Genomic DNA, 72,089 nt, shown 5'->3' with positions numbered 1-72,089 from the left:
AAAAACGTCATAGTATACTAAGGCATAAAAATGCCATATTATAGTAAGGCGTAAAAACGTCATAGTATACTAAGGCATAAAAATTTCATAGTATAGTAGGCATAAAAACGTCACAGTATAGTAAGGCATAAAAACGTCATAGTATACTAAGGCATAAAAATGTCATATTATAGTGAGGCGTAAAAACGTCATAGTATACTAATGCATAAAAACGTCATAGTATAGTAAGGCATAAAAACGTCATAGTATACTAAGGCATAAAAATGTCATATTATAGTGTGGCGTAAAAACGTCATAGTATACTCAGGCATAAAAACGTCATAGTATAGTAAGGCGTAAAAACGTCATAGTATACTAAGGCATAAAAATTTCATAGTATAGTAGGCATAAAAACGTCACAGTATAGTAAGGCATAAAAACGTCATAGTATACTAAGGCATAAAAATGTCATATTATAGTGAGGCGTAAAAACGTCATAGTATACTAATGCATAAAAACGTCATAGTATAGTAAGGCATAAAAACGTCATAGTATACTAAGGCATAAAAATGTCATATTATAGTGTGGCGTAAAAACGTCATAGTATACTCAGGCATAAAAACGTCATAGTATAGTAAGCATAAAAACGTCATAGTATAGTAAGGCATAAAAATGTCATAGTATAGTAGGCATAAAAACGTCATAGTATAGTAAGGCATTAAAACGTCATAGTATAGTAAGGCATAAAAACGTCATAGTATACTAAGGCATAAAAATGTCATAATATATGAAAGTATAAAAACGTCATAGTATAATAAGGCATAAAAATGTCATAGTATAGTAAGGCGTAAAAACGTCATAGTATAGTAAGGCATAAAAACGTCATAGTATACTAAGGCATAAAAATGTCATAGTATAGTAGGCATAAAAACGTCATAATATAGTAAGGCATAAAAACGTCATAGTATACTAAGGCATAAAAATGCCATATTATAGTAAGGCGTAAAAACGTCATAGTATACTAAGGCATAAAAATTTCATAGTATAGTAGGCATAAAAACGTCACAGTATAGTAAGGCATAAAAACGTCATAGTATACTAAGGCATAAAAATGTCATATTATAGTGAGGCGTAAAAACGTCATAGTATACTAATGCATAAAAACGTCATAGTATAGTAAGGCATAAAAACGTCATAGTATACTAAGGCATAAAAATGTCATATTATAGTGTGGCGTAAAAACGTCATAGTATACTCAGGCATAAAAACGTCATAGTATAGTAAGCATAAAAACGTCATAGTATAGTAAGGCATAAAAACGTCATAGTATACTAAGGCATAATAATGTCATTGAAGCATAAATGCGTCATAGTATAGTAGGCATAAAAACGTCATAGTATACTAAGGCATAAAAATGTCATAGCATAGTAGGCATGAAAACGTCATAGTATACTAAGGCATAAAAACGTCATAGTATACTAAGGCATAAAAATTTCATAGTATAGTAAGGCGTAAAAACGTCATAGTATACTAAGGCATAAAAATGTCATAGTATAGTAGGCATAAAAACGTCATAGTATAGTAAGGCATTAAAACGTCATAGTATAGTAAGGCATAAAAACGTCATAGTATACTAAGGCATAAAAATGTCATAATATATGAAAGTATAAAAACGTCATAGTATAATAAGGCATAAAAATGTCATAGTATAGTAAGGCGTAAAAACGTCATAGTATAGTAAGGCATAAAAACGTCATAGTATACTAAGGCATAAAAATGTCATAGTATAGTAGGCATAAAAACGTCATAATATAGTAAGGCAAAAAACGTCATAGTATACTAAGGCATAAAAATGCCATATTATAGTAAGGCGTAAAAACGTCATAGTATACTAAGGCTTAAAAATTTCATAGTATAGTAGGCATAAAAACGTCACAGTATAGTAAGGCATAAAAACGTCATAGTATACTAAGGCATAAAAATGTCATATTATAGTGAGGCGTAAAAACGTCATAGTATACTAATGCATAAAAACGTCATAGTATAGTAAGGCATAAAAACGTCATAGTATACTAAGGCATAAAAATGTCATATTATAGTAAGGCATAAAAAAGTCAAAAAAAAGTCATAGTATACTCAGGCATAAAAACGTCATAGTATAGTAAGCATAAAAACGTCATAGTATAGTAAGGCATAAAAACGTCATAGTATACTAAGGCATAATAATGTCATTGAAGCATAAATGCGTCATAGTATAGTAGGCATAAAAACGTCATAGTATACTAAGGCATAAAAATGTCATAGCATAGTAGGCATAAAAACGTCATAGTATACTAAGGCATAAAAACGTCATAGTATACTAAGGCATAAAAATTTCATAGTATAGTAAGGCGTAAAAACGTCATAGTATACTAAGGCATAAAAACGTCATAGTATACTAAGGCATAAAAATGTCATAATATATGAAAGTATAAAAACGTCATAGTATAATAAGGCATAAAAATGTCATAGTATAGTAAGGCGTAAAAACGTCATAGTATAGTAAGGCATAAAAACGTCATAGTATACTAAGGCATAAAAATGTCATAGTATAGTAGGCATAAAAACGTCATAATATAGTAAGGCATAAAAACGTCATAGTATACTAAGGCATAAAAATGCCATATTATAGTAAGGCGTAAAAACGTCATAGTATACTAAGGCATAAAAATTTCATAGTATAGTAGGCATAAAAACGTCACAGTATAGTAAGGCATAAAAACGTCATAGTATACTAAGGCATAAAAATGTCATATTATAGTGAGGCGTAAAAACGTCATAGTATACTAAGGCATAAAAATGTCATATTATAGTGAGGCGTAAAAACGTCATAGTATACTAAGGCATAAAAACGTCATAGTATAGTAAGGCATAAAAACGTCATAGTATACTAAGGCATAAAAATGTCATATTATAGTGAGGCGTAAAAACGTCATAGTATACTAATGCATAAAAACGTCATAGTATAGTAAGGCATAAAAACATCATAGTATACTAAGGCATAAAAATGTCATATTATAGTGTGGCGTAAAAACGTCATAGTATACTCAGGCATAAAAACGTCATAGTATAGTAAGCATAAAAACGTCATAGTATAGTAAGGCATAAAAACGTCATAGTATACTAAGGCATAATAATGTCATTGAAGCATAAATGCGTCATAGTATATAAGGCATAAAAACGTCATAGTATACTAAGGCATAAAAATGTCATAGCATAGTAGGCATGAAAACGTCATAGTATACTAAGGCATAAAAACGTCATAGTATACTAAGGCATAAAAATTCCATAGTATAGTAAGGCGTAAAAACGTCATAGTATACTAAGGCATAAAAATGTCATAGTATAGTAGGCATAAAAACGTCATAGTATAGTAAGGCATTAAAACGTCATAGTATAGTAAGGCATAAAAACGTCATAGTATACTAAGGCATAAAAATGTCATAATATATGAAAGTATAAAAACGTCATAGTATAATAAGGCATAAAAATGTCATAGTATAGTAAGGCGTAAAAACGTCATAGTATAGTAAGGCATAAAAACGTCATAGTATACTAAGGCATAAAAATGTCATCGTATAGTAGGCATAAAAACGTCATAATATAGTAAGGCATAAAAACGTCATAGTATACTAAGGCATAAAAATGCCATATTATAGTAAGGCGTAAAAACGTCATAGTATACTAAGGCATAAAAATTTCATAGTATAGTAGGCATAAAAACGTCACAGTATAGTAAGGCATAAAAACGTCATAGTATACTAAGGCATAAAAATGTCATATTATAGTGAGGCGTAAAAACGTCATAGTATACTAATGCATAAAAACGTCATAGTATAGTAAGGCATAAAAACGTCATAGTATACTAAGGCATAAAAATGTCATATTATAGTGTGGCGTAAAAACGTCATAGTATACTCAGGCATAAAAACGTCATAGTATAGTAAGCATAAAAACGTCATAGTATAGTAAGGCATAAAAATGTCATAGTATAGTAGGCATAAAAACGTCATAGTATAGTAAGGCATTAAAACGTCATAGTATAGTAAGGCATAAAAACGTCATAGTATACTAAGGCATAAAAATGTCATAGTATAGTAAGGCGTAAAAACGTCATAGTATAGTAAGGCATAAAAACGTCATAGTATACTAAGGCATAAAAATGTCATAGTATAGTAGGCATAAAAACGTCATAATATAGTAAGGCATAAAAACGTCATAGTATAGTAAGGCATAAAAACGTCATAGTATACTAAGGCATAAAAATGTCATATTATAGTGAGGCGTAAAAACGTCATAGTATACTAATGCATAAAAACGTCATAGTATAGTAAGGCATAAAAACGTCATAGTATACTAAGGCATAAAAATGTCATATTATAGTGTGGCGTAAAAACGTCATAGTATACTCAGGCGTAAAAACGTCATAGTATACTCAGGCATAAAAACGTCATAGTATAGTAAGCATAAAAACGTCATAGTATAGTAAGGCATAAAAACGTCATAGTATACTAAGGCATAATAATGTCATTGAAGCATAAATGCGTCATAGTATAGTAGGCATAAAAACGTCATAGTATACTAAGGCATAAAAATGTCATAGCATAGTAGGCATGAAAACGTCATAGTATACTAAGGCATAAAAACGTCATAGTATACTAAGGCATAAAAATTTCATAGTATAGTAAGGCGTAAAAACGTCATAGTATACTAAGGCATAAAAATGTCATAGTATAGTAGGCATAAAAACGTCATAGTATAGTAAGGCATTAAAACGTCATAGTATAGTAAGGCATAAAAACGTCATAGTATACTAAGGCATAAAAATGTCATAATATATGAAAGTATAAAAACGTCATAGTATAATAAGGCATAAAAACGTCATAGTATACTAAGGCATAAAAATGTCATAGTATAGTAGGCATAAAAACATCATAGTATACTAAGGCATAAAAATGTCATAGTATAGTAGGCATAAAAATGTCATAGTATAGTAAGGCATAAAAACGTCATAGTATACTAAGGCATAAAAATCTCATAGTATAGTAAGGCGTAAAAACGTCATAGTATACTAAGGCATAAAAACGTCATAGTATACTAAGGCATAATAATGTCATTGAAGCATAAATGCGTCATAGTATAGTAGGCATAAAAACGTCATAGTATACTAAGGCATAAAAATGTCATAGCATAGTAGGCATAAAAACGTCATAGTATACTAAGGCATAAAAACGTCATAGTATACTAAGGCATAAAAATGTCATAGTATAGTAAGGCGTAAAAACGTCATAGTATAATAAGGCATAAAAATGTCATAGTATAGTAGGCATAAAAACGTCATAGTATAGTAAGGCATAAAAACGTCATAGTATAGTAAGGCATAAAAACGTCATAGTATACTAAGGCATAAAAATGTCATAATATATGAAAGTATAAAAACGTCATAGTGTAATAAGGCATAAAAATGTCATAGTATAGTAAGGCGTAAAAACGTCATAGTATAGTAAGGCATAAAAACGTCATAGTATACTAAGGCATAAAAATGTCATAGTATAGTAGGCATAAAAACGTCATAATATAGTAAGGCATAAAAACGTCATAGTATACTAAGGCATAAAAATGCCATATTATAGTAAGGCGTAAAAACGTCATAGTATAGTAGGCCTAAAAACGTCAGAGTATATTAAGGCATAAAAATGTCATAGTATAGTAAGGCATAAAGAACGTCATAGTATACAAAGGCATAAAAATGTCATAGTATAGTAGGTATAAAAACGTCATAGTATAGTAAGGCATAAAAAACGTCATAGTATAGTAAGGCATAAAAATGTCATTGTATAGTAGGCGTAAAAACATCATAGTATACTTAGGCCTAAAAACATCATAGTATAATAAGGCATAAAAATGCCATATTATAGTAAGGCGTAAAAACGTCATAGTATACTAAGGCATAAAAATGTCATAGTATAGTAGGCATAAAAACGTCACAGTATAGTAAGGCATAAAAACGTCATAGTATACTAAGGCATAAAAATGTCATATTATAGTGTGGCGTAAAAACGTCATAGAATACTCAGGCATAAAAACGTCATAGTATAGTAAGCATAAAAACGTCATAGTATAGTAAGGCATAAAAACGTCATAGTATACTAAGGCATAATAATGTCATTGAAGCATAAATGCGTCATAGTATAGTAGGCATAAAAACGTCATAGTATAGTAAGGCATAAAAACGTCATAGCATAGTAGGCATAAAAACGTCGTAGTATACTAAGGCATAAAAACGTCGTAGTATACTAAGGCATAAAAACGTCATAGTATACTAAGGCATAAAAATGTCATAGTATAGTAGGCCTAAAAACGTCAGAGTATATTAAGGCATAAAAATGTCATAGTATAGTAAGGCATAAAGAACGTCATAGTATACAAAGGCATAAAAATGTCATAGTATAGTAGGTATAAAAACGTCATAGTATAGTAAGGCATAAAAACGTCATAGTATACTAAGGCATAAAAATGTCATAATATACTAAGGCATAAAAACGTCATAGCATAGTAGGCTTAAAAACGTCATAGTATACTAAGGCATAAAAACGTCATAGTATACTAAGGCATAAAAACGTCATAGTATACTAAGGCATAAAAATGTCATAATATACTAAGGCATAAAAACGTCAAAGCATAGTAGGCTTAAAAACGTCATAGTATACTAAGGCATAAAAACGTCATAGTATACTAAGGCATAAAAATTTCATAGTATAGTAAGGCGTAAAAACGTCATAGTATACTAAGGCATAAAAATGTCATAGTATAGTAGGCATAAAAACGTCATAGTATAGTAAGGCATAAAAACGTCATAGTATACTAAGGCATAAAAATGTCATAGTATAGTAGGCATAAAAACGTCATAGTATAGTAAGGCATAAAAACGTCATAGTATACTAAGGCATAAAAATGTCATTGAAGCATAAATGCGTCATAGTATAGTAGGAATAAAAATGGCATAGTATAGTAAGGCGTAAAAACGTCATAGTATACTAAGGCATAAAAATGTTATAGTATATTAGGCATTAAAAACGTCATAGTATAGTAAGGCATAAAAACGTCATAGTATACTAAGGCATAAAAATGTCATTGAAGCATAAATGCCTTATAGTATAGTAGGCATAGAAACGTCATAGTATACTAAGGCATAAAAATGTCATATTATAGTAGGCATAAAAACGTCATAGTATAATAAGGCGTAAAAACGTCATAGTATACTAAGGCATAAAAATGTCATATTATAGTGAGGCGTAAAAACGTCATAGTATAATAAGGCATAAAAACGTCATAGTATAGTAAGGCCTCAAACGTCATAGTATAGTAAGGCATAAAAACGTCATAGTATACTAAGGCATAAAAATGTCATAGCATAGTAGGCATAAAAACGTCATAGTATACTAAGGCATAAAAACGTCATAGTATACTAAGGCGTAAAAATTTCATAGTATAGTAAGGCGTAAAAACGTCATAGTATACTAAGGCATAAAAATGTCATAGTATAGTAGGCATAAAAACGTCATAGTATAGTAAGGCATAAAAACGTCATAGTATACTAAGGCATAAAAATGTCATAGTATAGTAGGCATAAAAACGTCATAGTATACTAAGGTATAAAAATGTCATTTAGGCATAAATGCGTCATAGTATAGTAGGAATAAAAATGGCATAGTATAGTAGGCATAAAAACGTCACAGTATAGTAAGGCATAAAAACGTCATAGTATACTAAGGCATAAAAATGTCATAATATATGAAAGTATAAAAACGTCATAGTATAATAAGGCATAAAAACGTCATAGTATAGTAAGGCCTGAAACGTCATAGTATACTAAGGCATAAAAATATCATAGCATAGTAGGCATAAAAACGTCACAGTATAGTAAGGCATAAAAACGTCATAGTATACTAAGGCATAAAAATTTCATAGTATAGTAAGGCGTAAAAACGTCATAGTATACTAAGGCATAAAAATGTCATAGTATAGTAGGCATAAAAACGTCATAGTATAGTAAGGCATAAAAACGTCATAGTATACTGAGGCATAAAAATGTCATAGTATAGTAGGCATAAAAACGTCATAGTATAGTAAGGCATAAAAACGTCATAGTATACTAAGGCATAAAAATGTCATTGAAGCATAAATGCGTCATCGTATAGTAGGCATAAAAACGTCATAGTATACTAAGGCATAAAAATGTCATAGTATAGTAGGCATAAAAACGTCATAGTATAGTAAGGCATAAAAATGTCATAGTATAGTAAGGCATAAAAACGTCATAGTATACTAAGGCATAAAAATTTCATAGTATAGTAAGGCGTAAAAACGTCATAGTATACTAAGGCATAAAAACGTCATAGTATAGTAAGGCATAAAAACGTCATAGTATACTAAGGCATAAAAACGTCATAGTATACTAAGGCATAAAAAAGTCATAGTATAGTAGGCATAAAAACGTCATAGTATAGTAAGGCTTAAAAATGTCATAGTGTACTAAGACATAAAAATGTCATAGTATAGTAGGCATAAAAACGGCATAGTACAGTAAGGCGTAAAAACGTCATAGTATACTAAGGCATAAAAATGTCATAGTATATTAGGCATCAAAACGTCATAGTATAGTAAGGCATAAAAACGTCAGAGTATACTAAGGCATAAAAATGTCATAATATATGAAAGTATAAAAACATCATAGTATAATAAGGCATAAAAACGTCATAGTATACTAAGGCATAAAAATGTCATATTATAGTAAGGCGTTAAAACATCATAGTATACTAAGGCATAAAAATGTCATAGTATAGTAGGCATAAAAACGTCATAGTATAGTAAGGCATAAAAACGTCATGTATACTAAGGCATAAAAATGTCATTGAAGCATAAATGCGTCATAGTATAGTAGGCATAAAAACGTCATAGTATACTAAAGCATAAAAATGTCATAGTATAGTAGGCATAAAAACGTCATAGTATAGTAAGGCATAAAAACGTCATAGTATACTAAGGCATAAAAATGTCATAATATATGAAAGTATAAAAACGTCATAGTATGATAAGGCATAAAAACGTCATAGTATAGTAAGGCCTGAAACGTCATAGTATAGTAAGGCATAAAAACGTCATGTATACTAAGGCATAAAAATGTCATTGAAGCATAAATGCGTCATAGTATAGTAGGCATAAAAACGTCATAGTATACTAAGGCATAAAAATGTCATAGTATAGTAAGGTGTAAAAACGTCATAGTATACTAAGGCATAAAAATGTCATAGTATAGTAGGCATAAAAACGTCATAGTATAGTAAGGCATAAAAACGTCATAGTATACTAAGGCATAAAAATGTCATATTATAGTGAGGCGTAAAAACGTCATAGTATACTAAGGCATAAAAACATCATAATATAGTAAGGCATAAAAACGTAATATTATACTAAGGCATAAAAATGTCATATTATAGTGAGGCGTAAAAACGTCATAGTATACTAAGGCATAAAAACCTCATAGTATAGTAAGGCATAAAAACCTCATAGTATAGTAAGGCATAAAAACCTCATAGTATAGTAAGGCATAAAAACCTCATAGTATAGTAAGGCATAAAAACCTCATAGTATAGTAAGGCATAAAAACGTCATAGTATACTAAGGCATAAAAATGTCATTGAAGCATAAATGCGTCATAGTATAGTAGGAATAAAAACGGCATAGTATAGTAAGGCGTAAAAACGTCATAGTATACTAAGGTATAAAAATGTCATTGAAGCATAAATGCGTCATAGTATAGTAGGCATAAAAACGTCATAGTATAGTAAGGCATAAAAACGTCATAGTATACTAAGGCATAAAAATGTCATTGAAGCATAAATGCGTCATAGTATAGTAGGAATAAAAACGGCATAGTATAGTAAGGCGTAAAAACGTCATAGTATACTAAGGTATAAAAATGTCATTGAAGCATAAATGCGTCATAGTATAGTAGGCATAAAAACGTCATAGTATACTAAGGCATAAAAATGTCATAGTATAGTAAGGCATAAAAACGTCATAGTATACTAAGGCATAAAAATTTCATAGTATAGTAAGGCATAAAAATTTCATAGTATAGTAAGGCGTAAAAACGTCATAGTATAGTAAGGCGTAAAAACGTCATAGTATAGTAGGCATAAAAACGTCATAGTATAGTAAGGCATAAAAACATCATAGTATACTAAGGCATAAAAATGTCATTGAAGCATAAAAACGTCATAGTATAGTAAGGCCTGACACGTCATAGTATACTAAGGCATAAAAATGTCATATTATAGTAAGGCGTTAAAACATCATAGTATACTAAGGCATAAAAATGTCATAGTATAGTAGGCATAAAAACGTCATAGTATAGTAAGGCATAAAAACGTCATAGTATACTAAGGCATAAAAATGTCATATTATAGTGAGGCGTAAAAACGTCATAGTATACTAAGGCATAAAAACTTCATAGTATAGTAAGGCATAAAAATGTCATATTATAGTAAGGCGTAAAAACGTCATAGTATAGTAAGCATAAAAACGTCATAGTATAGTAAGGCCTGACACGTCATGGTATAGTAAGGCATTAAATCGACATAGTATAGTTAGGCATAAATTACGTCATAGTATAGTGAGACGTAAAAATGTCTTGTACACGAAAGCCTAAAAACATCACAGTATAGTGATGCATAAAAACGTCATAGTATAGTAAGGCGTAAATGCATCATAGTATAGTGAGGCCTAAAAACATCATAATATAGTAAGGCATAAAAACGTCATATTATAGTGAGGCGTAAAAACGTCATAGTATAGTAAGGCATAAAAACGTCATAGTATACTAAGGCATAAAAATGTCATATTATAGTAAGGCGTTAAAACATCATAGTATACTAAGGCATAAAAATATAATATTATTGTAAGGCATAAAAAAATGTCATGGTGCTGTTGGCGGTCAACCAGTGGCCCCAAGCAGATACTTAGTTAGCTTATGTCTTGGGCAGGACTTGTATTTCATTGACATGATGTCAAGACTTGTTTCTTCATTCCATTGATAATTACCAGCCGCAAAAACATGGCTTCTTTCACCCTGTCAGTGTGTGTGTGCTGATCATGGCAAAATGTCCTGGAGACATCTACTGTAGCAGGAACCAGAGGCTATCTTGAATTCTTTGGCAGGCGTTCATGTCTGTGGACAAATTGTCACTGTGATGGTTTCACATCCATGCAAAATACAGTCACAAACCTTTACGGGTGTATAGTTGACATCAAATGAAGGCCGAGTTGGAAGACGGGTGTAGTCTGACCCATAAGTAAAGTACTCTGTAATAATGTAGTAATGACTGAGTATTAATGTTTACAGACATCATGGCTGATGTGATCCCGTCGAAAGATGTTAATTTTTGAATGTTTTGAACTAAAATACTTAGCACCTTTAAGATTGAATATACTGATGCTAAAAATACTGTAATGGCCAATTGAAACAATTTAAGAATGAAAATGACTCTGCTTGAACTGTTAACACATGCCCACACTAAGAGAACAGCCTGTGATTAGGATATAAGTATTGACATGTAGACTGTAACATAAAATCAGACTCATGCAGATCTTGTGTAGATGTTTCCGTAACAGTCTGATGTACAAAGCAAAGATAAACATGGAACATTTCAAAGAAAATCTTTCAATCAACAAACATCTGGTACTTGTAAAGCAACTTTATTTGTCCTTTATCATCATACTATTTTGGTACAAGCACCATTTTTATTTTAATAGTGATCATCTCAAATGATAATGTGTCGCCTTTGTAAAATCCAAACCAGATGTAATGTGATCGTCCAGCCACCCTGTGTCCACAGGACAACACAGTGAGATGACTGAAGTTCATGTGGTCAAATATGAAGCCCAATTATCCGAACATTGTGAAATCCATCTGCACAAAGAAAAATCACTGGGGGAGCCCTAATGTCAGAAGTACACAGCGGCAGCATTTGGAGAGAAGGCAGGGGCACAGTTACAAACCAACAGGTGCTCTCAAATAACAACCTCACTTTTCAGTTATAGTTAAGACTTCATCAAAAAGGGAAAAAATACCCAAGTGGAGCTTATGAAGAGGACCAGCACGTTCAAACTGAACACATGCAAGACAGTAAAACAAAAATAGACATTAAAAAAGTAGTCCATGTACAATTATACACACAAAATAAACAAATGGGAATTTATTGACAGACTATAAAGATGCAAGTGCAACAGAGCAACAATATATTATGTTTGCTCCAAGTGCCTCCTCCCCCGCGTAGTACTACACCATCTTTCCCATTTGTGAAATAATAATTTATAAAGAAAAATAATTTCTAATCCCAGGTTATTGGAGTCAAGTTTCTAAGATGAAAGGTCTTGGCCAGTAGTCCTATGATGGTGTTTAATTCTCAGATGCCTAATCACTATGGAGCAGGAGGCTATGCACTGCACAGGGATCATTATCCAAAGGCCTCTCTGACCTTGACTTTATAACCTCAACCAAGCTGTGAATCTTGATGTTAACATTTAAAAAGCTACAGCTGCCCACATTCTGTGATGACCAGCTTCTTCGTAGGCGTGCCTCCCTTGGTGCCCAGCTCTCCCATCTGTTGCACCACATCCATGCCACCCCGAACCCAACCGAAAGCCACGTGTTTGAAGTCCAGGTGTTCGGCTTTCTTCAGGGTGATGAAGAACTGTGAGTTGTTGGTGTCGCGCCCACGATTGGCCATTGACAGAATACCTGGACCTGTGTGCCGAACATCAAAGTTCTCGTCCTCAAACTTGCTGCCATAGATGGACTTTCCTCCTGTGCCGTCACTGTTTGTGATGTCACCGCCCTACAAGACCATTGGAGAACTTGTTAGTAGTGTTACATAGAGATCTATTACTGAAAAATACATTATTTCCTCTGTGATATACAGTAATGATTTGATAGAATTATAAAAACAATATTCTGTATTAGTAAAATAATTATTTTAACAACTTGGATCACGAAGTATTACAGATGCGTGTGCTTCAATTATATATCTGTTATGCTGTTCTTCCTCGCTGCATAATTGTACACTGAGGTTAGTAGTGACACCACACGTGAATATCATTTTAAGATGCCAGTCCATGATGTGCAATATTTGAGGCATTGACCCAAGCAGATTAATCGCATCCATTCAAATACAGCTCTAAGGTAACAATAATATCTGCTGGAATTTGTTTTGCCAGGTGAAGATTAAACACTGTAGTCAAATATACGAGTGCCATTATTACAAGCATGTACAGTAAACACCAGTGAGCAAGTTTCACATTGTAATTATTAGTGAAACTGAAGTCATCTCCTCACCTGACACATGAAGGCTGGTATGACTCTGTGGAAGACGGACTCCCGCAGTCCAAAGCCTTTCTCTCCGGTGCAGAGAGCCCTGAAGTTCTCTGCCGTCTTGGGGACAATATGGGAGAAAAGCTCTATGGTGATAGTTCCTAGTGTCTGGCCATCAGCTGACACTTTAAGGAACACCTGTGGATTACTGTCTCTGGAGTGCTCTTGAACTCTAGACATCTGTGGTGAGAAGATACATGAGTCGTCGCTGCCGGCTGGGCCCATTCGGCTCTGACACTCACAGAAGGTCTTCTTGAAGGTTTCGGCGATCTCAGGGGTTTTGAACTTTGCTGCCAGCTGCTCCACTACGCCGTCGCCGTCTGGAAAAACAGAGGAGGAGTCTGAAACCAAGAACAGACTAATGTGGTGCAGAAACTCACTTCATATCAACACTGTGTGTGTACCTGAGTAGTCGGTGGCGGTCCACAGCAGTGCATTAGCTGAGGCATTCATGGGTTTGAGCTCCATCGCCTGTGAGATGGTGTGGTTGGCACAAACCCTCAGCACCTGCTCTCTTCTCATCAGGATTCGGTAGAAATGTTTGGTTGGGTGGAAGAGGATCTTGAGGTCACCGATGCCACGCTCCTTCCACTGGCCGAGGTCCCGGTCCCATCGGTACAGCTTGGCACGCTCCTTAAACAGGATTTCCTCATCCTCCTCCCCAGACTTTGTCTCCACCTGAGAGAGAGACAACACGATGAGCTGTGGTCAGCATTCACTAAACTTTTAATTTAATGTATTATAAAAAAAAAATTGGAGCTCAGCAGAGTAAGCTACCTCTGGTAGTGACACTATTGGCTCAAAGTGAATATCCACATTATTAGGGGCATCCTCTTCATCACTGCCCTCTTCATCACCGTTGTTTTTTGGTGCTGAGGACACTGCGGGCCCAAACACTGTTGCTCCAGCGTTTGCCCACGAGAAGTTGGAGTCTACATGAAAGAGAAAACAATAAATATGTAGTGAAATATAATCTTGCTGTGATCATACCTTAGTAGAGACCAATAGGGACATGGCAAGACAGTTGTTGAAAAGAAAAGCCAACCTTGGTTTCCAAATGCAAATCCCTCTGTGTTTTTGGCCAAGTCAGCAAAGGAGAAGCCACCAAATGAGTTGAAGCCAAAGGAGGAGTCTGTGGTGGGAGGAACAAAGTTATAATTAAGTACTTAACTTAATGCAGTTTATTTCACATCTTCTCTTTGTTTGCACAACTGCCGCAGACACTGGGTTGGACACAGCATCATGAACAGTGTAAAGTTATGTGAAGCAATAACCCTGCCATAAACATAACTTGAAGTCAAAGATGATACTCAGTGGTAGAGGAAGTTTTGATTTTTTTTTTGCTTAAAACGTACCAATGACACAATGTAATGCAATGAACACCATATCAAAAGCAAGTACTCATCATAAAAATGGCTCCAGTAGGTGTGATGTTATTACATTAACAATATTGATACATCCATGATTAATGGGTTTGAAGGAAAAGAAAAAAGTTCTGAGAGACAAATTAGTTTCGATTTGATTTTTGGACTTTTCACTTTACACTACCTTTGAACAGTATAGAAAACTTAAATGGGGTAACAACATTTGAGCTGAACAGAACTGAATTTCATAATATACAAACAGGGATGCTGTTAAATTGATAACGTGAATGTCAGAGCTTCTTAACTTCAGACAGGTTTGGGCTGTTAGGCCTGTAGTGATGCTAATAATTCATCCTTTCCCACTGTTAAGTTTGGGGAAGGGAGTCAACTGGACTAAGTGCTTCCACAGATACATATACTCATGAGCCGGTGAACAGATCAACACACCAGTTAATCAATGATTACATGTAATACATCATTGATAAATCTTGTGAAGATGGTTGTTTGTTTCTAAAGCTGGCAGGAATATTTTGACTTAGAAGATTGTATCTCAAATTGAACAAACCAGTACAGTTCCACACTCAACGGGTAGACCGTCAGTGGTCTTACATCTACAGTGAGGAACAGGAAATGGTCTATACCTTGACTGGTTGTAGTAGAAGAAACAGTAGAAGCTGCAGTCCCACCGTTGGAATCTGGCTCTGAGCTCTTCTTCGTTGACAGGTCAATGGGAGAGCTGCTGCTAGGAGCTTCACTCTGAGTCTCTGTTGGCTGGTCTGAGGTCTGCTCCTCAGGTGCAGATATGCTGCCTGCGGTGTCTGTGCTGCTGGATGATGGGACTGGCAGCAGCTCCTCTGAGGGTTCAGCAGTGGAGGCCGTTCCAGCTTCGTTTAACTGGGCATCCTAATACAAATTTAGGAATGAAACTCGGATTACCTTCACCGCAACAAATACATTTTTGACAATAACAAATATTGATACCATAATTGTGCTATAAATGCTACATTAACAAAATATAAATATAACCTGGCCATCACATTGATGGAGGAGAAACAGTTGTGTTTTTGAATCTACCACATGCATGAATACTGTGTCATCTATTGTGTTTAGTAGAAATGTCCCAAGCATATCCTAAGGATCGGTATCAGGGCTGATCTGGGCAGCCTGCTAGTGTTGTAGCTCCTCTTCTTTAGGACAGCCAGCATCCTGCTTCATAAGCCAGAGAAAATTAGCCAGTGTGAATGTAATTATTTGGGTGCAGCGGTCAATGATTCTCAGTTCAGACACTGAGGTTGGAGAAATACACAAACATAAATACAAATGTCGCCAGCAGTACGCCGGATCAGCTGTTACTAATTAATGTTGATTCTGTTAGCAAGTTGATGACAGTCCTAAATTAAACTTGGCTGTTGTCGGTTTGTGAGCTCTCTGCACAACACTGTCAGTTCTCATCAAAAATAGCTTTTGAGGAAAGAACCTCCACTCTGCAACACCACTGAAAAAAAACTGGGTTCACTTGTGATTTTTTTTTTTTTAAAGTGAGACATCACGGTCAGAGTAGTATTCTTCCAAATCAACTTTCATTCATATCATATCAATAATTTAAGCTTATGAACTTTATATTTTTTAACCATGATCTTCAGTGTTCAATAAGCGCAGAGCATAAGTCTCAGATCAAACTTGGTTTTGGCAGATACCCAGTATTAAAGGACTTGGATCAGGGCCAAAAAACTATTGGGACATCCCTAGTATTTAGATTCAGTCTGCTTGTATGTCTATTTGCCTTCAATAATTATTCAGTGCTTTTCTAAATGCTGTATCTGTTACCAGGTCTTGCTGTGCCTTGCGGACTTCTGTCTCAAAGTCTTCAGGCTTGTCGTGGTCTGTGTCGCTGTCTGTGGTGCTCAGGCCGCAGAAGAAGGTGGGTGGAAGCTGGAGGCTTTTGGCCTTCTCCTCCTCCTCCGGCGTTGGCTTCTTCTCCCACACCACCTGGCAGTCTGGCTCTGAATGCAGTATACACAAGTTTAGGGCTAGAGAATGGCACACTGAATCAAAGCAATGGTACTTGATGAATAAGTGAGGTTGAGCTATTGGACATAATAGAGTATCACTGTGTGACATGATGTAACATACATACCATCACCACATGCTGCATCCTTTTTCTCAAGAGGATCAGGGTAGAGCTTTCCATTCAAGGCTTTTACTGCTGACTCGTAGTCCTCATCTGGAAATCAAAACAAATTCAAGTATTTAGCGTAAATTACATCTGTAATCATGTTTGCCAAGAGAGAAGATATGTCGATTCCATTGTTCCCACTTCACTCCTACAGACTTGGACATTGGAACAAGAGTGATTTACATTTATTTTTCCTATATTCAAATTTCGTGATGGTTATATGGAATGTATTTACCGTAGTCACGTAGGCATAAAGCAAGGTGAGCTTGCTTCAATAAAACAGCACATTGCAAAAGCACTAAAGAGCTTTTCTACCACTCTAAGGGGATTAAGACTATATTTCTGTTCATGAATGAGCTGACAGTAAATTAATGAAAGGTGACTATACTATCTATGCAAAATATTAAAAGAAATTTTGCAAAAATTCAAATTAAAAAAGTTATGAGTCACTCTTTTATACTCTTGTTGTATTTTCTTATTCTTGTTTTGTATGTTAGTTACCATCAGTTTGATCATCACTGGAGTAGCCTGGTTCATTCTGGTAGCAGAAGAAAGTGAATGGCAGCAGAAGTTTCCTGGCTAAAGCTGCCTGTTCAGCAGTGGGTTCCCTGACATACACAATCTCCACTTCGGAGTCCTCCTCCAACCCTGCACCACCTCCTTCTGCCTGAGGGGGCCCTATGACACACAAGTAGAACAGTACATAGACAGGCAGGTAAGGAACTGCTTAGAACAGATGAATCTGCTTCATTCCCTATATAACCGCAGGTGTTAGTTCCACACACACAAAAAAGTCATGCACAGCAAAAAGGAACGGCATGCATTTGATTTACAAATGTGTGAGACAACTTGTATTAAGAGAACATTTCTGTATGCATGTCTCTGTGTTTTTCATTCTATTTGATGGACTACACCACTTGTTGGACACATGATATTGTAAAATTAAACCGCATAAATACCACAGCTTTAACTCTAATTGGCCTTTGCACATAACTGGCAGAAGCCAGACTGGACAGGGAATTGCATTTCACACTGTTGCTACACATCCTGCACTAAAAATGGAGTGTGTGACGTTTGCACAGTGCATTCCTCTCTGAGGGAACGCTCTGTGTGGAATCTTCTCAGCTCACTTTTCAATAGACATTAACTTTAACTGACGTGCCTGCTGTTGGGAGTCAAAACTCAAGTTTGATTCTGTCTATTGTTTAATCAACTGGTCATTAGTAATTACCAAATTTAACTATGTTCATCATTACATTATCACATTTCCATACCCAACCCAATTTTAGCATCACAGAAAAACCTTTACACCCCTATGAACTCAAGCATAGTATGAGATCTTATGACTGCCCTTCAGATCGAGATTCAAGACTCAGATAAGAGAAAGTCTAACCAAACATAATTTGATATTTGCTCTTTGGTTAGCAGGAGAAACACTGTGAAGATAAATTGAAAGTTTACTAGAGGAAAACTCTAACGACAATATAAGATCTCGAACTAACAGTTTTTGGTCAAATTTCACTTAATTTCATTTAGACATGGGAGCTGTGAACCACAATGACAAACTGCTAAGTTTATAATGAGTCATATGAAAGAATCATTTATGATAATACTGAATTACAACTCACCTAAGATAAAATGGATCTTCTTTTATTGAACTAAATCTAAAGGAGGAACACTATGATAATATAGCTTTAAATTTAGTCACAGTTTTAAACTCATTTTAATTAACTGCCTTTTATGACATTATGCATCACTCACTACTTCGACAATGAAGAAAAATCAGAAAATCAAAACACCACATTTTGTCATTTTGTATAACTTCCTCCTGTGTGAGACTCTTATTATAATATATATATATATATATATATATATATATATATATATATATATATATATATATAATATCTTAGATTATATGATATGATGTATTATTATAAATTACTAAAATTCTTTGTATATTAAAAACTGCACCTCGCCACACTGGACATGCAAAACATTAGCTCCACTGGTTTTTCCACTCCGTGCATCCAGGTTATTTCTCTCTAGTAGTAAGGGCCAGCCAGGTGACAGCTGAGAAGTGTTAACACACACTGCAGTGATTAGAGTACCTGGGGGTTCAAATTGGGTGGTTGATGTGCTGGTCCAAAAAGCCATTGGGTTATCTTTGAAAAGCCTAAAATCCAGCCCTAAGGGATGATGGGTTGTTGGGCGAAGAGAAACTAATTGTGAGGTTGGTATCATAATCAGAAAACAAGGCCAAAAGTGTTCAAATAAAAATGTTAAATACTATGACCGTGTGCTGACTGAAATATATAAAAAATGTGTTCTAAGTATTGGTACTAGACAATCTATGGGTATGCAACATACAGTATGTGCAGAACCAAAAACCTGCTGTAGATCATTTACTGTATTCATGTTTACTAAAGATACAGGGATATCTTGAGTAAATTAAACAATATACAGCATAGAAAGTGGCTACATGTGGATGAAATGAGAAATCAGATTTTAATCCAATTTTCCAATTTCTGTCCTAGTAAAAACTGAGGAGGGTCTTGGCTGGGTCAACTAAGATGATGGAGCAATGAGATGCAGATGGAACAAGACAATGAAGTAAAAATAAAATGAACAAAACAGTCATGATACTCATTCAAAAACAGAAAATCAGACAAATATTTCACATATACTGTATTAAGATGTGTTTCTTTTTTACCTTTCTCTGGGATTTTGAACGCAGGTGCTGCAAGTGAAGCCTTGGCAGGTCGTCCAGAATCTTTGGCTTTCGAACCAGATGCAGATTCCTCTGTCTCAGAGTGAGATTTAGGAGTGCCAAAAATCTTCTGAAGGCTATCAGTGCCAAAGACAAACTTAGGGGGAGACACCACTGTCTTTGAGGTGTTGGCTGGACCAGGAGACCCAGGTGCACATGGCTGACTGTCAGGGGAAAGCTCTGTACGTTCCTTTGTGGTCTCTTCCAGAACAGCAATGGCTGCCTTCCCACATACAGCTGTAGCAGTCTTTGCAGATCCTGCAGCTCCACTGTCTTGAGATGTGACAACTCCAGATGTCACTGGGTTCATAAGTTCATCTTTCCCTTGTGCAACCTTAGCCTCCTCAAAGACCTGTTTGAATGTATTTGCAGTATCCTGCAGTTTGAATCTCACAGCTAACTGCTCAATATTAGCCTCTCCTACTTCAGCAAAGTCCATGGCACTCCAGACCCAGGCCTTCTCAGCACCTTTCATAGGTTCAAGCTTCATGGTTGCTGTGATCCAATGGTTGGCACAGATCTTAAGTACCTGGTCTCTTCTCATTATCAACCTCACTCGTTTGGTGTCATAATTCTGCAAGATCTTGAGGTCTCCGATACCCCTCTCCTTCCACTGACCCAGTTCTTTGTCGTAGCGATACAGTTTGGCCCTATGACTGAAGACTACCTGTTCATTTTCCTCTCCTGTAGAAATCTCCACCAGATCAGGCAAGGGGACCACAGGTTCAAAGTACTGGCCATCCCTCTCCTCATCCTGGGTTACATCTTGCTCGTCATCAGTACCCACTGAGGCTCTGCTCTGGTTAAGCTTAGCAGGAGACTTAGATGGGCTAATGCCAGGTTGAAAACTGAAGCTGAACCCACCTGTAGATTCTCCAAAGCGGAAAAGGTTCTTTCTCAAGGGGCTACTGGCGATGGGAGAGGCATAGACTGATGAGTCAGCAGTATCATCTAACGCTTCTTCTCGTAGGTCATAGTTATCCCACTCCAAGGTGGGGCCAGTGGTTTCACTGTGAGCCTTGATTACGAGACTTGACACGTTGCTGGATGTTGTAACATCTGCCTGGTTTTCATCATCTTTGATCTTTGTTTTCTCATCAGTCAAAAAGAATTTCAGGTCTTTCAAACCAGACTTCATTTCCTCTGCTTTCTGAATGAGATGTGCCGTTCTACCTGTGTCAACCAGCTTGTGGGGGGTTTGTAGGGGAATGTCCAAAAGAAGTCTCTGACACTCTTCAAACTTCTCTTTAAACTCCTCAGCAAGCTCTGAGCTTTTAAACTTAGCAGCCAGCTGTTCAAGATTAGCATCTCCATCAGAAAAGTCATTGGCCATCCAGATCCACGCTTTATCCGAGCCTGCCAAGGGCTTAAGATTCATGGTGGTGGTGATCCAGTGGTTGGCGCACACCTTCAGAACCTGCTCTCTTCTCATCAGCACCCTGAGCCTGCCATTACTGTTGTTTTTCAGGAATTTGAGGGTTCCAACACCACGCTCTTTCCACTGACTGGTGCTGGAGTCAAATCTGAAAAGTTTGACACGCTGAGAATAAAGAACTTGTTCATCCTCCTCCCCTGTCACCAGGTCCACCTTCTCCGGCATCTGAACCACTGGTTCAAACTGGATATCGTCATTTTCCTCCGTTTTATACATGCCGTCATCCTCCAGTTCATTTGAGGCATCTGCCTTTGTGGGGGTTGCCTGGAATGATGAAAACACCTGCTCACCGGCCCCAGAGAAACCTTTGAAATCGGGGTCTTTCTGGCCAAACTGGAAGTCTGCTCCAGACGACTTTGCCAGGTCAGCAAAACTGAATGTATCGGTTTTTCCAGAAATTAATGGATTTTGATCTTGCTCCGTTTGATCCACTGAGGAAGTAGACTCATTTTCTTTCTCATTGTGTTTCTCTGCTATGCTTTTAAGAAAACTGGAGGCTGACCCTGATGGAGGTGTTGGATTATCAGTTGAGGGGGTTTCTTTACCAGTGTCCTGAATGCCAAACTTGAAGCCACTGGATGGAATGGGCATTGAGAATGAGAAGCCTGAAGCACTTGTGGTACTAGATCCAGACTGAGGAGCTTCAAACTTGAAAGAAGAAGCTGCGCTTTTATCTTTGTTTTGACCAAACTGAAAAGTGCTGCCAGTTCCAAAAGGCATTGTGAATCCAGTTCCAGCAGGCTGACTTGATGAACTCTTGGTTCCAAAGGTAAAGCTGAAGGTGGAGGCTGAGGGAGCAGTGCTGGTTGTGCTTTTAGCATTGGGATTTGGTGTCTGACAAGCCAAACACTTACTGGCAGAAGCATTGTTTCTCACCAGACATGTGTCACAATCCCATTCTCCATCTTTCTTGGCAAACATGGCTTCTAAAGAGGGTGCCTCATTTGGGGCGTGGCAGGAAACACATTCAGCAGCTGATGCATCATTTCTGACCAGGCAGGCTTTGCAGTTCCACTCATCCTTCTTTGCAAAATCAGCCCCAAATCCTGAAATTGCTGTCAGATTTGATGATACTGGAGCCCCCTCTGTTGACTTAGCAGCAGGGTTGGGGCTATTACAGGCAACACATTTGTCAGAAGAGGCTTCATTTCTTACTTCGCATACATCACAGTCCCACTGTCCAGGCTTCTTGCTAAACTGGGCACCAAACCCAGAGTCAACAGCAGATATAGAGGGCTGCGTTGCAGGTGCATCTACAGCTGGTGTGGTTTGTGCTGTGGCAGTTGTTTTAGCTGAGGCTTTAACAGCTTTACAAGAAACACAACTGTCTGCAGAGCCCTCATTTCTCAGAGAACATGTGTCACAGTCCCACTGCCCTGGCTTCTTTCCAAAGCCAGATCCAAATGCACTGGTTACTGTGTCAGCAGGTTTTGAGGTGCCAGTCCCAAATGTAAATGAAGATGGTATAGAAGCACCAAAAGTACCAAATCCAGTAAATGTAGAGCCAGAACTACTGGGTTTTGATGAATCAGTCCCAAATTTGAATGTAAAGGGACTGGCTTTGGTTTCAGCAGAAGCCTGAATGTCTTGTTTAGATGAAGAATTGGGATTGACACTTTGACATGCAACACACCGCATATCTGTGGGTTTATTTCTTACACAGCACACAGTGCAGTCCCATTCCCCTTCTTTGAGTGCAAACTGGGCTGCCAGTGACTCTGAATCTTTTAAGCTTTCCTCTTTCTTCTCCTGTTGATCATGCACTTCTGGCGATTTGAGTACAATTTTCTGGGCTTCCTCAAACTTAGCTTTGAAAAGCGATGCCTCATCTACTGTTTTAAAGCGGATGGCCAGTTGCTCTGTCTTAGGCTCTTCATCTGCATAATCAATGGCATTCCAGACCCAGGATTTGTCAGAGCCAGCATTCGGTTTCAGTAGCATATCAACAGTGATGTAGTGGTTGGCACAGATCTTAAGGACCTGTTCCCTTCTCATTAAGAGGCGGACCTTCCCTTTAGTGCTGTGTTTTAGGATTTTGACATTGCCAATACCCCGCTCCTTCCACTCTTTTGTCTCTGTGTCAAATCGATATAGCTTTGCCCTGTTGCAAAACATCTCCTCCTCCTCTTCCTCACCCGTTTTCACATCTACTTTATCGGGAAGAGGTACAATGGGTTCAAAATGAGGGCCATCCTCATCCTCTTCAACATGAGTGCTGTCATTGTCACTTTCTGCTGCCCTTTCTTCTTCTGCTGCATAATTGGGTAACCCAAATACTGGCTTGGTAACATCCCCAAATTTAAATGGCTGGTCCACATTTCCAAAGAGACTTCCAGTGCCAGTGTTCTGTGCAGAATCAACAAATGAAAAGCTAGTAGCACTTTTAGTGCCAAAGGTGAAAATGCTTGTTTGGCTGGGAGGCTGCTCCTGAGTAGGAGGCTTCTCTGGAACAGTATCTGTTTTAGTGGGAATGTCTGACGTAAGAAGACCAAGGAGACTTTCACTGTGCTTGGCCTGAGAAGCTGAGAAAGTGAAATCTCCATCATTGGATTTAAAGTTGGAGTTGAATTTAAAAGCAGCTGAAGGTGTTGACTGGGCAACTGCCCCTGCTCCAAAACTAGGCACTTTGGGGACTTCAGCAGGTGCCTGCTGACTGAAAGACAGCTTCCCAAAGTCCACTGGCTTTCCTTCTATGCTCTTTGGTGGCTGAACAGGGACAACAGATGGCTTGGTGAAGTAGCCAGGCTCAGGTAGAGGAGGGTTAGTGGTTTGTTGGGTTACACTCTGGCCATAATATTCTTCACTATATGGAGAAAGAAGGCTTGTGGCTGGCGATTCAAATCGCAGAGGGGCACCAAAGACTTGCTCTTGAGGAGGGTAAATGCAGGTTGGGGCTGTTTGCAGTGGAGGTGTGTGAGTGGGCTGCTGGTAGGCATACATATGCTGCTGAGGTGGCATACGGTTCATACTATACATTGGGCCCTGTGTAAAGAGAGAAGAATGAAAATCAAATGTTACTCTGTGTACTCCAAGCAAGTTTATTAATGTAAACCAATGTTAGATGATGATTACCTTGGTGGGGGTTACATTTGCTGCTGTGCGCAGGAGATACTGAGAGTTGTAAGCTGGAGATTGGTTGTAGTACACAGAAGGGCCTGTGGTGGCAACTTAAAGAAGGACAAATTATATATATGAAGATGTTAATTTTACAAGCAAAGTCTGTCCAATACTTGTAGAGAAAAATATAGAATTAATATTTAGACATGCTTTGGTTCTATGTGGTGTGTTTACCTGTTAAAGGGGCACCGTGGTAGGACTGGACTGGGGTAAAAGGCTCCTGTAGGCCCTCAGCCCCGTAGCTTTCCCCATACATCTTATGATGAGGAGAGCCTGCGTTCCCTGAAGAGTTGTGCCTCAGATCATGAACTTCATTCTGCAAAACAAGGAGCTTAATGAGAAACAACTTAACACATCTATACAAAACATTTAAACCAAAATCTAAAAATTTACATACAATGGTGATTTGGCATCAATCCATGTAGAAAATCAACATTTTATACTGTGACATTCTCATTTTAATGAATGTCTGTCACACAGTTCCTGGGGTTTTTGTTTTCCTCGACTGCAGGGAAACAGGTTATCATAAGAATCAGATCATTATGTGCAATTTCTCCTGTTTTCTAAATATACTTTCACATTCCCATAAGCAGCTTCCCTGATTTCTGATTTACTGTTGCTGCAAACTCCTTCTTCCATGTTTACCTTTTGTCATGATAAATTCAGCATAATGCACCCAACTATGGCTAACAGCATACCATACTCTCCACTCTACTGGCTTCGGGTTTTTCTTTTAAACTTAAGTAATGTTAGTGATCACCTATTACTTCTAAATGGAATCACATGTGGGGTTGTGTGAAATCAAATTTAAAAAAAGATGTTTAATCTCTAATCCTGACCTTGAGGGCTTCAACTTGCTGACACAGCATCTGAAGGAGACTTTTCTGGTCCTCCACCCAATGAGGTGGTGTCTTGGGAGAAATCTGAATGACAAGGTAAAGAAATTATAAGAAAATTACTAATTGTGTTTTGAATCAAAATCTCTAGGATAACTACAAGGAAACATTTAAAATTTAAAAAGACACAAAGAAGCCTTAAGTGGTCTTGATAACCAACAATGTGAACCTACCAATCTTTTGGAAGGAGAGACCAAGCTTTTGTTAGGAGAGGGAGTGGAAAACTTGATGTGGGATATGGTGGCACTGGTTTCTGTGGGATGAGCAGGGCTAGAGTGGGCTGGTCTTCTTCGACAATCCTCTTCTTTCTCCTCGTCTTCATCCATGGCCTCCCCACTCTCCCCCAACTGCTGGTTCACGTCATTCAGGAGGTCCACAACTTCCTCCATGGACACAGGCAGCTGGGACACAAAACATAGGTTATTCTGCTGCAGAGTTCACATTTACAAGTATAACCAGTGTCCATCATGCTAACTCAACACAAACACAAAAACAAATAGTATGTCATTAAACATGAATTGTGAAATTTTAAGTCGCTAATTTTGTCTTTGATATTTTGAAGGTTCAAAAAATTACCTTGTCAATGTCATCAGCATTGGCATTGTAGATCTTAGACAAGTAGGTCCTGAACTTTCTCAGGAACGTGATGCACCTGTCTTGGGTCTCCTCAACCCCATTGCTGGCCTCCTCTGACAGCCGCTGGTAGATCTGCCAAGGAAACAGAGCACATCATAAAAAAAAAATTGAACATGAACATGGACAGGTGTCAGAAGAACCAGCTTCCATATTGAAAATACACCAATCTGATATCACATTAGCAGACTGATCCAGGTGAATTTTTGGGAATCATCAACAAATAGGAATAGGGTAGTTCAGCGGTTGAAAAATGTCAAAAGGAAAGTGCTGTTTTGACGCAAAGATAAACTGCTGAAAATATTCTATATGAAGAGTATATTTAAATGGATACTGGACTGTTTCGGTGGGTGTTTTTAAAAGTCTCTATAACACGTTTTTTTTTCTCGAGGTCCTGTGCTCCCGGTGTGCTTTCAAACTGCGCGCTGGAAAGAATCTACTGTGGATAATGTAACGACTATTTATGAGTACCTCACACAACCCCACGTCAAAAAACTCTTATGTACATGTTGTGGCACTGACAATGGATAATTTTGTAACTGCTCCTACTTTGCCATTTCATACTACTATTGGCATCAATCATCAAAATGTGCTGCAATACAAACAAAACCATATTCACAGTTTTCATTACTATGAAAAATGTTGAGTTAGAATAAGCACATCTACATCTGTAATATCAGGTCTGGTGCTAACACAACTCCCATGATGCATTTTTATTAGGTCTAAGCTCATAAAATGTCATCTATTCTTAATAAGACATTATTTTATTACATAATTTATTATTCCTGCTTTTTAAGGGACTTTGGAGCCACTAGTTGCCATCAATGGGAGCTGATCGAGTAAACCTAAAACTGAGTTGGTGAGTGAGTGAGTGAATACATACATAAATACAAAAAATAACTAACTTATCTCATTTATGTTGTGTAGAAGCCAATGACTTACCTGAGCCAAATGCCAGACGGATGACATGTTATTGATGGTTTCCAAGGTAGCGATGGCCTCTTCTGTCCTGCCTTCAATGTCAAGGAGAGTCGCATATGCTATCTTGAATTCCTCTTCATAACCCTTCACAGATGAAATCTGAACAGGGACAGATACAAACCGGATCAAACCGCAAACCGGATCAAACCGCAAACTCTAACATCTATCATGCTCTACCATCTGACCTACAGGACTACTGACTGATTGAAAAATGTCAACATAAAAAAATTGTGTGACCAGTTCTTAAGTAAAAAAAAAACAAAGGTCATTCATTAAATGAATTCCAAACCAAGAAAAGAAACACACTCATACAGCACAGCACTCGTGTTCATAATTCATGAAAACCTAAAAGACTGAATCTAATAGCTATTCTTATGCCAGAGATTCAAAGATGATGTTATTTGCAGGCAAAGCGAAAAACCTTCACATCTTTAGACTCAAGACTAGACTGTCTCAGGAAAGAGTGGACAAGGTGCAGCCACCCAACCTATATCCAAACTGTCTTATAATAAAAAGAAACCATGAGCACAATATTAACCTGTATGTCTTTGGAGGGAAAGTGTATGAAGAGGGGGTCGAGGGGTTCAGGTATACTGCGTCTGTTTTTGATCCTTTCCAACAGTGGGAGGACAACTTTCCAGTAGTGGACACTGCGGCCGATGTACTCCTTCTGGTCGTAGTACGAGTTCACTCCATCACCCTGGGTTATTAAACATACAAACACAACCAGATGACGGGGGAGGTGAGCCAGCCACATTAGCTTAATGCAGGGCAGATAATATTAACAAGGTAAGAAAAACAGTGCATGCAGTAGTTTCTTCAGTTGCAAATTCTACACTAAACAAATGCACAGTCAGAGAGGCAGCATATGTGGCCCTTTCGACAACTTAAAGTTGATCACATTTAGCAGTTGTAGAGTGAGTGACAGAAAGGAGCAGGTGTAAAGGCATGTGTGTCCCTGCGCAGTATCTGGCAAGGTGCTGTGTTATCTAAGTGGTGTTTTTCTGTCTGTGCTGAATGTCTGTGTGTGCATGACTGCCACCCACATAACTGATGCTTTTCTCCCACTGCAGTCAAGTAGCATTCATAGTGTAAAGGCAGGGGAAGAACTCTTAATACAGTAATCTGTAGATTTACTTGTCAATCACAATTTAAGTTAGCAAGTACAGTGTTTTTAGTGATTTTGAGTTTGGTTTACTACTTATCCATTTATAAAGGCACACAAAAGAGTCTTGCTCATATATTCTAACTACAATCAAACAACTATATCAGTACACGAAATATGTCAAAAAAAAAAAAAAAAAAAAAAAAAACACAAAACAAACAAAAATGTGTGCATGTGTGTGTACCGTCTGGCTGAGACACTGAGCCCAGTGGATGGCCAGTGCTGGTTGAAGCCCATGTTTCTCTCCGGCCCTCAGAGTGCTCAGTCCATGCTGCACAATCATCCGTAGCTTGGCTGACATGCTAGGGCTGCAAGAAGACAAGCATCAAAAGCACTGTTTAAATACTGTATAATTACACTAAAATGAGTGAGTACCCTGTTTTGGCCTGTTCATGTCACTTATGAAACTGCTAGACACTCAAATACTCTGCTTCATGTTTGACCTAGTGTCTAAATATTTTTTAACAGTGACACAAAGAGCTTCAATGTAAGTGTTTTGGGGAAAATGTTGAGGCAATATCAATTAGCAACTGATTAAGGTCTATAGAGAAATAGCCTGACAGCTAACAGCCATACTGACATTTAAATTAAGTTAATATTTAGCGTTTAAATACATTAACTTCATTACTGGCACCATCACTATTTAAATTTTGCAGGATTGACAACATTCAGAGAGTGAGATAAAAACTATTTGACAGGCAGACTACAAAATTATTCTGTACTTGCATAATGCACTCAACGCTGCCATCTCAATATCAGATTTTGATCTGATTTGCCTTTATTATCAGAATATTTTCTGAAACTGCTCATGGTCCAAGGCATACATGGTTTTACACACATAAAACCTCAACACAACATTGAAATAACTGGTCTTGTATTGTTAGATATTCTGCAAACAATGTGCTTTAAACAATGTAATTTGTTTAAGTAAATAAAGGTAGTTGATCATATCCATTATGTCAGATGTGGTTGATATAATCATTTATAACAGCTTATACTTAGGCAGATATACTATATGTTCAGTTTTAACCCAGGTTACTGGTGACTTTTTGTCTTCGAGTGCCTTATCCAATCTGGATCTCAGGAGTTCTCAGACTCACGCTGCTCGTTTGTGAATGAGGCTATAGATGGCATCCCACCACTCCCTCTGTCTGTCAGTGGTCAAGAGGCGAAGTAGAGGAAGGGGGAGGCAGCGAGGTTCATAGAGCTGCTGATGTTGCTGCTGGTTCATTCCGCTGCTGATCTTTGCCGTCTCCTGGAGCTGGCAGTGACTACAGAACACCACACCTTGTAAAAAAACCTGGAGGGAAAAAACAAGACAGGAGACAGAGACATGTTTACATTTTGAAAGAAGTGCAGGAAACCACAAATTTCAGAATCAATTTTAACAACAATAAAAAATTACAATAGGGTCCTCGCACCCTTTATTGCTCCAGCCCTAAAAATAAATAAAAACAAAAAAACCCCAAAAGGAACAGCAAAGGCGTAAATGGTTGGATTTAGATGGCAGTAGGCAAAAAACAGATCAGTTGGCTAAGCAAACCTTTCATTTTTTATTAGCAAAGACATATGTTGAAGTCATGCAGGTAAGGCTTGCGTGCTTCTCGTTTATAGCCAGTGTGGACTGTTGCTTTCGTTAATAAATTATGTTAATCTGAAAAGGCAGCCCACATGGCTCCGCTTACCTCCAGATCCAGCAGGCAGATGGACTCTGGTGCATTTGTGTCCAATTTGGAAGTTTCCAGGGTAAGCCTAGGAAAGAGCTGTGCTAACCAGTCCCGTAGGGCTGGTCTTTGAGCCAGGAGAGTCCACTGCAGTCCCAACCAACTCAGATGCTGCAAGTCACCACCATGCAGTAGGATGGAGCCTACAGAGGAGGCACCACAGTTATTACCATGTAGGAGTGAAGAAAAATGGCATTTTTTCTGCCACTGTTTTGTAGTACCTGAAAAGTGAAATCTTACAGCTGTCAAAAATAAAAGTGAAATGGGAAAATAACAAACAACTGGAGAAATCTTCATGGTACATTAGTAGTCAGTCAGATTATTAGGTTTGTACCAGTGTCCCATTTGGCAAGCTGAGAGAGCTCTGGAGCCGTGGTGTTAATGGAACGAATGTCATCATTGGCAATAAATGAAGATCCAGTGGAGGCCTGTGGTCCAAACAGGAGTTCAAACAGAGAGTCCTGACCGCTACGATTTCCAAATGCCTCCACCACCTACACACAGACAACATAAAATTATTATGTCTGTTTCTAAAAATATAAAATAAAACATCACTTTGTCAGTGTTGTCTATGTCTGATATGATGAATATGATGCATAAATTATTAATGTTAGTGCTGGACTGTAAAGACAAAGCAATAGTGTATCTGCTTTAGTTGTGACAGAGAGGTAAGATGTTTGCATCATGCTGAATCATAAAGCCTAAGTTCCATGTGTCAGATATTTTACCCATGCCAAATTAAATTAATAATAACATAATTAATTATAATTTCCTTATGTGGCATAAAGCACTTAATTCCTGGTTAAAAACCTGGTAGTAAGCTTCAACTAAACTGACTCAGAACACACAGACAGACCTCTCTGATTAAGGTGGATGAATCAGTGCTCAGATTGAGCAACATGTGTCCAGCCTGACTCTGTCGATCGTTGGCCAGCAGTTCCAGGAGCGGTGGGGCTGACTGGTCTCTTTTGGTCACTTTAGGCTTTGGTCTGGGGACCTGGTGGAAGGACAACAAACTGTCAAAAGCTGACTATATTTAATAGCTCCTGGCTGTGGCTGCCAAATAAAATCTGTAAATGGAAAGGGAAGAACAAACTGACTGGCAGTTAGCTAGATGATAAGTACTGGGTATATTTGTGTTAACTGGTATGTCAGTACCTGGTATGCCAGCAGGTAGCACAGTGCAGCCAGGTCAATGACAACCCTCCAGGTCTGTTGGCGATCCTGTGCCAGCTTCAACAGCAGTGTGGCAGCATGCAGGTAGAGGTGACCTCTCATCTCCACAAACACCTCACAAAGCTCATCTGTGTGGCGGCCTGCAACGCTGCTCAGTGTCTGCATAGCTTGGTCAAAACTACACACACACAAACACAGTTTTAATATAGAGTGCAGCGTTTCCAGCAGTTATGTTTGATTGGAATAATGAAAACAAATGGTCACCTAGAAGAAAACAGATGTTCACAATGCTATGAAAGACATGAACTTGTATGTCTTCTGTAAGCATAGAAATTTAATTGAAAAAAAAAAAAAAGAATTGTGACTAGAAGGCTAGGATATATAAAAATATTATAAATATAATATAAAAACAGTCTTGGGGGAAATTACTTCAAAATCCAAAAATGAGAGTAAAGAGGACTTTAGGTTTAGATTTGATTTCATGAATACAGCTTGTCTACAGAGTATGCTTACAACACCCCAAGACCTCAACATGACATACCTTCTGAGCGCATCACGACTGGGCTGCATGATGCTCTCAGACAGTGTGATTCTCAGGAGGCTGCAATGGGCCAAAAGCAGCTCCCTCTGGAGACGCCGACACATCTTTTCATTGCTAGATACGCTGGGCTGAGCCAGATATTCCTGAAAAAAAAGTCATAGATTTTTAGTATTATTTGAGTTGAACAGGTTAGATTTTAAGAAGCTTTCAAAAAAAGCATACTTGTCCTACCCTATCAAATATACTATAACTAGTGGCCCTCTAAATTTGAGTACATGCTCACCTGCAGTGTGCGCACTACCACTGTGTACCAGTCCAGGCTGTGGCTCAGCATGCCCCTTTTCTCAGCAGCCAGGCAATGTTTGACGGCCTCATCCAGTCGGCCGTCCTGACAGAACAACTGAACCAGCTTCACATTCACATGTGTATCGCCTGGCCTTGCTGCAAGCTCAGCCTGGAGAAGGTCGAACAACCGGTTCCAACCCTGCTGACCCTGACGACTCAACAGACGCTCCTGCGAGAAGCAACACAGATAAACCAAAAAGATGATCATTATGGCATCCTTGGCACTTTTAGTTATTATGTACCTCCTTCCTGGTTTGGATCTACACAGGACTGGCGAGCAAAGTCCTATTCATGAAAAGTACGATTTAAATTTAAGACAATGGCAACAGAGTGAGGTACAAATCAAATCCAATTTAAAGTGATATTAAATGAGTTTAATGGTTTAAAGCTGCAGTGTACAACAGAGGTCTTACTGGGGATTCAAAAGAAAATAAGCCTCACCTTCAGGTTGAAGATTGCAGGGTTTCCTGGCAGAAGCTTTGCCGCTTTCTCCACCCAGAACTCTGCTCTGCTGTCACATTCATCCTTACTGACCAGTAACTCAGCCACCTTCAGCACCAGGTCCCTCTGGGCTGGGTTCAAGTCCACCGACCGCTACGAACACACACAGAGATGAAGGCATACTAGGGTCAGTTTTTTTTACAAACTTGCAGACGTGTGATCAATCCAAAGGACAAGATACTTCCAAAACTTTAAAGAGGTGGGAAAGAAAGATGAGGAGAATTGCTACTTTATTTATACCTCAGTCACATGTTGGGGTGCCAAGGATAGGGAAGGCTTATGAAGCTAATGAATAAACATGAGGAATCAAGTCAAAGGAAGATAGTTTCATACACTGTAAACCTTTAAAGCTGTAAACTTCAATGTCATTTTACTTCTTGATTTTATTTACTTAAGAAATCCTACCATCTGCATAATATGCTCTGCTTTTCTTTTGGCTCTTAACTTTGTGATAACAATAAAAACTTGACACCTCCTCCTTCTCACACTATGATAATGAAATGTCTCATTTTCTTTTTAAATTTAATACAGTCTGGAGGTGGTTTTATTTAAGCTGCAAACTGTCAGCAGCAGGTTGCACTATAGTCAGTCCTGGTCATGCTGCTTTGTGGTTCACCCCGTGTTTTAACAGCTCAGCTGGGCATTTTTCCCATCTGGTATACCCAGCTGGAGTACAATGACTTGCAATAAAAAAAATTGGAAATGAATAAGGTTTATAGCCAATAGTGCTCAACAATACCGAAAATCAACCCCAATACTGACTTTGCACATGGGCTCAGGATGTGCATGATTACAGTGGGGTTCCAGCTGGGTGTCCCATCTGAATAAAGGTGTATGGGGAAAAAGCGACTTAACATGAGTTAACAAACATACCTATAGTTTTGTATATTTTATCGCATCAGTTAGAATCGAACTACACTGTTTTAAGTATTACTTCTGAACATTTTTTAAGAGCATGTGCTACATTTCCAGATCGATTTCTGTTCTGCACAGTATAAAAATCAATTTAGACCCTCTGGAAGTGATGCATCACAGTGAGCATATAGTAGCCTTTATTAAGTCAGTCATATTTTTGTAACATGGTAATACAGCTGTGAATGGGTCTTTGTTAAAAACTGTTACTACTGGTGCATTCAATTTTGCTGAGAATCTGTGATTTAAGCATTGACTGCCTCTACATGCAAGAAACAACTAATGTCACTTGATTCTCATCACACAACAGCCCTCCAGAAGCCTAAGGAAAACCCTGAAAATGTTCATGTCCATTATTATTTGTCTGTCCGAGTGAGATGAATGCACAACCATTTCGGAAAACATAACAAATAAAGGGCATTAAATGGTCACTCTGATAAATGACCTACACAATCATAGTGTTTGCAACTTTCAAATTTCACATAGCTGATGCCAAAGAAGGTAGGAAACATATCTAAAACTGTATAGTATGTGATGGAAGAGGTCGACAGGAAAGTAAATGAAAGTACATTCAGAGCTGCGTAACTTCCCCTCCCTATTCAGGTGTTAATATAAACCCCAAATACCGGTTTGGTTGGTACGCCAATAATTAAGGTTAACCTTGTATACTAAAATAGATCTCTTCACAGCTCTGTCGTTGAATTTCTTCAGCTCTGCAAACCTTCTATGAGGTGTAATGGCAGAACTAAAAGAGTTTTGGGTAACCTGATAGACAGGAACCAATTTACACCAACACCCAGCCCTAATTAACAGTCTTTAAATTCAAACAAAAAAGAAAATGAAAGCTGAAGGAGTTAAGATGTTTAGAGAATCGGACGCTGGCAGCCAGATAAGCTGCAATGCAAGCTAGAGTTAAGACTTTATCCATGCTGTAGGGTTGGCTGCCTTGACACAAGCCAGTTAATGTATGGTTATTGGGCTGTGGAATGAGTCCTCCATTACAAACCACCTGCTGTAAATTGGCATTGGATAAAATTCCAACCAAAATGAGGGTAGTTAACAAGGAGCATTGTTATCCATGTACTCCTTCATATTATTCCACATTTTCAATTTGAACTGTTGTAACTTTATGAATCAACTTGTACATGGACTGCACTCGCATAACATTTTTTAACCTGAATGACTCCCACTCACCCACATGCACACAACCACAGACTGGCCTGGCCATCAGGAGCAGTTTTGCGTTTGGTATTTTGCTCAATGCCCTTTCACTTTCACATGTGAACAGGAAGGAAGAACTGGACTTTAAACAACAAATCCTGGAATTCATTACATTAAAAGCAGGGTGTGCAGCAGACTTTGATCATCCTAATTTTAAAACACTAGGATGACACATCCACAAGCACATCTTGTAATGCATTCTTTCACAAAGAAAGGCTTTGTTTTGCACTTTTTTTTTCCCCAATGACATGTTTTTCCTACCTTGTAACATCCTACTGCCTTGTCAATGTCTCCCTCTTTCTCATAGAGCTGTCCAAGGAATTTGTGTGCTTTCGGATCCCTCTGCTGGACCTTGAGATACTCTGATACATGTCTAGGAAGAGCATGAAACATGCAAAATTACTGTCAACATAACAGAGACATCTCTTTGAAGCAATAACACATTCACTCAACAACAGGGAAGCTTGTGTGCTTACCTTTTCGCAAGTTCATATTCCTTTGCTTCAAAGTACAATTTAGCAAATAAAAATCCTTTGACTGGCTTCTGTGGAAAGAAAACATTGAAGATGAATATGAGTAAAAGGACAATATTTGGAGTCATTAAAAAAAACAAAAAAAACAAAAAAACTTTCTCTCACTTTTGCTGGTTAGAGGCCATAATAATAAATGTCATTACGGCTTAAAATTCAATTTACAAGATGTCTTTTTGGATGGTTTTATCCTAGATACAAATGACCCCCTGTCCTGACATAATAAAAGCAAACAACTTCTCGGCCAACATGGCTATGGAATTAAACTCATTTATGATTTACTGCTCGCCTTCCTTGTCCACCAGACTTGAGCTAGTGTTGCCTGTCAACTTTTAATACCTACATGGATACTTGTTCCATTATAGTGTTTTTTTTCCATATGGTACAGAGTCAACTCGACTTTACTTGCTTTTGGTGCCAGATATTTCTTTAGATTCTGTATTGCCAGGATATGGGATAATTTACGTTTGCACATTAAGATAATATAGTAAGCACCCTAGTTTTGAAAACGGTCTTATTTCGACTTGAGTCATTTTTGTATCATTTATTTATTTTGATGTTTGACTTGAAACGATTTCGTTGATGACAAAAGAAGTATTTGTTGTGTTGGGTTGTTGATAGTATGTCACCAAGTCACCTGGACTTTGCCATCTCTACATCAAGACTGACAATGAAATCACTGTGATTTTAGGACTTTATATTGAAGTTTATTTATGCCATCATTCTCTCCTTGTTATTCGTAGATCTCAGCTAGTAATTAAAGGTGACCCCCAGTCTGTGGATCAAACTATTGAGATCAGGCACACTATATCTTTAGCATCTTTTAAATCCTTGCCTAAAACATTCTTTATGATTATTTCATATTTGATCACGCCACCTTTGCTATTTTATGATGCCTGTGTTGGTTTTTATTTACATGCATCAACTGTATATTTCATTGTTTTTCTTTTTAAGTAAAGCACTTAGCAACTTTGTTAAGAAAATTGCTGTATATATAAAGTTGTTTCTTCTAATTATTACTTCATAATGATATCAATCAAACTAAACCACACAGCCATTTTCACTCTTCTTACTAATACTATACAATCTAATGATTCAGACACTGCTTAATGCAACATTAAAGTTAAGCTAGCTGTGTACCAGTCCAGTAACTTCTGTTTAAAGATAGTCTAATCAGCAGTTCGCTAAATAACAGCAAATATCTGATAAAGTTAGTTTCATGCCGCTACTATAAATCAATTAATGGCGCGTATTCCGGTTAAAATCGGCATTAAGGCTATGTTTTTCCAAGTGTATAAAACTAGTATCAACTACACAAGTGGTCGAACTAGCTAACTGTGTCATTGCTAACTAGCAGGGCTAATCAGCTAGCTCTGCTGTAACAACCCTGCCGCGCATTTTCCGGGCATAAAGGGGAGGACAAGACGAGGCGTTACCATGCCGGTTTGCTAACGTCCGCGCTGCTAACCGGTTACGGTTATCAGAGTTTACACAGAACACGAGATTAAGGCTGAACTATTTAACGTCCCGTCAATTCAAACGTTAGCTAGTGTTCATTTAACCGGTTGTTGAGGCTGACACATGCTGGCTGACATGATGGCAGCAGCACGCTAACGTTAGCCGCCGGTTCAACTTACCTCTTTGAGTGAGGGAGAGGAACTCTGTACTGAGGAAACGTAACGGTCCACTTCAGCCTTACTTCGCCGCATGGCTTCCAAAAACAACTACCTCTAAAACGAAGGACTAAGGTGCATAGAATACCAGGAATTCACAAAATATATATAAAAAAACTGACATTAATATCGACTCGACTGTCACTCCTTAACGTTAACTGCCCATGATGATATTGCGCAGTCTCATTACCATCAAATGGCAGAGGGTCACGTGGGTCGTGCGCTTTCTTGAATCAGGCTCCTTAACCAATGAGAACCGAGTATTCAGTATGACGCACACTGACGCACTTTATTTTGAAGAAGGGGGGGGGTCAGGCTGGGTGAATCCTCTTTGCATTAGGTGAAATGGTTATTGCTACTACTATATCTATTCTGTATACCACCAATCGAAGATCAATGAAACCACGGTTGGTGTCCAGTTTACATTTAAATTTTTGTTTGATCTGTATGTCCATGCAAATAATATAATAAAATATGCACTTGAGGATGAGTGAGGATACTTTCAAAAATAATGTTAAGTTCACAAAGTGCAGTAAAGAGGAAGAAAAACATTAACTCACTATTTTGTGTGAGTACCCTTAGCCTTTAAAACAGCACCAATTTTCCTTGGTACACTAGCACATAGTTTTTCATGGTTAGCAGGTAGGTTGTTGTGAGTGGAGAACATACCAGTTCTTCTGTGGATTCAGTCTGTCTCACTGTCTTCTGTCGCTTCGTGCGATTCAAGACTGACTCCATGATGTTTGAGATCCGGTCTCTGTGCAGGACACACCATCTGTTGCAGACTCCTCATTTTTCTTGTCACTGAAGACAGTTCTTAATGACTGTGGCTGTGTTTTGGGGCTCATTGTGATGCTGCTGAATGTGGCTGATTTTTCAGCACATTGTCATGCTGCATAATGAATTTGGTACCAATCAGATGTGATCTGCATGATAGATAAGAATCTAAACATCTAAAGTGCCTAAAAAGTCCACTAGCAACATATTGGCCAAGTACTGTATGTGTAAACATACTAGCCCTGTAAGGACAAGGACAACAAGCATGTATGGAGTTTTACACAGGAATAATTTCCTCTGTATCAGTGTTGTCAGTGCTCTGTGCATCTTAACTGGGGGTAAACCTTTACCACAACAGCTATTCAATCAACCTGTGACTCCCACACCTGCTTGGGATGTCATGTTACACTCTAAAAAGCGTCAGAAATTGGAAATCAAAAACACAACTACCTGCACACTGGTAGCATTGATGTACAAGTTTATTCAGATGAATTGACAGAATTATCTTAGCTATACTGAAAAATAACTTTCCATTCAAGTCTAGAGCATGCACTTTGGTGTGGTTACATGGAGAAATATTGTCTCTTGACAAGCATTGTGAAGATAAAATACAATATAAGAGCAGTAGAGTCATCTCATTCACCCAGGTAGTAAGATATCAAATGCAACTATCTGCTGGACTATTTTTAGTGGAGCTGAAATTCTGCTTCACAACAAAGTCCAATGGATGGTTTTACTTCTACATGACATGAAAAATGTGGCTTAGGCAGTGAAATTCACAACAGTAACATAGGCTTTGTATTTCCATAAAATAGTGGAATGTGTCTTTCTATCAAACTAATATGCATTAGATGAGTTTTCTGTGATAAAATATTGCTTGAGTGAAAATTTGTGAAAACAGAAATTATTCTTTCCCATTCACAACACTTGCTTTTTTTTCCTAAGAGGGTCTGAGCCCTGAGGAAGTCAGTACACCTCCCTAAGAGGATCACTTTCTCTGGATTACAAGCAAACAGAGACACGTTATAACATCCAACATCCGGTCTCTGCACATGTCACAAGCCATCATGTTTTAACACACAGACACAGTAACCACCTGTCATGCAGTAAAAGCTGTCACTGTGATGTTAGGGCGTTCAGTATTTGCTGGCAGCGTGTCAGAGGTGTTGACTCTGCATTACTTTTAAAGGTGTTTCAGCTATTCTGTCACCCTTGTGTATTTACTGTAAATGGTGGTAGATAAAAACTGATCATTATTAACTTGTGATTTATTCCAGGGAGGTTATACTGGATTATTTTAGAATGTACAAGTGAAGCTAATGAACTGGTAACTCAGTATAAATACCAATTTTAGAGATTGTTTCACACATAAAATGCATAGTATGTAGCAAGGCAACCGAACATACTGCAGGTGATGGCTGAGTCCATCACTGTAGTATTAAGGAGGCTACAGTATGATGTCAACAGTTTATGGGGAAAAAAAATCGAATTTTATAAAACACTAACTTGATTTGCATAACATTACAGAAAATACATTAGTAACACATAAAATAATACATGTTGGTGGAAGAGATATTATATACACATTCAGTACACCTGCATTTTTTATAGCTTTGTTTAGGTTTACTCTATTATAAAAGAGTATCAGTAACATAAGTCAAACAGGAAACAGTTTTTTGGCATCAAGACACAAGTTTGCAAACAGTTGATCAAACTGTCAACACAGCTTGTGAGTAATTATATTATCCCCATGTTTCAATGTTCTCTTAAAGCTCATGTTATTATTATAATACAGGACCATCATTGTGTATGTTTCTGTTTATACTATATTTTTTTATTTCATTTTATTAACGAAGGCCATCGCAGTGAAATAAGGCAAGCATATGAAAAATGTACAGTGCAGTATTTGAGCCAAAAGGATCAAAACAGGTTAAAGTTGAACCTACCAATTGAATGACCAACAATCAGTTAGTTTCAGGCTCTTGAAATGATCCTCAGTGCTTAGCAGCTGCAACTGAAAGGACAGGAGTGTTCCACTGAAATAACAAAGCTAAATTTAAAATAACAACAATATAAAACAGACTAATTATATCTAATATGATTGTCAATTCTGGAAATGTGACCACCTCACGGTCTCATCTTTCCCTCCCTACTGCGGCTTGAATGTATGTTTACTTCCGTGCAACAGTTTCAGAGAGCTTCTTCAGTCTCTTCTTCAGCTCCAGAGGGAATTTCTCATAGCACTTCTTGCATACTGGCTTCATGTCAAACTCCACAAACTTGTTCCTGTGGAAGAAAGACCAACATTAGCTTAGACATTAGATGTTGTCACTCCTAGTATGTATATATACTGTATGTGTCAATGCTATGTCTAATGGCATGAAAAATGGTTTGGCAAACTTGCTGGTTTGAAGCTGCAACCTAGAACACTGCCAATCAAATATTTCATAGCCTTACAAATCACCCGTGCAACAGCATATACATTGAAATGTTGACATGGAAAACAAACAAAAAAACAGAAGATTGTGGTCATTGAGTACTAAAGTAAATATTGTGGATGGCATTTCTTCTTGTTGAAAAATCATACTGAAAAGCATTTAGTTTTGTTTGTTTTATAGTTACAGAGAATTTTGCTTTTTCAGATTACTTCTAAATTACTTTTATGGTCAAATTTTTTACTAATATCATCTTTCATTCCATAATTAAGTACCACTGCCCCTGCTCCATACCTTGGTTTTTACGTCGGCCAAGGAGGTTATGTCTTTGGTCCTAGTTAGCTGAATAAACCCAACATTTTATTGACCTTTTTATCCAAGACACCCAACCTGAAACCTGCTCACAGATTTCAGCCAACTGGATGCAGTTGCACATCTAGCAATACTCAGAGGATCCCTGACCACAGTGGCAGAGTGATTCTTGAACATTCTTGATATGTTTTGATGAACTACACTACAACTCCTGCACTTTCTTGAATGAAAACAATCAGGCCCATGTTCCCTGAGAAAAACATTGCTATGTGTACTGATATACTTTAGATCTACATACAGATTAAAATTTTCTAAACATTTTCAGTGATTAAAATAACACATTTAGAGATCTGAGTGCCTTCTGGTTGTTTTCTGTACTAAATGCTATTAATTCCACTAACACTGGCCAGCTCTCTAAACCTTTTCCCAAAGCTTCCCCTGGACGACATTCCCTCCCAAAGCAGATAATCGCTGGCAGGACCGGGGCACGTGTCAAATCCAGTGGGACCTTGGCACTTACACAGCTGCGGCCAGAAAGCTGCCGGAAGTGATTAAGGTTTTACCCCTTATGCCCAGACAGACCGGGAGACCCGAGAAACAAAGCCTTCCTTCCCTTTACCATGTGACTGATCTGATTTTCCTGTTTGCATAGCACAGGTTAGCAGTACCAGCCTTAATCCTGACTAGTGTTTCAGAATGAGAAGTGGTTATATACTGAAATGTTTTCAGTGTTAGCTCACTCAAATCTGTCCAGTCAGTGTATATTCACCTGCTTAATCTCTGCTTTAAAAAGCCAAAGGCATTAATTCTGACAGTGATATGAGGAATGAAAGTGGCATGGAGCATGTTTGAATTATGATGATGAAATAGAAGAAGAATAAAAACATAAAGGAAGAAAGATGGAAACTGACCAAAGGAAGAACAATGGAAATGAAGAGAAAGGAGAAAGAGAGGATCACAGACACATGGGTATCAATTTCTTCTTCTTCTCTTTTGAGTCACGCTCACGCTTGGCCAGCCGGCGTTTCATGTCGTCTGGCAGGCGTTCGTAACAGTGTTTACACACCGGCTTCAGATCCACCTCCACAAACTTATCCCTGACAGAGCAGGGAGGAAAAAGAGATGGCGAGAGGTTTGAAAGAAAGGGGAAGAGAAGAGGAAGGGCAGTTGGAGAGGAGAAGGAGAGAGACAACAAGAAAACAGGAATAAAGGTAAGAAATAGAAGGAGGAGAAGGGAAAGATAAAAGATAAAAGAGAGATTAAAGTTGAAGAGAGGGCAAGGGAAGGAAAAGTGGTGCAAGAGAAGCATACAAGGGAACAAAGTGGGATTATAAAAGGGAAGAAAGGTAGAGAGACAAGCCCACAGAAACACAAAGTTAAAAGAGAAAGGTGAGAAAATCAGGAATGGACATGTTTGAATAACAGACGAGAAGTTGTGAATGACAAAAATTAGAAGCAGCAGAGAAAGCTCGGCCAATTCACATGAGAATTCCTGACAGTCTTCAGAGAATATAATTAATACCTAATAAGTATAAAAAAAAAAATCCAGGCTAAAATGTGTATATTGATCCCACACATATAAACCTTACAGTGCGTCTCTTAGACTCTCTGCATTACTTACTTGAGGGTGAGCTTGGTGTTGCAGGTAGAGCAGGCAAAACAGTTGACACACCAAGCCTTGTTAAGAGCAGACACCACTGAAAAAAAAATACAGTCACAGTCACATGAGACACTGACCCAGATTACTATCATATGACTAGTTCTGAATCTAACTTTCAAGGAAGAACCTTGTCAACATGTATGAATCAAATAAATGTAAGTGTATGACTCCAAATACAGTCATGATCATGTGAAAGAGATGCACGTGGTAAACAGTGCTCTAATGAGCACTAATATCAACGGGGCCGCGCAATGAGTGACATTCACATATATTTTCAATATAAGCAAGTTTCCTCACCATCTCCTTCAATCACACGGTTGCAATGGTAGCAAACATCTCCAAACAGCTGAGCGTCGCAAGGGGAGAGAAACACAGAGAGTGAGCAGTGACACATCTTATGAGTTATGAAAATATGCAACACAATGCAGCAGTGGTAATCCTCATCATGGGTAAGATAACACTTTCAGATGCCATGCAAACAAACACAGGCTACAGAAGCATTTTAAAACTTCATGAGTACATGAGTTGAACACCTGATCCCATAAAACTTTCTAACACTAGGTGGAGTCATTACATTGACGAAGTCGTTTTCTTTCTGCTCCAGCACAGTTCATATTTCTCTCACAGATATAAAACATTTTACTGCCATACTTAATCTTTTTTCTTTTATTGTTATTAAAACTTATTAAAAAATAAAAAAATAGTGCCAACTGTGACTAGTTCAAAATTTTTGGCATCTGGCAACATGTTGAATATCTCACCTAGAGTCCCTCATATACACAAGTAAAATCTGTGGCTCACCCAAAAATATTGTTTGTATTCTTTATTCAAATATTTACCTGGTGTTTCAAGTAAAAGTGAGGATTAATAGAAAAGTTGGTCAAAATAGAGCATTCTACTGACATATTACAGACTAAAAATGACTTCTCTGATTGGAAGGTAGATTACAAATGTATAACTGTTTGCAGCCAACTTAAAAATTTCAGATATGTCGGACTTTCCCACATGACTACCCTCCATAATCAATCTTTCCATCATCACTTCATATTTGAGCAGCTTGGGTCAAAGGCACAGTTACTAATCTTGACATACTATACAGTAAATGGAGCCAAGAGAGAGAGAATTCATGACAGGCAAAACATGGCAACATGTTTCAGCTTCTTTTTGAGTATTCAACATAAATATTCCCAATACAGTTGAGTGTTACCTGGTTGTAGTGCGTTTCGCAGTAGGCCAGGCCCTTGCGTTCGTAGTGACGGTGTCCCAGGAAGGGTTTCTCACACTTAGCACACACAAAATGCTGCAAACAAACCAATGGCCAAGCACACATGGTTAGCACAGTCATCTGTCAGTACATTATCCCATTCAGACCATGTCACAGGCAGCAGCACAGTCTGGCTTTGACATTATCAGTTCAGCCCAGATGTCTTGTTATTGCTCGCAAACTGAATATAGAGAGTAGAGAAGCTGGACAGAATAACAACCTCTAGAGGGTGCAATAGTCCTCCAAACAGACAGGAGGATTTAATTGTAGGGTATGACACAGTTTTTTGATAATGAGCAATTTAGTCCCCATAATTAACTCAGTGAGGACCCCGTATGTATTTGTGTCAAAGAACACCATGGACCAGAGAGCAGGGTTACACCAATATCAATTTTTGAAGCCAAATCAAAGGTGATATTTGTGATGGAGGGTGTTGCTAGCCAGTTTTTTTGGCAATATTCAACATTTTTAAATTTTCAAAATGAAGAACTGAACTGAATCGTATTCTTGTAGAGTATGAAAAGCCTCTGACAGATCACTGGATATAATTGGACAATAAAACTCTTCAGAGACCCTAATCAACCCATTTAAACCCAAATTATGCCCTGCTACACCAGTACATGACTTTTACCTTCAGGATCAACACATCTCAAACTTTATGGTGAAAAGCTGGAATTTGTAAAACTTCATTAATTAAACCCTTTTGCATATTGTAATTCCAGACAAAATAAGTTTATAAGGAACAGTAAAAAAGAAAATGATTATTTATTCTCATTTCAGCTGTTTATTTTTGTGATATTCAACATATTAATATTTACATTTAAAAGAGATTAATATGGGTAAGATAGAATTTGGAAAAGTAACTAATTAGAGGAAACTGGGTTGAATATATGATCTAGCAAGACAAAAGGCAGTCTGGCCCGTAGCTGTCAAGACATCATGCTGTGATGGACAGACAGATAGTGAGCTGTTTGATAAAAGTTATATATTAGTGTAACCCTTATATGAAGATGATTCTAGCCAGGCAGGGAGAAATGAGACACACGGCAGCAGTCAGCAACAGGCCAATCCTTAATCCCCTCACCATGTCAAAGTGTCTCTCACAATAGGCATGACCACCTCGCTCATAAAACGGGTGGCCCTGAAATGGGCGCTCACACACAGTGCACACATGATGCTACATGTGGATGAGGGAAGACAGGAAAATGGCCATAAATTGTGAGAGAAGATAAGATAAAGATAAAGAAGATGGTTGAATGATGCCAGAGAGAAAAATAAATATAGAGACAGACTGCAGATAATGGAGGAATGATGCACACAGCTTTGAGTTTAAAGCACTGGACCTAATTGTGGAGATAAAGCTGGCAAAGGTATGAGTCACATTTTAAAGAGCACTCAGTAGAATGAAATGAATAGAAATACAAATGGATAGAAAAAAAAACTCTGGTCATAGTGCATTTCAGAATTATTGGAAATATTGGGAACCTCAGAGGTAATGTGCTTATATTAGACCTCTACTGTTCATATATACAGAAAACAGGCAGTAAAAACTACTTCAAAAGAATATAGGCAATATATCATTTAAAATGTAATTACATCTGAAAGCAATCTGACAATAAATACTAAGTAAATGTCTCTAAATGCACTTTCCTGGATGTGAGTGTGAAACCAATATATGCATTTAAGTAAAGTTTACTATGTTCAAAATAACTGAAGTTATATCCAAAAGGTTTATAGTTTAACATCGTACCTCCACATGCCACTGCTTGCCCATGGCATTGACCACACGGCCCTCGATTGGTCTCCTACAGGCCCCGCAGATCGGGACACCCATCTTGTCATGGCAGGGCAGACAGTAGAGCTCCCCCTTCAGCTCCCTGGCATCAGCAGTTAGCTCCTTACTGCAGAGACAGACAGAAATACGACTAGATCAGTTCTTTGCCTCTGGTAACACAAAATAATACAAATGCAGGACATGAAAACACATTTCATAGTTACTGATTAAAACTACAAAGCAACATTTGTTTATGCATTTGAAAGAATTCAAAACAATGGTGATTTTAATGGTGAATTTACATTTACATAAAAAGAAGAAAACATGAAAAAAACCCAAAAACAAATCTGGCTCTTACAAGATAATTATACATCTGAGTAAATTACACCGACACTGCGTTACGCATAATTCTGTGGGGAGTTGTGTCATAATCGTAATGCAATTAAAGACAACACCCTTTTCATATAAGATAACATGAGACACTCATTCAGATCACCTCATGGGGACATGACAAGCAACTTTAACAGTTACATCATGTGTCCAGCAGAGAGCACTATCAAGTCTATCATTTTGAGTCTGACTGACAGTGCTTCATGTGGTGAGTATTTATTATATCATATATCATGAGGGGGAGGTTTATAATATTATCATATTGTTGTATTTTATATTGGAATTATCGTTTTTTTTAATAGTCCATAAATATATTATTGTATTTTATGTTTCAGGTATAAATGATGCTGTCACTAAAGAGCAGTGCAAACTTTTATTTGTCAAATGCCAAGGTACAATGTACAGTAAACAAACTAGTGAAATGAGGGTCGGACTCATCAGCCTGTGCAAAACTGCAAAAAATAAATAAATAATTTTTTCCCCGATATTATCAAAATTGCACATGGCGAGAAATATCACAATATTTGATATTATTGAATATCGGCCCAAGTCTAATTTATTAGTCTGTAATTCTGTATAGACTATGCACTTGCAACCTATTTTGTTGGATCTCATCTGCTACGTTTTTATGATAACATTATTTCATCAGGGAATTAGAGTTGCAACAAATATTTACATTGTAATAATAAATTTGATAATCACAGGTGAACTCTCATCTCAATATATTCAGCCCACTGGATCCTAGAATCAAAGTGTCAAAAACAAGTAGTGTTTTCAGGACTATCTACTCTCACTGTTTTGCTGCTTTGAATGATTTGTGCGACTGATACAGCGGGCCAAGTTTGTTTACCCGCAGTTGTTGCAGTTGAAGTGATCAGGGTGGTAGGGGTCATTCTTGAACAGCAGAGGCTGCTCGTCAATGATAGCGTGACACTTCTGGCAGATGTACTTGCCAAGGCCCCGAGCTTTCTCTCTGTTGTGGCATGGACGACACAGATGCCTGATGAAAGAGAGAGAGAAAAATACAGAAAAGCAGAGAGATACCAGATTAGATACTTTAGTAATTCCCTGAATTGAATCAATTAAGGACTGATTCCAACTAATATATCAATGTGATACAACTGATGCAGAGATCGGCACACTCAGCAGCAGCACTAAATATAATCCATCCTTCAAAACCTTGGGTTCAGCAGCCTAGATAACAACAACCAAGATTAGAAACTTAACTGAAACTACAGTGAGTTTTTCTTGACACAGAACACTTGACCAGTTTGTTCAGAATCTCACCCTGACATCGTTTACAGTACACAACAGCAAGCTGCAGTTTCCCTCTCTCATAATACTGGCTTTCACCTCAGCTGACACTTCATCATAGTTTTTGAAGCAACACAACTGAGCGGGTTCAAAAAGAAGAGAAGAGATGAGTCTTGAGTCAGCTTGGTATAATTGCATAGTAGTCATAGAAACAGAAGTACCAGACAAAATAACCTTGTAGACAATAATAACTGATATGATTGCACAAATATAACCAGTGAAATTCTAGTGGCTGGTTGTAAAGGGACTGACCTTCCAGCATTCTTCACAAAACCAACATCGGCTAACACGGCCTGGCAGATATCACAGCAGAAACAGTCCGGATGCCAGCTGTTGTTCATGGCCTTGATCACACGGCCGATGATGAACTCACCTGAAAGAAGAACAACAGAGTATGGAGAACCTGATAGTGACAGAACAGCTACTTAGATATTTATATAAAGGGCATATACTCAAGCCTCCACAATAGGTAAGAGCAGGTAAAGAAAATGTAAAGATGAGAGTAATGATGGTATTCATTCTCTTTTACTGCGGTTCCAATACTTACCACACTGGTGGCAGCAGGGAGCAAACAGCATCTGGAAGTCATGTTCACAGTATTTCCTGCCTTCAAACTGTCAGCAGAATTCAATCAAATTGTAAGCAGTTAATTAAATTGCACAAATGTACATTAACACATTAAAAAGGAAATCATATTAATAAACAGTGTATTCCTAAAAATCTATATATGCAAACTATTTCTAATATTATTACTCAAGAAGACTGAATTGTGTTGATAAAAGAATGGCAAAAAAAACCCCAGATAAAAATGAAAAGGTAAATCTCAAAACATAACTGTCACCTGGCACATGGTGAAAAAAGAATAAAAATCTGAAAGATGGATGACTACATTTGAATGGTTGATCTTTATTTGATCTTCCTTTCCGTATGAGCAGCACAAAATGCAGATGTGGGTTTCAGTATTCAAATCATGTGCTTAAAGTCACAAGTCCCCGTGTGATACTGGTCAGTGCAAACATGGCTGTATGTTGTACTGTATAAACACTGTGGTATTCCAAACAGCCATCAGTGCAACATGGCTTCACAGTTGTTGCACAAGAGCATTACTTAATAGAATGGATGTTTGAGGACATCGAAAACTGCTTTGTAGAATTTCTAATTTCTACTTCACCATAAGTCATGGTAAATAGTCCTTGGTCTGCATTTTAATTTTAGGATACTTCTCTTTAGATTGTTACAAGATGTTTCTGAAATTACTTTATTATCATTCTAATGTAAGTGATTTCACTCTATAGTGCTATTTAAAGTCTTACAATCTAACAACTAATAAACCAGTGATGCTCAAAAACAGACAAGATGGCAAGAAGTAAATTTACTTTTTGAGACTGTATCCTGTTGTAAAAAACAGACTTTGTACTCTAAAAGAAAAGAATTTCTCGCTGTCACACGGTGAGGTCAAGTTTGGGTTTGTCCTGTCTCCATGTCTTGTCATTTCCTGTTTTATTTTGAAAGGTTAACTCTCCTCTCGTTTCAGGTCACTTGCCCTTCCTCATGTGTCACCTGTCTGAGTGTCTTCCCTGATTCCTGATTGTGTCCACCTGTTCCCCATTTGCCCTAATGTGTCTTATAGTCTGCGTCTCCCTTTGTCTTGTGCCAGAGTGTCTCGTTCCAGTCGTGCACCCCAGCTTCCTATCTAAGTCCATGCCTTGCCTTGTCTTTGCCTTATACTTCGTCTTTACCTCCTTGTGAGTGATTTTTTGTTTGTAATTTCATAGAATATAGAGTTTTCTGTTTGTCAAGTTTATAGTAGTTTTTGTAACCTCCTTGTGAGTGATTTTTTGTTTGTAATTTCATAGAATAGAGTTTTTTGTTTGTCAAGTTTAGATTAGTTTTAGTAACCTCCATGTGAGTGATTTTTTGTTTGTATTCTCATAGTGTAGAGTTTTGTTTGTCAAGTTCATAGCAGTTTTGTAGCCTCCTTGTGGAGTGATTTTCTGTTGGTTTATTCCTTTTTTGTTTCAGCAGTTTTGTCCCTCCAGTTGGAGTGGTTTTTGTTTATTAGATTCTTCCTGAATAGCATAATTTTTCATAGTTGGTTTTATTTGTCACTCCCTCCCGAGGTAGGAGTATTTAAATAAAGACTGCCTTATTGACACTCTGCATCTGAGTCCTCATTCTAGTCCAGGCCTGACACTCGCTTCCCTTTGATACAGATTTTAGAGCTATCATCTAATGGTCATTAAAGCAAATGCAGCTATGGAGGTTTCTGCAAACCTCTGACAAGCAAAGGTTTTCTGTCTACTTTAAATCTACATACTCAGCAACAGTATGATCCTACGTCAATCTATTCAATTGACTGTTGTTTATTTATGGCAGTAGAATAGGGAATGAAAATGAATGTCACACCCCTTGCTTTGATGTTTATATTGATCGGAGCAGTAGAGACACTTTCTTTTGATAAACTGACCAACATAAACAGCATCAGGTCTTCTGGAGCCTGGTGCAGAAACAATGGGCCTTGTGTCAAGGCTCTGAGCAAACAGCTTACTGGAAAGGGGCTTCAAATAATTCAATAATGCATTAAAGTTGTGCTCACCCGTCTTTATTTACCTCACCCAGAACTGTGTTTACATTCTTTGTCTAAGAGATGTGCACTAACAACAGCCTTGCACTAAACAGTGATCATATTGCCAGTAAAATCAGTTCATCAGTTTGTTAACCCTTCATAATCACTCTATATGTATTTTAAGATGAAAAAAGAAGTGAAACCATGGTTACATTTATCTTTTTAGAGGAACTTCTTTGTTCAGAGGCAGTATCCATATCTCTGAAAGTATATATCTGTTCACACACACTTTAATTTGCATCTTGCACTGTTTCCCAGGCATGTCAAGACTGATTAAGGCAATCCCATGTTTATTGTAACCCCTTACCCTCTGGATGTGCTTCAACCTGTCAATAGCTGCATCACAAATCTTTCATTGGATTATAAAAGTTGAAAATCAGCAGATAAAGTGTTACCTCATAGAAGAGTCCCTCTGGGAACTGTTGGAAACACTGGGCACACACAAAGCACTGCTCGTGGTAAAGTTCCCCATTACTGTTCACTATCTTCTCTGCTGGGGCAAAGCCACTCTTGCAGCGCTCACACATGGCATTGGCCAGAGCATTGGCCATGTTGCTGAAAAGAAAAAAAAAAACATAATTAGGATCAAAGTGTAGTTACATAATCAAAATGGATATAAAACAAATTTTACTATATCTCTTCAGATTAATAAAAAATAATGTATCTAATTTTTCCATGCATCAGTTCTACATGTTAAGTCATGTACATGTTTAGGTTTATTTGTCTCTGTCTCTTCTTAAACACACACACACACACACACACACACACACACACACACACACACACACACACACACACACACACACACAACACACAAAATATCTTAGTTCCAGGTTTATTTTGGCTCTACCGATGAGGGTGTGGGGATCAGTGAGGTGGGAAAGCTTAATGTTGTCTTTTGAAAGACAAGCTGAAGTTAATGTTCATCTGCACTGGACTCTGTAACAGCAGTTGCTGTAAGTGATGTGAGTACATGCACAGATATGGGCCATTATCATATAACATGACTAATTGATCAACACGGCAGAACCCCAGACCACAGATGTGGTCACACCCAAAAACCTGCCGGAATGCCTCATGAAAAGGAATTTATTTATATCCTCATTTTCTGCTCGCTATCACATTTGGTCTTCATAACACATAATGATGTTCTCTGTCTTTCACCTCACAAGAGAAGCCATTTATACACATGATGTACACAATACTGACTGGGTATTAATGATTGGTTTTTGGTCTGGATTTTCAAACAGAAATCATGGCAAATGATCTGGACACATACTAGGAGTCAATTTTTTCCTACATTAACCTTCAAACTGGATAAATCTATGGTGAGAAATGTGACATGCAACTGCTGAATCATACATTAGTTTATATTTACAACACCTAGTTTTTATAGATGTTGACAAGGTTTGGGATTTTGAGAGAACGGAAGTTATGCTATCATGTAAACACTGCTTAAAGTTGGCCAATTGATCCAGTATCTATCTGACCAGCCTGAATTAATTCTCAAAATCAATGTTTTTAAGACATTAATCTTGTAGTAAAAACTGAGCAAAGGGGTCTTCTGCTATTCTTCTCCTATTTAGGGATGGGTGATAGGGATGAATGTGGTACAACGGAATCTCTACCAGTAGACAATTCTCTATCAACTGATAATCTATGTAAGTGGTTCTCAAAGTGGGGTCCGGGGATACCAGGGGTCCTTGAGAAGGTTAATGGGGTTTACCAGCAAAAAGGGGAATAACTTATTTTCACTATAATTCCATCTATAAGTAACACAATGACAGAATGTATGACTATTTTAGTCATGTTTTTTTTAAACACTTTCTGTAATAAAACATCTAAAAGCAAACATCTCAAAATCAGATGGGGGTCCGTGGTAATTTGTGTCAGTTTAGGGGTCCTTGATGTGATAAAGTTTGAGAACCACTGATCTACTGTATATCATCATACTGCCCCAACACTACCATTAAAGATTTATGCTTAGGCTGAACCTTGGACTAATTAATGATGGTCCTATCATAATAAGGATGAGTCAAAATAAAGGGCTTGAAAACAAACTACAGGAAGACAACAACAAACATGTTCCAAACTGAGCATAAACAGTCAATGTACAAAACTGCAACAAACTAATTAATCAATAGTAAATGTCCTAATTCTGATGCCCACAATAACAACACTGCTTAATACCTTAAGCAAAGTGGAAGCAAATTGGATTAAGCTGCAGACAGAGATGTTGAGTGGGGCCCTCCTGGCTCCTCTGCTTTGTTTGAAAGGTCAGAATACCAAAGTGTATCCAGGCAACACACACACACACACACACACACACACACACACACACACACACACACACACACACACACACACACACACACACACACACACACACACATGTAAGATTTTTATGGAGTGATGCCATCTGTTCATATCAACTTGGGAAATAAACAAAAATTCCAAAAGCTCCCAGACACACTGCTCATTGTCTCTCATTTTTTGGGCTTTACTCTAAATTCCTCATCATTTTAACAATGCACATTTCAGTTCTACCACATCTTGAAGTATCTGCACTACAAACAAGGGTAGCTGGCATACCCTGAAACAACATGTAGGAATAAGCACAGCTTCCATCTAGGTCCACTCCTCACAAACTTATCAAATACATTTTGTTCTACATACCCTGTCCGTGTTGATATCACACACACTGACAGCCCTGCCCTGTCCAAAGGATTTGTGGGAGGAAGTGATACATCCCTTAGGCATTTCCACTCTCCTATCTGCATCTAGCACCCTGCATGAGTTAGAGACCAGCCCATAAGCAGTTTTAAGACTAAAACAACATAATACAGTGCTATGGGTAATTCTCCCAGTCCTTGTTGCTGTAAACCTCCTTCTTAAAAGGATGTAGACAGAAGGAAACAGTGCAGGCAGACCAATTAATCTAAAGGAGTAACATTAACATTAACATTTCGAGAGACATGATCCCTCACCAGCTTCCCACCAGCTGCTAACTGTGTTCAAATCTTGCAGTCTTGCAGTGGTGGCAAAGAGATTTTTCACCCTTCACAATCTAGACTCCCAAAAACAGCATGCAACTTCACTGACTTCAGTTACTCTACCTTAAGTTTTGGCTGAATTGCTACAAATGTGTACCTTAAATTAAGGAACACTGCAGTGGCACGAAGTAAGTGAACCCTTTGGAAATACCTGCAATTAAATTTATATGAATTTGTCCTAAATTATGATCAGATCTTAATCAAAGTTACAATAATGAACAAATACAATCTATCTTAACTAATAACACACAATTCATTGTTTTGTTCTTCCATGAAACATCATTCAAACATTCATAGTAAAGGTTGGAAAAAGTATGTAAGTAGTGACCCCCTCACCTAATGACATCAACAAAAGCTAATTGGAGTCAGGAGTTAGTAATGTTGGAGTCCAACCAATAAAACAAGATTGGAGGTGTGGGTTAGAGACACTTTGACTTATAAAATACACTTTAACATTTGGAGTTTTTGCAAAAATGAGATCTCAGAAATTTATGATCAAGAGTTGTTGATTTGCATCAAGTTATTAAATCCACAGGTTCACTTACTTTTTCCACCATCACTGTAATTGTTTAATGGTTGTGTTCAACAAAGACTAAATTGATAAATAAAGACAAGATTGTAATTGTTTGGGTGTTATTAGATTAAGCACACTGTGTGACTTAGATGAAGATAAATCACATTTTATGACCTGTTAATGCAGAAAAAGAGGTAATTCCAAAGGGTTTACAAATTTTTTTCCTGCCACTATACACATTCACTTACATCCATGAAAAACATACTCCTGTACCCCTATTTCTTGTTATGGAGGGTTTCTGTGATGTCGCTTGACACTACCACATATCTAAAAAAAATATTCTGTTTGTGGCAAAAACATCTCCCACACTGGTTGGCAGATTTCTCCACATATGACTCTCCTTTCACCCTGTTAAGCCAACCGTGCTGGCCTGTGACTATAAATGGAGTCTGGTTGTCAGCAATGAGAAAGGATGCAGACTATCACTTCTGTTATGAATACATTATGTTCCCTCCACCCTCCCTCCTCCAGTCTCCTCTTGTTTTCAACTCTGTTGAAGTTTTGTGTTTTACTCAATTCACAAGTATAAATATCCAAATAGTCAGAATTGACCAGGTCATACATCAAATTTGTCTGTGGTGGACAGGGTTTTTTATGTATTACCACTAGTCACTAAAGTCAGACATTTTCAAACTTTCCCAAACACAGGGGGTTTAATGTTTCCATGACTGACAAGACCCTCAGTTTACTGTCTCATCTTGGTCACTCTAATGATGGCTGCTGCTTGCTCATCCTCAGCTCTGACCTCTTACCCCGAATTTGTTTTTTTTTGCTCCCGAGCTCCCTTCACCCAAAGCCTGTGATGAGGCCAGATTGGTCAGAAATACAGTATGTATATTTAGCCTTCCTGTCCTTCATGCACACATACTTGGAATGCCAGTTGGCATAGTCTACTTTGCATAACAACTCCCCCCTTGGCACAAAAATAGCCCCTCCTGTGGCGATCCATGGACAAACATGACACCTAAGGCAGCTTAAGCAAGTCAAACTGGCTGGGTAAATCCAGGTGTTAGAATATCAGGATTCTTCACATTCTCTAACACCACAGTAAGATTAGAGTATACTGACTAATACTGTGTCAGTCTACAAATTCCTTAACACACAGACACCTCCACTATAACATACAATTTTTCCTGCACTGTCATCTGTTTAACTTTACTATTCTTAATCTGTGATTGTAATTTAATGATGTAAAAAAAATAATCCAAAACAGTCACAGCACCAAGCCAGAGAAACAACCTACAGCTCATGTCCTGGTCCATGACAGTCCATCAGAAATAAAGTTAGACTAAAACAAGAAGTGGGTTTTAGTAGGATGATGATGATGATGATGATGATGATGATGATGATGATGACTTAAAGTTGAGGAGTGTCCAAGAGAATTAGACTTGACACTTTCATATATATCTATACACCTACAGGCATACCAACATACCTTTTGGCTGGACTAGAGCTCTTTTAAAGAGGATGATGCAGGCTTTACTGCTGGTTTTACAGGCTGCTGAGTAAAATCTTTTCACACCACACTGGTAGGATTTCTCTGGTGAAACATCTCATGTATAAAGTAATCATAAAGACACTAACTGTTTATGAAGCAAATTCCAGTAATCACAATTGATTTCATAAGGGCAAGTGTCATAATCGTAAACCTTTTTTTAGGTTGAAAACTTAACTGCAGTGCTCTTAACCCTGTCCACAACATTGTATACTTACAAGCGAGCGTAAAAATCACAAAACTCCTTATAGACTTTAACATCGCTCTTCCTCCTCTGGGACTTGGACACCGGGACTTCAGCCTCTCCCACGTCCCCACCCTGAAGCCTTTGGTGGTAACCGTTCATCTCCTCATGAGGAAAATGGTCCAGGGCCTCCCTATCCTCAGGTATAGAGGGCGGCAAGGAACGACCATTCATCTCCAGACTCTAATGAACACTCTAATGAACACTTTGAAATAAGTGCAAAAATCCACCTAACACTTGTATTAAACCAACTGCTGTCAAAACTTCTAATACTCCAATAAAAATCCTCTATACAGGTTCAGTGGTAGTTTCCAGTAATGAGAAGGAGAATCCAGTAAGCAGTGGCAGCTGTAATCCACAGAGCAAGAAGGAGACAGAACCACTGATCAGACTGCGCTGGGAGTACTCTCCTCTCTCTCTCCTCACACACACCCTCTCTAACGGACACACTCCCTCTTTCCCTCATTCCCACATCAACTCTTTCCCTTTTTTTTTCTCACACACACACACATACACTTAGTCTGCCCTCCTGTCACACTCGCTATCTATTCTTGGGAAGGTTACTGAAATTAAAGAGCCCACCCTGAGGCCTGTCCAGACAGAGGTCACTGTGCCATGGCACACACACACACACACACACACACACACACACACACACACACACACACACACACACACACACACACACACACACACACACACACACACACACACACACACACACTGTTCTGTGTCACAAACAGTCTTTGGCTAATATCTACCCATGCTATCAATTTGCATATGACTGTGTTTGCGTGGTAAACAGCTGGAAGTCTCAGTTTTCTGGGAGATATAACAACGTGGCTCCAACTCAATATTGCGCAAAGTGGGAATGTTGCACTGCAAAGCCAATATAAAAAGGAAAAGGACGAATAACAACCATATGTTTGACATTGTTGAACTAAAAGAATAAAACAGGAAATCAAGTAGCGGTATGTTTAGATAAACATACATAGGTTGAAATTGGAGCTAGATATTGTCTAATCTGTGTCACCCTCCTGATACGAAGCCAATGCTGTTTGTTGAATTTTATTTATAGCGTAACTGACACTGGTTGGAAAAACCTGAATCCTGCATCTGACCATTTCAACTGCATGCATGCTGCTCTTGTTTCACCATCATCCACCAACATAATATCTCCTTCCTTTGCTCCTCTTGTGTTGTTCACCTACTTACGTAGCAGGAGATTCAAAAATCTAATAAGAGTTTGGTATGTGACAAACTAACAAGTGCCACATTTGGCTTTGAATGCCAAAGTGAACACACACTGGCTAGCTGAGATGGAATCTATGCACGCTTTCACATTCACGTTCACTGTTTCCAAATACACTTTAACCCCCTCGAATGATAAACAATGTCATGTGATTATTAATGGATTTCCTATTTTAGGTAGTAAAGGTCCCTTACAGGATTCAAACTCAGGACATAATGGAAACATGGGATGAGTCTTCTCCAAGTGAGTCAACAGAACGACTTGAATATCATCGACGTTAGAAATCCAATATTGGGCTAAGCTTTGGCATTCCTCTAAACCCATGAATCTGTGTGTCCTCTGGGTAAATGATAGCTCTTCATGTGGTCACACTCAACTGGCATCTCAAATTAACGGCCACTTCCCAAACCATCAAAACATGAAGCCAGATCTGGAAATACACTCCAGTGAAACAAACAAGTTTGAGGCTCCATTGGAGAACAACCGCTGTGTTCATCCTGCAAAACTATAAGGGACAGACAATGAACACAAGTGTCAAAACTAAAACTATTGTGTTATAGTCCTATGTGTACGTGTGTGTGTGTGTGTGTGTGTGTCCCAGCTGAAACACATCTCCAAGACCTTAAGTATAACAGTCTTCTACATTACTCCATCATTCTACAAATAGACATTCAGTGGAGCCTTAACTCCAAACTAGGTACTGGCAGCTGCTGTTTTGTGTCTGTGTGTGTGTGAAAGAGAGTTTGTATACATAGTAGAGGCCAACTCTGCCTCCTCTGAGAGGGGCTGCCAAACTGTGCATAACATCCTTAGTAATTTATTCTCATTTTTCATTTAAATCCTCAGTTTTTATCAAAACTTGCCGATTTGGGGATGTTTTGTTTTGTTTTTGAATGTTGTAATTAAGATTTTTAAAGGCTGTTTAAAAAACTGTGTTGTCTAACAAGAGACAGTCTGGGTTTTGACATGAATGACATAATGAGCCAAACATTTCGCCAGGCAGCATTTTAAGCTTCCAGAGCCTTTCCAGGTCATTGTCTCCATATCAAAGTCACGTGCTGTGTGGGGGGGTCTCATCCACTGGGGCCCAGTGTTGAGTGACTGGGGTACAATGGGCAGAGGGTGGGTGCCTAACAGGAAACACGTCTTTCCTCCTGATTGCAGTTAATGCCATGTTGCCGAGTTCCACCCTAAAATGAGAGCACATGAACTGTGCAGCTCTCTGCTGTCCATACTGACAAAACAAAGTGCATTGTTCATGTTTGATTTAGTTTACAATTAACACTGCAATTAAACATTATTAAGCATTTCAATCATATATTTACAGAGTTGAAATGATTAGTCAATCACTTAGAAATGTTTTGTGATAATCTGTGGGACTGTGGGATTTTCTGAACATGGTGAAGACAGAGTGGAATATCACTTTATATAATAAAATACCAGGTTCAAAAAGGAGGGGCCTAAATTTTTGGCAGTTTTGGTTTTCACCTGGTATATTGAGACCATTTGGACTGGTGAGTTTACCTTGGTTCATATATGGCCTTTACTAAAACATGAATGTGTTTAGTTATGGAATAGACTAGACAAAGATTATGGCACTATATGGTCACCGCCATGCAAGTCTTTCTGCCGTGGGATCCTGAGTAGTGTTGTGCCAAACTACATGGGATAAAACAGTGTATTGCTTGATGCTGTTTGTCCCACATACTGTATATCAGATTGGTCCCAGCGTTAGATTTAATCTTGGACATGCTAAATTCGAGCTTTACTGTACCCCCGGCCTGTAAACATACTACAAACTGAATTTTAATGAAATTTTGTCCAGTAGTAGTTCAGCATTAAAATTCAAACACTCACATAAAGCAATAACAATATATTTTAGCAAAAAGGGTATTAGTTGTCACTGCCAGATAGAGAGAGACAGACACATAGAGAGAGAGATGGGGAGAGAGAGAAAGAGCGACAGAGCGAGGGAGAGAGAGAGAGAGAGAGAGAGAAAGAATGTGAATGCCAATATGAATGTCAACCTGAGCTTAAAAATGGCTACAGCAACTGTCAGCAGTCGACAAGGTGTCTCTGGTGTGTTCCCACTGTGGGATAGGATTTTGAGACTTCCTTATGGGGCCATTAAAGTCAAAAGGTCATGTCACCCATGCTAAAGAAAAAGATGTAGTAAATATACTGTTCCAATGAACTGACCTCTGAGGCTATTATGGAGCTAAAGCCATTCATTTTCCAACAGAGGGGAGATTTGTGCTTATCAACTACTGCAGTTACTCTCAACAGCTCGTGTGGGCTCCCGCAGTCAGAAATATGTAACTCAATAACACACAGTTGCCTATTATATAATTTGTCTATTATATTTTCCATCTGAGAAGAAAAGCCCTTTACAAAATCTAAAACAACCCATTACTAAAAATAGGCATTAGTGAATCTTTGTGGCCTTGACATTTAAATATTAGATCATGTGAACAAATAATTGCTAATTCCATTAAAAGATTATTCCTATGGACATTTATATAATGTCTCAAAAAGTGATGCTGCACTATACAAGTAAGTGTTTTGTTTCCAGTGGAAGCCACACAGACTCTAACACTGTCTGATCTTCTCGGCACAGTAACTTTGGGCCTGTACTGATGATGAAACTCCATTTCCTAGATGATCCTGGAGGAGTTTGTTTTCAGTTTGTGCTTGGTTGCTGTTTAATTTTGATTGGTCTGATTAATATGTCTTTAAATTCTTAATTCTCTCTCTTACGACCTCTGTTTTGATCTCAGTTAGCTCAGAATAAATGGATTCTAATTTGTTTATTTTTAGATTATTTTGTTACATTGCAGGTGCAGATCTCGTGTCTGTGTCAAGGCACCCTCTGACATTGTATGACGTCTGTTCCTTATGTGCACCATATATAATCATTCCTATGCTGTTTAACTCTTTCACTGTTTCGAGATTCCCCCATGACCCTTCAAAGACAAGCAGGTGCCTGTCTCTGCGGGAACCTGGGCAAATGTGGTGGGAACACAGTCACCACTGTCACATAAAAAAATACACACAGACATGACATGTACATTTTCACAGTTTCAAGATTCCCATTTTCTTTGATTTGACCCACACTGGTGGATCTAAATTCCATTTCAATAGATACCGGTCAAATTTGACCCGGAAGCACTTGTACAAAAGTATAAAAAAAATTTGTGTGCATTTTGGTATATTTTGGGTCACTTTAGGAAAAGTAATCAAATTTCAGGCTAAAAAAAATGACATTTGGGGTATTTTTACTGCTGTCATATGTCAAATCGGGTCATATTTGACCCAACAGTATGTAAGGGTTAATTTGGCTGTCTATCTGATAATGATGGATTAGGTTATATAAAGTATAAAACAAACATGATTCCCCATTTTAAAATGATTCAGCCACAGGAATCAAAAAGGTTGGGAGTTGGTTCAGTTCACCACTGCACAGGGTTATATTATTTTCTCAATAACATGAATGAATGTGACTTTTACAAAATTTTAACTTGAAAACTTAAATTTTCCAATAGTTCATATTTCAAACATTTTGTTCAGTTTTCAATATAGCTCAAATTTACTTCCACCACTAAATCTAAAACATTGCTTTGCATCCAGTACACCATGTGATATTGTGCAATTAATCTGCAAGTATTTTGATTAATCAGTAAGTAATTTTTTAAGCAAAAGTGCAGAGAAATGGGCATTTTCTTTTGCTTTTTTCTAACATTTTAAAAACTACATGATAATGAAAATAACTGTAAATTGCAAATTCTTTGTAATTTCAATAATTATTCAATCATAATCTGTAATTAGAACATACAATCTTGCAGTGAAAAGAAATTTATTATACAACACTTTTCTATCTAAAACTTGTGTTATCATACGCTAAATGCATCTGTGTCTGCAGACTACATTTGAACATTTTTAGACCTATGCAACAGCCCTGACTCTCAGCTGGTGCAAGACAAGCAGACTCAGGCTGGAGAGACAAACCAAACACACCCCTGCTCACACACCCACACTCACCCACACACACTGTGTCAACAGCAACCATGGCAACATAGACGAGAGGACTGCTTGGGCAAAACCATTTTTCTTTTGACAAGGCGAAAGCACCCAAAAATGTGCACATACACTATCACACTCACTGACACACGAGTGATTCAGTTACTGTGCAAACACAATTCATGACTAACATTTCCTTTGTTTGGCACTTTTTGTTCCAGACGCCCATTTTGACCTCTAGTCCCACTTAACTCTACAGGACAGCCTGGAATACAACATACAGCCCAGGGGAAAACAGCAACACAATTTACTTGTTCAACACTTTCATGGCACAAACAAAATTATATCATTTATTTTGACATGTTGCATCAATGTATTCTTTGAAACTTCTTTGAAACTGTGGTTTTTCACTTTGGGTCACCACTGTCATTTACGGATGCTTTGTGAAGTTCTGTTTTAATTTCATACCACAATGGTTTTCATGGTAAGCAGTAATTAAACCCAATTAGCATGTTAAGGCTGCACAATACCGAACAAATTACGGAAAAAACTAGGGAAAGTATTTTTAAATAAAAATATGCTTTTCTAGTCTCCTTGTGCCTATGAGAACTTGTCCGTATGGATAAGGACTTTCTCAGTCCCCTGGTATTTTCTATTAGTTTTTATGGCTTCAATATGTCTTTTCTCCTGACTGTTCAGGTGGTTAAGATTTGTGGTCTTACCTGGAGGTGCCGCGCTGATGGCAAAACACTGCCATCATCCCTACTCATCATCATATATAAATCAGCTAAATCTGTACACAAAGAGTGGGTGATTCTTGTTTTGGTAGAAATGTCTTCAAAGCTGTCAAAACTAGAGTAAATAAATTCATATTTTCTTTTTCAGAACCACAGGTGGGGTTACCTTCATTCTGACTCTTTTTGTTGGTCACCTAAAGCTTTTTTCAGTATGTTACTGTTTTGTCCCTCTCTCACATGCTCTTTTCTGCCTGTGCACAGTGCATTACATAATAATATGATTCATATTGGTATTCATATGGTATTCTCTTATTGAGGCAACTTACAGAGAAATTAAAAATGATTGGTTTGACACAGAGAATCTACCTACTCCTACAACTACTGCAAAATCAGAGAATGAGATTTCATTGAGTTATCAATCAAAATTGTGATTTTAATACCATCAATCCTCATGCCCTACTGTATGCTAGACTGCATGGTGATAAAAGAATATAAAAGAAATTCCATGGAAAGGGGGAAGGGGATGCAAGGAAAGAAATTAGGTGTTTTTGGTTTGACTGGGGACACTGCTAACAAGAGAGCTCCCCCTTTCTGTCCACATTCCTCACATTACTACATTCCTCCATTCACTTCAGGCTCTCTCACACACACACACACAAACACACACACACACATACACACACACACACACACACAAACACACACACACACACACAGAGAGAGAGAGAGAGAAAAAATGAGAGAGACAGCAAGGTGTTTGTGAGATAGAAACGATAGAAAAAAAGTAATGCTAACATGTTGAGAGACCAATATTGCACAGTTCTGCACACATTGTACATGTCTATAGCTGCTGGTCACACAAATCAGAGGAATGCAACCACATCAGATGCAATATTTGCTGATCAAACACTCCACCACATCTCACCTTATCTATCCCTGTCAGCACACGACACACAGAAAAAGACTTTTCTTCAAAGGTTCTTTGATAACAATATGTGTTCTGTAGCAACACAAACAAACCCTCTCTGATTCATTACATTATGCAAGACAGTGTCAGTCAGCCCTGGATAATGATAACCCAGCTAAAGATAACAAAACCAGCCCAAAAGACAACAGGATGCCATGATAAAAAGGTAAAGGTTCATAGCAAAGAAACTGCAGGTTAAGCGCTTGAGAAGCCATCAGCTGATTTTAAAATGGTCATCAGAAGGATATCAGCTGGACATTCTGACAGGCGTAAAACACTGGCAAGCCCAGTATTTCATCATTCTTATAGTTCCTTGTTGCACCATAGGTCATTTAACTATTCATGTAAGCTGCTATTGAAACCAAAAACACGGTTGATTTGTGCAACACTTAAGGGTCATTCTCCTGTAATGCACAGAAGAATTTTAGTTAAAAACTGTATACTGTCTGGTACAAATTGAGAATGACTCGCTTACAATATAATGCGAGTAAAACACTGAAACAAATAACAGCCATCTCACCGCTGAATCAACATTTCTTAAATGCATAATAAATGCAGACATAAATGATTTGACATAAGATTAAAAGCTTCACAGAGGAAGACTCACCTGAAGCTGTCTCTAGCCAGACTTCCATAGCTGTCTGGTCTTTCCTGTCTCCGTCTGTACAAGTCTGAGTTTGACAACTCTTTCAGCCTCAGAGAGTTCATTGCCCCTTTGCCTCTCTCTCTCTCTCCCTCCCTTCCTTCCTTCCTACCCCTTGTCTGCCGAGAACACTCAGTCCACAGAAATAGGGGTCCTCCAAAAAAATAGTGTGTAAATGTTTGATTCAAATATCAATCTGCTCTCGTTCTCTCTCTCAAACACACCTCCAGGGCTCACACCCTTGAGGAAGGACATATACAGAGGTGTGGTCTCACGGCCTGCACACCTATCAGCTACTTCTTGCTCCTCCTCCTCCTCCTGTAGCAGGTAGAGGGGAAATGCCCCAGAGGAAAGGAGAAGGAGACAGATAAGAAGAGAGCAGCATTGCCCTTTTCTGGCCTTTGCCTTTGTTGCCTCTCTTTGCCTCCTACTTCTTTTTGTCTCATTCCTCTGTTTAAATAGAAAGCAACAAGAGAGAGTACAAATGGCTGAAGAGAAGAATAAAGGTCATTTTCCCTTCTCACACACAGATATTACACATACTGTACACACAATGGGCAAGCTGTTAGTACAGATAGGAAGTTATGTAGAGTAGAAATGCAGAGAGGCATTTGAGGTCAGCATCAGAGCCCGACCAATTCTGGTTGTTTGGGGCCAAATGCAATATTGACGTTTTAAAGACAAAAAAATAATTGCTACAATGCTATATCAGCCAGCACTTACATGGACCCTGTTGGCACTTTTTGTTTGATTTGTGCTCCTCTGTTGTGAACTGTGAGATTATTTCCCAACAGAAACAACAAACTATTGAGAAAGGATAAAATGCCAATCTATGAATAATTCATCACAACATTATGTGGGAACAAGGGCTACTCTCCTCTCCGACAGACACAAAACAAAGCACATTCCTAGTTTCAGGCACAGCTGATAGCTGCCTCTCAGACATGTTTAATTAAAAACACGAGGCAGTGACATCACCAAAGCAGGGACATGATTGGTCAGAGGTTGTCGAACCAAACAAGCAAAGTCAACAAGCAGCCAAAGAAAATGCGCAGGTTGTAGTTCTGTAAAACAGAACATGCAAACTGTAGTCTGAGCTCAATGTGAGGCATCCTTGATAAACACAGCTCTCTGTTAAAGTAAACACCAACCAAATATAACTCAAATATTAAAATTCTCTTCTAGTATTGGACTACATTTAATACAAGGTGCAAAAACTAACATTACCGCTTGTCTTAATGATTGCCGCTCTAATTCTGACTTACTTTGACTGACTGAAATCTGACAGATGACTTTCTTTAGGTAAATTGTTATTTGGTGTATACCATTCAGTCAATATCTGTACCTGTCATTAGAGATATTTTCTGTCTGATGGTGTTAAACGGCTGGGTGACAGAAACCAAGTCTCTCCTTGATACATACAGCAGATTCCCCCTCAGCAGCTTGTCTTGACCTGCTCGGCATTCCACATGGGTTTGACGAACACACACTCACAGAATCGTAGAATGTGAATGTTGAACTTCAAGCTTCACATCCTGACACAGCTGCACCTGGGTCACAGTAGCATAGGCTGACATGTCTGAGTATGCCATTACATTTATTATGACTCATAGCTTTAGGCTGTAAAAGTGTGGTTTCTATTCTCTGCAATCATCATACTCGTCTGAGTTCACATAAGCTGTAATTCAGTCCATTTGGGATGTGCATTTTCTTCAATTTGTCATACAATTTAAATCTAAATTATAATAGTTGATCTAAGAATCATCACTGTATGTTATCTGCCTTACATTTCAAGCTTACTTGAAGATGATGATGATGACACCGCAATGACAACTGCTGGATTGAAAACCTTATGCTGTGTTTGGGATTGAAGCTGCATGAAGCCAAAGTTTTGCAGTGGTAAGTTCCTAAGAGAGCTGCTTCACACAGACTCATCACACACACACACACACACACACACACACACACACACACACACACAAATATGGCAAAAACAGTGCAGACAGTTACAAAAAGCCCCACACACTATAAATAACCTCTCTACCAAATGCGCACCCTGCCACTGTGTGGGCAACACTGGTACTACAGCTCTTCTAACAACTTAAAGCTTTAGTCTCATTACAGAAACCCAACAAAACTGTAATGACTGGAATTAATGTGTATTGGACAAATGAAATCAGAAACTTCTTTACTTTTAAACATGTCACAGCAAACTGAACCTTGGTGAAACATGTTCTAGTATAGTCTCATATAGTCTTTATATGTACCAAAGCGTCTCATTACTGTGTCTCTGTTGCAATTATCCTACTTTTTTATAAGAAATTTAAATCAATGGTAATCTTGGCATTACTCACACACATAACAAGAATTGTACAAACAAGTAGAAACAAAACAGTCCAAATGCTGAGTCACTGTTCAAAAATGTATGCAGTAAAACCTCACTGAAACCGAGTTGACTTCCTAGCTGATACACTTAGAAGAAATGCACAACACAACATTCAAAGGTACACTGAAGCGTTGCAGTTATACAAACAGCATTATGGTTCTTACATCAAACATGAAGCAAGTAATGGAGTGTAGCTGGTAATGCTACTGCAATTACAATGAAAATAGTTACAACAATAAAATAAACTTATCTTACCAATGTTTTGTGTCAGACTGTCGTGTGGATATTCAGCTGTTGCTAAATTCCTTTTGCCGTCACTGCAAACACCATTACAGCTATTATCTCAGCCTGCATGGCCATATCACTTCCTATTTTCTGCGGTGGGTGTGTGTGTGTGTGTGTGTGTGTGTGTGTGTGTGTGTGTGTGTGTGTGTGTGTGTGTGTGTGTGTGTGTGTGTGTGTGTGTGTGTGTGTGTGTGTGTGTGTGTGTGGTAGGGTGTGCGTGAGATGGTTGGATGTAAAGCCAGCACACAAACCTATAGTCACATGTGTGTGAGGATGAGGAGAGCACTTCAGGGAGGTAAAAGATAGTGTGTAGAAAGAGGAAGTAGTAAAGAGGTGAAACTTAATTGAAATTGGCTGATACAAAAGAAAAACTTGGCGTTATTCAACATAATCCCCGGGTTCTTTGATAATAGAGTGAAGCGTTTGAGTGAGACTATGGGAATCACCTTGTCATCAACTATGGAAACTCGACTGACACCATATCTGTCAGTGACAGACAGGTTGAACTGTACTATGGGCAGGCTCCTTCATATTATCACAGTCAACTAGACCCTCTCAAATCCATCTAGAACTGTTTATTTCTGTGTCTATGCAACAGAGGAAATGATGGTGAAACACCTCACTGTCTTATCAAAAAACCAGGGTTTATGTTAAGTAACCCTTAAGTTCTTTCTCTAATGCCATTCGGTGTTTCACTATAGGAGACACAGACAACTCCTGGATTTGCATCAGTTTCCCAAAGCTATAAACAATGTTAAGTCGAGCAGTAATCATCACTAGGCCTCACCAGGCCTGTTCACCTCCAGCACTGCCAAGGTGGTTGGGTCGAGTTTTTCATTTTTTTGGATGAGCAGTTCTCCACAAAATCAAAAATAAAGACATAAAATAAACTAACCCCTTACTGATGATGTCACACAACTGTGACGATGCTCCACTGACAACATCAATGTTGATTTTCAGCGTATGAATAGAAAACCTTACCTACTGACCCCACACACTTAGAGCTACAGGCTGGATTAAATCAGGCCAAGCAAAGACACCAAAGTCAACTCCAACCTGAAATGGAGATTGTTCAAAGCATCAGGAAACTGACCCCTGAGGATAGAGGGAAAGAAAGCTAAAAAAAAGACATGTTTAAGTTTAAGAGTTCAGGAGGAGGCAGGAGGCCAAGAAGAGGAGGAGAAAAGGAGGGCAAATGAGCAAAAACAGGAGCAACTGAAGCAAGAGAAGTTTCAGTGGAAAAAAATGATGATGGTCGAGGAAAAGCCCATCACATGATCTGAAAAAGGAGCAGCAGAAGAGGCGCGAGGAGGCTGAACTTTGCCGTGTGCGAGGAATGGACGACAAAGCCAGTTTCAAGTGCCTGACATGTGAGGTGAAGAGCCAGGAGATTCAGGCTCTTCCCCTCAGAAGTCAGGTAAAAAAAACATCTGTCGAACAATTGGCTTGGAGAGCAGAAAACAGACTGTAAGACTCTCCAAGCACAGCTCCACATCATTTTCTCAAAAAGCAGCAAAATCAAAATGATTTAACCCCCTGCAGTGGTGGAAGGAGAGACTGATGATTGGACTCAGGTTTGATAAGAATCAAGATCAGATGGAGAGAAAGTGGGAAGTGTGCAGACTCAAAGAGTGCAACAGAAACTGGAAGGCCTGCAGGGACAGCCACTGGAGCCGTATGTTTGGCCAGTTTGATGTTTACTGCATGTCCAGAAACAGCATCCTCAAAAAGACTATCTTCTGGATGGAACTGATCCTGCTAAACACCCACTGCAACAATTACTATTTTAAGTCTTACAAATGATTTTAGTAGAATTTTGTGACATGTGACAGCAACACTGAGGTGGAGGAGGGTGCCGGTTGTTCAGCTCTTGCTGGACAAGGGTAGCTTGTCATCCCCTCCTTCCATCCCTCTCTACCTTTCTTCAATCTCCTTCACCCCTCACTCCCTTCCCCATTCCATATATACTCCTATTCTTTCTCAACTCAGTCGGTTGAAGCAGAGGTCTACCCACCATGAGCCAGATTCTGCTAAAGGCTTCTTTCCCTTAAAAAAGGGAGTTTTTCCCTGTCACCACTGCCAAGTGCTTGCTCATGGAGGAATTAAGGGTAAAGAGTACGGTCTAGACCTGCTCCATATGAAAGCAAGTCAACCTGGCCTACAGGCCTCAGCCTTCAGTACAGAATATATCAAGTACATATTTCTACTAATAAACTGACATGACAGCCTGGAAACAGATTGAAGCTGTTGGTAGTCAGTATTTTTTACAGGTAATTTCTTGAAAATTCAAAACTTGTGTGTATATATCTATTCATTTGTAGATTGTTGAGTGAAATCCTCCCACAGACATGGAGCATATTGTCTCTTTACTCACACACGCCCTACCATGGAGGAACTGCTGTAAGAGGACCAGTGTACATCCTGTTGTTACATACTTCCTTCTGCATCAATCAGGCAGTTATCTATTACTGGTGTGCTTACACATACTACTATATACTATCAAGAAAAACTTGCTGACAACAGTTCTCAGTGTTTCTTGCAGTCATCACACAGACACGTCTTCAGAACCGCTATCTATAAACAGAAGCCATAATGACTTCTAGTTTCACCACAGCGTGGTGAAAGACAACACGCACTGCTGTGGTGTTATCAGTTACCGCCAGTTTACTGCCATTAAGGCCAACTGTATGAGATACAAAAGTATCTCATGATTTTGACATGGTCAAAATTATGAATTAGTATCACATAAGAATGACTATGGAGCTCATTTCTATATTATACATATTTCTAATACATCATGCCTCAGAAATAAATACAGCATGTCTTACAAGTACAAAAAAAAAATCCTACAAAGACAAAAAAATACCACGAATTCTCAAGAAATTTGTATGAAGGCATGCTAAATGAGAGAATGAGGTCTACACTGAAACTAATGGAGGGGGGTGCTAAAGGGGGGATGGAACTTTGAAGATGATAACATAGTAAATATGGTGGTATCAAACAAGGACCAAATAAACCAAATAAAACTTCCAAATGCTGAAAAAAAAGTCTGTTTATCATTTAACATGATAAATATCATATTTTTGAGTCAGTGCTATATTTTCACTGAATAGAATCAGTCTTGTCAGCACTTTACAACGCTAGTTGAGGTGCTTTGGAGCAGTGATCTGTCTGTGTGTTGATCTGTGTTCTGGTCAGTGCTGATGTCTCCTGAGCCCACCCCCCCCCCCCTGAAAATTCAAGGGAAAGAATTCTTTAATCTTTCAATCTATGCAACTGAGCAATCTCACAAACCACATGTATGGAGCTAATTTTCTGCCAAAACTTAACAAACTAACAAAAAAACAAAACAGACCCAAAAGCTGGACTGTCCTGGGTATACCAGGGTGCCTGGTCACCCAATTCTACCAACCCTACCAGAAATGTCTCAGTTTTCTATTATCATTTACCAATAAAATGTTCGTAGTTTAAGGCCCAATGCATCATTTGTGGATATAGCTAGGTTTACATGCTCACCAACTACCTATATGAAGTATAACTAAGCTCAGTTTAATTAGAATACGTGTTTTAAGTTATAAACTGTGTGATTAATCTACCCTGTGTGAACTGAGACTGATAGCAAGACATTAACAAGAAAAAAAAAGGAAAATTAGCCAAACTTGGTATAAGTTAGGTTAGCTTTTTTGGTCATGAGCTCTATGCTAGATATTTATCATCCTACCCACCAAAAACAGTAACTTGTGGAGTTTAGTTAACATTAGATTTTTCACCAGCAACAAACACAAACTCACTGGTTGGCCGCTCATTTGTGATTTAGCTTAGTCTTAGAAGGTGATCATCCTCTTGTCCACAGTGGCTGATTGTTGCTGTTCAATCTGCTCTACTCTTCTCAACCTCCCGGCACATTTAAATTGACTCCTAGCGCCACCTGCTGCCGTGCAAGGCAAATTACTTTGCGAAAATTTGTGAAAAGATCCAGCAGAAAGATTGTGCCGTAAGTCACTTGATACCTTATTTATTTGCAGGGTGTATTATTTGTACTTGTAAGACACACTGTTGTCACTACTTGTTTCTGAAGTATGTTTGTTTTATAGGTATGTTTTGTATTTTTGAAAAAAAAATGCATTTGTTTGTTAATGATACAAAGTCACACATATGGCAATAGTTACTTGTGCATATTATGGCCCTATTTATCATTAACGAAAGCAGTAATTCTATCACTCTGAAAGCTTTATCACTGCAAGAGCCTCAATGTTTTCTGTTCATTTGTTGCAGTAAGCAAATGTTGATACATAAATCTACTATTGATACTAACATAAGACTTCCTCAGTCTACCTCACATTAAATGCATTTTAGTGTGAAGACAGTGGTAAGAGTTTGTTGTGCTTCCAGGGCTGTAAAATCATGGGACACCCAATGAAATCTCAATAATTTAATCTGGTATAGAAACTCTTCATGTTATAAATTAATAATCTAATGTAGTATCAATAAGCGACAGTATGTGTGTGTCACAATAAACATTTCACACTCCCTCACGCCACATGCATCAAGTTAGTACACACACAGTCCAAATCCTACATCACACAAGTTCACTGCTCTTCCAAACAAGGACAAGTTCACACTGCAGACTGAGACATTCTTCTAAGCTCTAGTTGTATCAACACAGTGTGGAATCAGATAAAAGTCTAATGCATTGGGAATGCAGCAATCCTCAGGCCTTTTAAATGACTCGCCCTCATACTGCTTTAAATGTCCAGAAGGCTTTATAAATGCCTGATTCATCCCAGGTCATAATTAACTTGTCAGTGCACACAGTAGCATTCACACTAGTGGAAAAAACATTGCTGTGAATAACAGTCCCCAGGGAAATGATGGTCAGGAAGCGGTTTTGAAAGCAATAACTACTGTCCTGTGAGTTTGTGTGGACATTCCTGTGCAGGGAGGAGGTTGATCTGCAGAAAATGGAGAAACATCATCTTTCCGTCTTTAAAATGTCTTTCTCACTGCTATTCTGTGAGTCTATCGCTTCTGTCTAAAGTGTGAGTCTAGGTTGACACAAATATATCAAGTTACCTTTCAAGCTATTTTGGCTTTTTCTATTCAAAAGCTGTACAATTAGTGTGTCAAAATCTCCAGTACAACACAGTGGAGAATCATTTCCAAACTGTTTTATGACTATTTGTTTTATGTCAGATATGTGAACACAGAAATTATTCCAGCGTGGAGTAGGGGGTTTTTACAGGCAGACTTGGGTAAACTGAAACTTGTTTAAGCTATTATCAATATTGGTGTAAAGCTGTCAGCACCGTGGTTTTAAATGCAGGAATGAGGTAGTAGTTTCCAGTAAAGGAGAGTTACTGTTGCAGTACAACTTGATTTATTGATGCCTATTAGTTATGTTAAAAAAAAAAAAAAACATTACCAATACCAAAGTATTAGCTGCACTTACACAAACATTTATGTACAAAATCTTTTTCATGTCATTATTTAATCAGAGCAGAGTATAAGACTTTGTGTTGATACAGTAGCTCGTCAGCTAAAAGCTTCCACCAATGACAGTGGGGGGCGCTAGCTAGTAGCTTAAGTGGCCAAGTTGAGATTGCAGCTACACAGAGAAAATAACTGTTAGTATGTCGCCAATGTGATTTAACTTTCCGTGTTAAAGCTATTCTCTAAAATGTACATAAGCCAGGTTTTAGTATATGAAATACAACATTAACCTGGCAGCTTTGTAAATGGAGTTCATCGTGATTAAATTACAGTTTTCCCAGCACATAAGAGAATGGAGCCGAACGGGACTACGTTTTTTTTTTTCTTCCAGCGTCAAACTGTCAACTTCCCAACTTTTCAGGCAAATGTGTCTCCCAGAGAAATACTTTTAAACCCCTCACTTACCCGTTTGTCATTTCAGTAATGCCGAGCATCACTCCGCTCTCTTCCGGACCAGGCTTGTGTTTTCTGTTCTCGGCTGCAGCCGCCCAGATGTTGTACAGTCTGGGATGTACAGTAACGTTAGCAAGGCTCGCTTCTCCCACAGCTAGCAGAATGGCGATGATGGGCCTCGCCTCTGTCCTCCAACCGTCAAGACACACTCAACGGAACATTACACTTCCGCTCGTCACTTTCAAAATAAAACCATTCTGCTGCCTCTTAGAAATGTGAACTAGTAAATAAAAACAAAAGCAAATACTTTAAATAAATAAATACAATGGAAACGTCTACTCTTTAAAAAATACTTTTTAGTCTGAAGGATACATTACATGTGATTGTATAAAACTATTTCAGTTGTTTACAAAAATATATAAAAATGATATTACATAATTATAATTAAAATAAACTGCATTACTGGCACAAATGTGTTTAAGTGTCAGTTAATTGATTTTAGATTTTAGATTTTTGCTTTCATATCTGTTCAACAAGCTGTGACTGACTTGCAAGCAGATTTACTCATAAGCATCTTAATTTATAACATACAATATATGTATATCTACAACAGTCAGGCTTGTTTCTTGGTTTTGAACTATGATAACACATAAGTTAACCTTCCTATAGGTTTATATATATATATATATATATATATATATATATATGGGAAATTCTGACATATCGCAGTAAGAAAAGCATGTGTAAAAAAAAAAAAAAAACTTATTATTTATACTTAGCAAGACACTTGAATAGACCACAGCCATTGTTATTATTATTAAAAAATACTTTTATATGTATTGTTCTAATGTCTGAGCAGTCTTCGGCACTCAAGAAGTGATACACCTTATGATTTTTGTAGCATTTTGTGACATGTCATGGTGACAGTGAGGTGGAGGAAGCTGCTGGTTGTTCAGCTCAGGCTGGACAAGTGTAGCCCCCTCCTCCCACCTTCTTTCCCCCTCTCTCCCCTCACCCTCTTTCTCTCCAACCTCCTTCAAATACCCCTCTACTTTTCCTCCATCTCCTTCCCCATACCTCCTATACTCTCTCTCCCCCTTTGTCTTTCTTTCTCAACCCAAACGGTTGAGGCAGACGTCCACCCACCAAACATGAGCCAGTTTGCTCAAAGTTTCTTCCCTGAGTTTTTTCTTGAAGCTGTCGCCAATTGCTAGCTCATGAGGGAATGAAACTAAAGCCACATTTTGACAGGACTAATACACTCATATAATGAGATAGATTGGTGCTTTTATTTTGAAAATCAACGGATCTGATTACTGTTTTGCTGTGTATCTCTGGCAGCTTCTCACTCAGTCTGCGAGCTTCCACCACTGGAGAGGTACAACTTG

General features: G+C 38.1%; 2 protein-coding genes across 8 annotated transcripts; both read right to left on the bottom strand.

The window, feature by feature from the left end:
- Positions 1–11,757: 11,757 nt before the first annotated feature.
- On the bottom strand, positions 11,758–36,797 carry ranbp2 (RAN binding protein 2). Of its 2 annotated transcripts, XM_056388824.1 has the most exons (30): positions 36,578–36,797; positions 34,887–34,954; positions 34,672–34,783; positions 32,218–32,370; positions 31,715–31,945; positions 31,432–31,574; positions 30,873–31,068; positions 30,571–30,711; positions 30,049–30,208; positions 29,676–29,857; positions 29,091–29,290; positions 28,175–28,298; positions 27,364–27,525; positions 26,787–26,924; positions 25,788–25,919; positions 25,385–25,612; positions 25,155–25,238; positions 24,490–24,631; positions 24,271–24,365; positions 19,707–24,180; positions 19,105–19,182; positions 17,495–17,671; positions 16,955–17,041; positions 16,645–16,820; positions 15,459–15,720; positions 14,499–14,585; positions 14,231–14,385; positions 13,858–14,131; positions 13,418–13,773; positions 11,758–12,920 (listed from the first exon to the last, which is right to left on the bottom strand). In XM_056388824.1, exons 1-30 carry the CDS (start codon positions 36,647–36,649, stop codon positions 12,615–12,617), a joined length of 9,195 nt encoding a protein of 3,064 aa, XP_056244799.1. In that variant the 5' UTR covers positions 36,650–36,797; the 3' UTR covers positions 11,758–12,614. The 2 variants fall into 2 exon arrangements, with proteins under 2 accessions (XP_056244799.1, XP_056244800.1); XM_056388825.1 differs by lacking the exon at positions 19,105–19,182.
- A 1,054-nt stretch (positions 36,798–37,851) lies between these two features.
- LOC130177910 (LIM and senescent cell antigen-like-containing domain protein 1) lies at positions 37,852–70,974 on the bottom strand. 6 transcript variants are annotated; one of them, XM_056389921.1, is made up of 11 exons: positions 70,714–70,974; positions 49,561–49,720; positions 47,087–47,153; positions 46,792–46,912; positions 46,076–46,225; positions 44,812–44,962; positions 43,005–43,097; positions 42,095–42,143; positions 41,759–41,834; positions 41,049–41,234; positions 37,852–39,676 (listed from the first exon to the last, which is right to left on the bottom strand). In XM_056389921.1, the coding sequence occupies exons 1-10, from the start codon at positions 70,740–70,742 to the stop codon at positions 41,093–41,095; spliced, it is 1,038 nt and encodes a 345-aa protein (XP_056245896.1). In that variant the 5' UTR covers positions 70,743–70,974; the 3' UTR covers positions 37,852–39,676; positions 41,049–41,092. The 6 variants fall into 6 exon arrangements, with proteins under 6 accessions (XP_056245896.1, XP_056245897.1, XP_056245893.1 ...); XM_056389922.1 differs by lacking the exon at positions 70,714–70,974 and adding an exon at positions 64,789–64,882; XM_056389918.1 differs by lacking the exon at positions 70,714–70,974 and adding an exon at positions 62,112–62,375.
- Between the last annotated feature and the right edge of the window lie 1,115 nt (positions 70,975–72,089).

This window comes from Seriola aureovittata, chromosome 11, assembly GCF_021018895.1.
Source record: "Seriola aureovittata isolate HTS-2021-v1 ecotype China chromosome 11, ASM2101889v1, whole genome shotgun sequence".
NCBI classification, from domain to species: Eukaryota; Metazoa; Chordata; class Actinopteri; order Carangiformes; family Carangidae; genus Seriola; species Seriola aureovittata.
Note: the sequence above shows the minus strand (reverse complement) of the source record. Positions and strands in the feature narration are given on the sequence as shown.

What these genes read in the sequence shown, in the direction of transcription:
- ranbp2 (XM_056388824.1), bottom strand. Translation starts at nt 36,649, where the DNA reads ATGCGGCGAAGTAAGGCTGAAGTGGACCGTTACGTTTCCTCAGTACAG. An exon ending in TGGTAGTGCGCACACTGCAG is followed by an intron (nt 31,575 to 31,714) that starts GTGAGCATGTAC and finishes CTTTTTTTTCAG; the next exon opens with GAATATCTGGCTCAGCCCAG. An exon ending in ATTTGCATTTGGAAACCAAG is followed by an intron (nt 14,386 to 14,498) that starts GTTGGCTTTTCT and finishes TCTTTCATGTAG; the next exon opens with ACTCCAACTTCTCGTGGGCA.
- LOC130177910 (XM_056389916.1), bottom strand. Translation starts at nt 54,705, where the DNA reads ATGAATGGTCGTTCCTTGCCGCCCTCTATACCTGAGGATAGGGAGGCC. An exon ending in TTTGTGAAGAATGCTGGAAG is followed by an intron (nt 46,226 to 46,791) that starts GTCAGTCCCTTT and finishes CTCTTTCATCAG; the next exon opens with GCATCTGTGTCGTCCATGCC. An exon ending in GCAAGCAGTGGCATGTGGAG is followed by an intron (nt 44,239 to 44,811) that starts GTACGATGTTAA and finishes ATCCACATGTAG; the next exon opens with CATCATGTGTGCACTGTGTG.